Source organism: Tenebrio molitor, chromosome 4, assembly GCF_963966145.1.
Source record: "Tenebrio molitor chromosome 4, icTenMoli1.1, whole genome shotgun sequence".
Lineage (NCBI taxonomy): Eukaryota > Metazoa > Arthropoda > Insecta > Coleoptera > Tenebrionidae > Tenebrio > Tenebrio molitor.
In genome coordinates this window covers 27,128,537-27,200,625 of record NC_091049.1, presented here as the reverse complement: position 1 = coordinate 27,200,625, position 72,089 = coordinate 27,128,537, and the positions used below count along the sequence as shown (strand labels likewise).

The 72,089-nt window shown below is 34.5% G+C and overlaps 2 protein-coding genes and 2 long non-coding RNA genes across 8 annotated transcripts in view; all 4 read left to right on the top strand.

The window, feature by feature from the left end:
• The first annotated feature begins 24,874 nt into the window (after nucleotides 1-24,874).
• LOC138129159 (odorant receptor 22a-like) lies at nucleotides 24,875-36,761 on the top strand. Of its 4 annotated transcripts, XM_069045413.1 has the most exons (8): nucleotides 26,698-31,250; nucleotides 31,300-31,493; nucleotides 31,541-32,061; nucleotides 32,119-32,218; nucleotides 32,278-32,388; nucleotides 32,441-32,593; nucleotides 32,652-36,516; nucleotides 36,651-36,761. In XM_069045413.1, the coding sequence occupies exons 1-7, from the start codon at nucleotides 31,226-31,228 to the stop codon at nucleotides 32,715-32,717; spliced, it is 1,170 nt and encodes a 389-aa protein (XP_068901514.1). In that variant the 5' UTR covers nucleotides 26,698-31,225; the 3' UTR covers nucleotides 32,718-36,516; nucleotides 36,651-36,761. The 4 variants fall into 4 exon arrangements, with proteins under 4 accessions (XP_068901512.1, XP_068901513.1, XP_068901514.1 ...); XM_069045412.1 differs by lacking the exons at nucleotides 31,300-31,493; nucleotides 31,541-32,061; nucleotides 32,119-32,218; ... (2 more) ...; nucleotides 32,652-36,516; nucleotides 36,651-36,761 and adding exons at nucleotides 24,879-25,212; nucleotides 25,262-25,455; nucleotides 25,510-26,030; ... (1 more) ...; nucleotides 26,249-26,359; nucleotides 26,412-26,564 and having other exon boundaries at nucleotides 26,622-27,057; XM_069045415.1 differs by having other exon boundaries at nucleotides 26,698-31,493.
• Nucleotides 36,762-48,080: 11,319 nt separating this feature from the next.
• On the top strand, nucleotides 48,081-50,431 carry LOC138128835 (uncharacterized). The gene is made up of 7 exons (XM_069045037.1): nucleotides 48,081-48,348; nucleotides 48,398-48,591; nucleotides 48,652-49,172; nucleotides 49,230-49,329; nucleotides 49,389-49,499; nucleotides 49,552-49,704; nucleotides 49,762-50,431. Exons 1-7 carry the CDS (start codon nucleotides 48,324-48,326, stop codon nucleotides 49,825-49,827), a joined length of 1,170 nt encoding a protein of 389 aa, XP_068901138.1. The 5' UTR covers nucleotides 48,081-48,323; the 3' UTR covers nucleotides 49,828-50,431.
• Nucleotides 50,432-66,363: 15,932 nt separating this feature from the next.
• On the top strand, nucleotides 66,364-70,633 carry LOC138127504 (uncharacterized). Its single transcript, XR_011158250.1, has 4 exons — nucleotides 66,364-68,733; nucleotides 68,793-68,903; nucleotides 68,955-69,107; nucleotides 69,164-70,633. It is a non-coding gene; the product is annotated as an uncharacterized lncRNA (long non-coding RNA).
• Nucleotides 70,634-71,369: 736 nt separating this feature from the next.
• Nucleotides 71,370-72,089, top strand: part of LOC138129653 (uncharacterized) — a 6,058-nt gene continuing 5,338 nt past the window's right edge. For both annotated transcript variants that reach the window (XR_011159304.1, XR_011159303.1), the window contains exon 1: nucleotides 71,370-72,089. This exon is cut by the window's right edge and continues 3,734 nt beyond it. This is a non-coding gene — a long non-coding RNA (uncharacterized lncRNA).

Below are 72,089 nucleotides of genomic sequence, written 5' to 3'. Positions count from 1 at the left end.
AAAAAAACATTGAATTGGTATTAAAACCAGCAGAGAACACATTTTGAATTGTCCTTTGTTTGTTTATTGATCAACAAAGATCAAACTATAATCTTCTTTCGACTAACCTAGTTGGTACACTTGGAATATCAAAAACAGGAAGCCTTTGTTGACAATTTTGACCAATACAAGTAGACCCATCAGTTTAATGTTCACCAACGGCTTGATTGTTAACAATACTTTGTTCGTTTTCGTGAATATATTATTTGGTGATGATCTCATGGATTAGACATTTGTTTTAATTTGCAGAAAGCTTTGAAGAATTGTCCCATTTCAGGTGGCCTTTCATCAATCGTTACTACTTTCTTCTATAGTTAAAACAATATCGAGAATATCTCGTTTCAGTTGATGGAACTGAAGAGAAAAATATTTAGTTACGAGCCTGACCTCTCTGGTAACCTCTTTAGATTTCGCTTTGGGACAAGTTATTATCGCAACTTTGTCCAGAAGGAACCGGATTTTCTGTTTCGACACAGCACAGAAATCCCGGAGAATTTTTTTATTTCGTTCGGAAATAAAACCTAAAGTTGCCATTATTGATAGCATCGCAACCTTTTAAATTGTTCCAATTAGTAATCACCTAAACTTATGGCGAATTAGAAGATTACCTTGTGAATAATCATTATCATTGTATAATTATTGAATTGAAGCGTTGCAAATAGATCTAAAATCTTAATTGCGAATAAAATAAATAATGAGATTTAATTTGCGCATCAAATACAAGATAGAAAAATAGCTTTTATATCGATTTCGGCAGCACGGATCCGGTTCGAAGGACGAAAAAATGTCCTAGTATTCCTGTGACTATACTATAGTCCAATTTTTACCCTTCTGCGATGACGTCATTATCTAGTAACTTTACGTATGTTTGAGCTAGGATCAGAAACAAATTTGAATTGATCATAAATAACTATAAATGTGTCAAATTTGTTGACAATTGCTTCAAAAGGTTATGTTTGTAATCAATGTAATAAGTAAAAGAAATGAAAAATTGTCAAATTGACAGGAGCATAAAATAACCACAAAGAAACCAACAATAAATAAACGTGCCTTTTTTTTTGTTTTTTTCTGTTTATGTCGTTTCAATAAAGAGAAAGCGAGGAAGGAAATCGTGACGTCACCTCAAAAGGGTAAAAATTGGACTATATCGTCCAGAAAATTAAATATTACTTATTCATGATAAAGAAACAAAAATTTTCTTGCGTTATTAAAGTACCATCATCGCTGTCGTTACACACAGATCAATAAATACGAACAGGCCCACTTGGAAACAGTAGATAAATATAAATCTGAGAAGAAGTTTGCATTTATGCACGAACGAGTTCTTTTGTTAAATTTGAAAAACCACCGAAGTACTTGCTTCGTTAATAACAATTGATTGTCCTAAATATCAGAATCTCACGTTCTTTTCGCTGCCTAGTAAAAAAACGTAGTTTTTCAGACCACGGAAAAATCGTTAATCTAGACAAGGTTGTATTTTACTGAATCGAGAAGATGACTCAAGTAACTTCTTTTAACGGTTAGTTTTTGTAGTAACTGATTTATTCAACAAAGATTACTAATTTTCAGAGTCTGACGATCCTTTTCGGGTGTTGAAAAAAGTATTCATCGACTTTGGCTACCACAAAATTACAAAATTGTTCAATGCTAGTTTGGCTTTAACCAGTTGTGTTGGTATCTCGCTCGTTTTTCACTTTACGATAAAGAATTTTAACAAAGATTTCATCATAAGATATGGACCGTCAATGATCGCTTTGGTCTATGTAAGTAAAAGATTTTATTTGTTACTAAATTGTAAACGTCATTTATTCGAACTGTCACTTGACGTTGAAAAGTCATTTTAACTGGCTAGTAGCGTTAAATTGACAGCAGACCAGTTATGAATTTAACAAGTTAGTAGAGAAATTTGAAATTTGGAAAGGATAGTAGCGTTTTTAACATTTGAACATTTTTATTTCTTTGTTTCATACAAATTAAAATTAAATGTACAATTAGAATTTCCGCTAATGTCGAACATTCCTGAAGCGGAAGTGAATTCGCTCGTCATTGGACAATTAATTGTAGAACCTCCCGAAGTGGAAGCCACATCTGTTGAGTTTCGTCCAGGAAACATTTTTTTCCCAATTTCAATTTTTTTATTGATAGAATCATCCACATAACCTTCCGCAATTCCACTACTTTTCCATCCTCCCACACGTTTTAGTGTCAAAATATCTCCACCTGCATCCACAACCATTGTTGCTGCTGATCGGCGAAATGAGTGACCTGTGTATAATTCAGGTTCTTGTAGCCCTAAGTATGTTGCAATTTTTTTCGGTACACCGCCAATAGTGTGCTGGCCAACATTGAGGGAAATACATTTGCCATTACGGTAGGTTAAAAAGAAACGTAATTGGTCTGCTTGACGAGGACGAAGAGCTGCATATTTTCTGTACAAAACACAAGGTTGAAAACTGCAGTCCTCATCTGTGATCGTAAATCTCCTTGTTGTTAAATTCTTTGTATTCCGTAAAGTGACGATAATATATTTCTCAACATCTTCTACGTCCTTCACGAGAGAAGCTCGTCACACCGGCAAGCACCAAAAATTCCAAAAATTGTAATCACTTTATATAACAACCAATAGTCATCAGGAGCTTCAACAAGAAATTTTTCCACTTGCTCTTTTGTTAAAACCCTTGCCTTCTTCGGCACGTAACGCTCATTCTTTCTCTTGAGAAAAGCAATTACCTTATGAAATCTACAAATGTCAAGTTAAAATATCACTTTTTTGACAACGTCTGTAATAGGAAAACAAACCTGCGAACTTCAGCATTTTCTTTAATTTCCAGGCAGCTTTTTAACATGGACCATTTCGACCACAAAGAATTGGGGCTAAATTTGTCTGATAGTTGGTGAAGATACACCAAAAGAACGTCTTCCGTTACACCAGTTACGTTATTGTTTTTCTGCCAATTTTTAAATTCTTCATATTCTCGTTCATATCTTGCTAAAGACTTCGCTGGCAGTAAACTGGAAGCCACGTTTATAGCTTCCTTTTTGATTTCTTCTGGCACGTTCATTTGAGAAAAAATCTTGACGGAAATAAACAATTTGAACAAACGGCGCGTTGTCATAGTAATTGTACTTCTAAGGTTTCTGAGTTTTGAGCAATAATTTGGAAGAAAACAGAATTTGATCATTTTTAATTTTATTTAGTTGTTTACAATTTAGTAACAAATAAAATATTATACAAGACACGCCAGGTAACTGGTTTTACTGGCTCAAGGAGGTAACTGACTCGTCTTCGACTCGTCAGTTATATCCTCCATTCGCCAGTAAAAACCATTTTACCTGGCTTGTAATGTAAAATACTATAATTTGCTTCACTTCAATCTTGCATTTTTACGCAGATGACAACGTCGATGATTATTTCCATGTTCATCGAAAATGAGATTTTTCATTTACTCGGCGAACAGAAACGTCTCTTTTGGTCCATCAACGGCGCTAGTTCTCAAGCTCGACTCATCATTTTGAAGAAAGCGTCAAGAATCAACTGTTACACGTATATTATTTACACAGTTTCAGCCCTTTGGAGCATTGCTATGTTACCAGTTTTTGGCAGCCACAGAGAATGGTTAATGATTGAAGAAGTTTTTGATCAATATTTAGGGTCAAGTTCAAAAATGATTTCTCAAATATTTATTTATTGTGCACCTTTTGCTCTTTATTCATCATTTCGTCACTGTGGTACCTTGTTGTATAACATATTACAGTTATGCTTGCAAATTTTTTTGATCAATGAACATATTTTACAAATTTCTGATGACAAGACTATTCCGGAGAAATTATCATTAGAAAAACGTCTCCACCATCAAAACCAAACATTCAAGAAGTTACGTTTTTGCATCCAACATCATGTTGTAGTAGCAAGGTAATGTGACAATACGATTTGTAAACATGTCTTATAAAGAATTATATTTAAAGAGTGACAAAAAAAATGCTCCAACTGGTGAGGTCTGTCATTGCAGTATTTTTACTTCTAGGTAGCTTAATTAGCATCTCCGGATTTTACTGCATGTTTTATGTGCGTTTTATTTAATTACCGAACTAGACAACAGATCAGGATAATTGTCAATGTTTCAGATTTTTGTCGACGCGAGCAACATTTTGAAGCTTCGCTTATGTCTCTCGATTATGTGTAACATTCTTGTTGTTGCCATTTTTTGTCACGCTGGTCAGATGCTAATCGATGTGGTAGCTAGAACAATCTAGATTCTCTTCAACAACCTCTATTGAAATGTTTCCAGAGCAGTTGCAATTTTGACACTTTGATGAAATGTTCCTGGTACAACTGGGACAAGAGAAACAAGACGGTTTTACACATTTTCATGACCAATTGCTTAAAACCATTTGCGATCACTTTTGCTGGAATAGCTTTAGACTACAAATTGGCAATTACAGTAAGAAACTACGAGTATTTACAAGCAAATCTACAATAATTTGTGCAATTTATGTTTTTGCAGATGTTTCGTACAGCTTGTAGTTACGCTCTGGTTTTCTACAACTTACAAAAAAACGCTTGATCTGGGGAGATCGAGTTATTAATTAAAAATTAAGTGTTCAGTTTCTAGCTTAATCATTGTTACAATTTATTGCATAATTTCTTTTAGATTAAATGTATTCTCACTATAGCATCATAAATGAATGTTAACACCTTGTTTATTACAACAAATGTTTTATTTTACCCTACGGGCTTACCGATTCCTTATTAAGCTATTAGATTATTAAATTTTCGCCTATTGTGATGAGACAACCAAAAGGGATCATGAAGCGAAAAATAAATACAATCAGAGCAAATACCCAAAATGCAAGGAGTAATTGTAGCAAAAGCTTCCTGAACGGGACTCCTGAGTTGTTCTTCTGTAGCAATAGAGCTTCTGCATACAATACTTTTAACATGGCCCTAAAGAAAGAAATTCAGGGATTTAAATCGGGGGACCGCGCAGGCCAGTGTCGTGGATCGCCACGATCTATCCATTGATGAGGATACTGTTGATCCAAAATTACTCGAACTTGTCGACTGTGTGTGGTGGTGCACCATCGTGTTGAAACTAGCAGTTAGCACAAAAAAGAAGTGGAATGTCTTCAAACAAATTGGGAAGTTCTGCGTTCAAAAATTCTGCGTAAATGTCTCCCGTTAACTGTGCAGGAATTTGAAAAGGTTTTATTTAAAGAGGTAAGTCCACAAATTTGTACAAAACCGTTCTTGAAATTCTCTTGAAAATAGAGCATGTGGATTTTCTTCCACCTAGATATGCGCATCGTAGCATCCTTGTCTGCCGAAAATTGATTCATCAGAAAACAAAATCCTGGAAACAAAATTAGGATTGTTTTCTTCTAGATTTAAAAACCATGTACAGAATTCCCGTCTGGCAGGGTAATCTTCTGGCAAATGCTGCACATGCGTTAATGGTATGGATGACGCCGTTCAGTCTTCATCACTTGATGTAAAGTAACGCTTAAGGTATAAGATTATATGGCAGCACTAAAATTATCCCAATAATGGAAACCAATATTGGCGTTAAGATGGTTGTCTCGGCTCGTGCAGCTGCATCCCTTTTCCTTCGTTCAGGGCAGGGATTAAAAATTTGTGAATGAACTTGTTTTTGATGTTTATTGTAAATTTTGTTATTGTAACGAAATTCCCTTTAGTACTTTGTGTCTTGAAAACAGTAAAGATGATTTGTAATAGTATTGTATATTTAATAAATAAATATAATTTCGTCGGTACGCATTTGTTTTGAGGCCGGCTCTGGAATTCACAACAGAGAATTGCTTCAAGCATGATTTATGGTTGGGCTGACCGCCTACTGCAATTGTCACAAAAGGAACGTTTATCTCCGGCCAAATACTTTTAAAGGGCCATATAATCTTATACCTTAAGCGTTACTTTACAGAAGTTTTCGAAATATTCAATTCCTGAGCAACTTCTTTAAAGGTTTCGATACCTTCTTCAAAGGCATCTAAAATAGCCTCTTCGTTCTCAACAGTGCGTACAGTCCTGGGAGCACCACCAATTTCCTTTCTATTCGGTAAAATTTGACTTGTCTCGACTGTTTGTGCGATAACACTGATGAGCCTTTTGTGATTGGGATGATTCCTGTTAGGAAAACGTTGGGCATTCTGGCATTCCGTCCACGTAAATATCAACATTTCCACATAATCTGCTGCAGAATACATGATGAAAGAGCACGAAGGCGGTACTAAAGCAAACTGAAATTACTTTTGGAACCATATCATCTTTCTTTGACATTTCTATATCATGGAAACTGCAATCGATTTTAACGTTGAAAATACGTGATTTATATTAACAATTCTACGACCTGACAGCGGAAATTTTGTTTCATTTGGAGTATTAGCACTTTCTTGTAAAAAAACATCGTCATCTAAATTTTCTAAACTATCATTTAAACATATAGGTCTTATAATTATTGTCTATGATATGTTCAGCTGTAATAGTAATTATACACCAAGGTAGAGAAGACATTTTTTTAAGCCGAGGTAGTTTATTATTATTGGTTACTTTGTGGTTATTTTATGCTCCTGTCAATTTGACAATGTTTAATTTATTACATACATTGATTACAAACGTAAACTTTTGAAGCAATGGTCAACAAATTTGAAACTTGATAGTTATTTTTGATCAATCCAAATTTATTTTTGATCCTAGAGTCCAATTTTTACCCATTTGCAATGACGTCATTATCTGCAGCGTGATCAACAATGCCTGAGTCTGTTGGCAATGAAACAATTGAAAAATATTGGTGTTTTTCTGTTTCATAATTGGCACTGACTGGATGTTTTAACTTGACACGACATTAAAAAAAATTAGGTTATGTCGGGTATGTTTATGCTATTACAAAAATTACCCTTTGACGGTTAACGTCAAATTCGCCTGTCAACTCTATCAAAGCTGACAACCGGAAATGCGTTTAGTTACAGTGGTACCAAAATCATTCAAATTTTCATTGTTACCAACAGATTCAGTCATTCTTGATCACGTTGTACGGGGTGATCAAGAAGGACTGTTTGAGTTGGTAATACTGAATTTTATTTTTAAATGGTACAACTGGAGCAACTTCCGTTGTTGATGGTTTCACGCTGACTGTCGCATCATTGACAAATAAAATTTGACATTTCAAATTAAATTAAACATGCTGGTGAATCGTTCGAGAGAAGAGTTAATTTATGTTTAGACCAAAATATGGAGCTCTTCGAGAATTTCCTTTAGTTCATTTTTAGATTATTGTTCTGAATTCCAACTTTGATTTCTTTTTGCCGATAATTTTTGCTCTCATAACCTACCATTTTGTCGTTGTTAATGCTACGTCAGATATCTGTCAAATAAACCAACAAAACATATCGGGTTGCAGTGTTGTAAATAGCCGAATAAAAAAAATGTTGTTAATTGTATTGCCAACTTAAACAGTCCTTCTTGATCACCCGGTAGTAACTTCACGTATGTTTGAGCTTGGATTAGAAACAAATTTGAATTGATCATAAATAATTACAGGGTTATTATAAATGATTTTAGGCGAAGCAAGCCATGCCCATGTTATGAAATTTGTTGACAATTGCTTCGGAAGGTTATGTTTGTAATCAATGTAATAAGTAAAAGAAATGAAAAATTGTCAAATTGACAGGAGCATAAAATAACCACAAAGAAACCAACAATAAATGAACGTACTGTAACGGTCCGAATAGGTTCGATAAATTAAGAATTTTAATTTTAAAAATAATTTCAACGAAATATTTTAAATACCGTTCATTTGCGACGGAAATGCTGGTCAGTTGTAAATTTTATTGTTGCTTTGTTCACAAGAGTGGCACCACATTCCTCAAGTGAAATCTGCCAACCTTTCTTTGAAATAGCAGGTACGCGTCCGGGGCAAAACATAGCCCAAGGGGAACAAGTGTTCAGGGGAAAGGAAGCGTTGCAATAAATTTATTGTAATTACATGTTCGACAATTTGGGTGGTCCAGTTAAAATCAGGGGATAATTGAATTAATGAATTTGATGTTGGCAGGTTCCAAATTGAGAGAACAACAAAATTAATGTTCATTAGGTTAATTTAATTTTTTAGCATTCTCAAATTTGTGGCATATTTGTAATTAAGGGCGAGAATTGCAAATTAAAAACAGAGCGCTTTATCGTAGAAAAGAACTAGAATCGTTTACACTTTTAGTTAGAAAAGTAACAAAGCAAAGTAGAAAGGGAGTCGGTAGAAAACACAGAGGACCGGGTATCGGTAAAGCCAGGTAGTCGTAGAAATCAGACGTGTGAGTGAGAGAGAGAGAGAATGAAATTTGCGAAGTAATCATTAATTAGAACGGTTTTGGGGAATCAAACCAATGTAGAACAATTTTTAGAAGTAGCAGAACAACGGAACTTAGTTGCATGAAATGGCACTTGCGTAACAGCGTTTCAAGCCCAATTTAGGTTTCAAAATAAGGTTAATTTGTTTCATTTTAATTATGTTTGTTTCATTTTAATTGTGTTTGTTTTATTTTAATTATGTTTGTTGCATTTTAATTATGTTTGTTTCATTTAAATTCTGTTTAATTCTTGGTGCTGATTTTTATTATTGTATAGAGTCGGTAATTCAGTGTTCCTTTTCAGAGTTCTAATTCAACAACAAATTATGTATATACGGTCTGGTCCTAACAAAAGTCTAAATTTAAACATTTAAAATAATGGTGGAAAAACGGAAACTGTAATTTCAAAAGTTTTAGAGATTTCGAAAAGGCGTCGCGATCGGCGTAAAGTAGAACCGAGCTGATTGGTCACGTTGGTCAAGTAGGGGTTGCGAAAGTGGGGTGCGCCAGAAATGATAAAACCGATTGCGGGACGGGAAACAAGGCTTTTTTTGATTGACTCGGGGTTTGATCTCCAAAGTAGCCGGAGGTACGTTCAGTACTTCCAGCAGCCATTTTGTGACCACGTTCTTTACATTTACAAGGTAAATTATTCCTCTAATTTTTGTACATTATTTGTAGCCGCGATTTAATTAGCCCAACAGCATTTAGTTCTTTATCGTTCTAACGTAAAGATGATATTATTTTCTTGGAGCTTTTGGTGACCACGTGACTCTTTAGAATCTTGAATTAAATTCCTTATAGCGAAGTATGTGATCTTCTTGCATTTACCGATTGGGGGAAACGTGCTCTTGTCAAGGGGAACCATTATGCAATCATTATAAAACATTTCCATTCATTATTTATGTCTTGGATTCTCGAGTTCGGGAAGCTACCGCCAGTGTCTGTCGCACTCAATTAGCTGTGGTCCGGCATAAGTGCACAAACCGCCATGTCACCCGTAAACGGGACAGTGACCAAACTAGGCCAGCTGACACGTGAAGAGAGGTACCCTTTGGCCCTGTTAGAACCCTTTTTTCCCTTTTATTTTCGACCACCGGAGTAGACCGGGGTGATCTATGAGATTCCAGGGCATCGCGTCGGGTTCAATTTAATTGGGGTAATTGAAATCTAAATCGGATCACATAGTTCGCATCTCCAACTCGTATAATGCCGTTCGCGCCATAAACTCCTATATTTGCCCAGCTTAGTCATTTATTCATGAGTCAGATCTCAATTCGAGGGCCGCGAGTCAAATCTCATTGGGTCAAATTTCCGCCAACTTCTGTTATTAAAGTCATTTATTTATTTCTATCATTTGTTGGGACCAAACGCCACCATACTCGATTATTTGTTAAATAAAATTTAAGTGAAGTGTGCGCAATCGTTTTAATTTCATCTTTGAAAACCGTCCAAAGGTACGGCCTCTCATTAGAGCCTAATTAAAGAAAAATGGAAAATAATACACAACGTAGGATCCATAAATATTTCTTTCTCATTGTTTTTGTTTCGTATTTTTCCGCAAAATTTCATCTGAGGGAATGCGGCAACCAACAATACACCAAACGAGGAAAAAAAAATCATCGAGGAAAAGTTAAGGAAGTCGAAAGGTTACAGTACCGCTTTTTTTTTTCTTCTGTTTCTGGCGTTTCAATAGAGAGAAAGCGAGGAAGGAAATCGTAACGTCACCTCAAAAGGGTAAATATTGGACTCTAAAATAACAACTATTTTTGCGTTAAAATTTGATTAATAGTGTCAGTTGTTTGACGTTTATTAGCTAAAGATAGCAGAGATACGAAATATCTGACACTGTCAAAGTCATAGCCTTTACATTTATGTATATTAATAATTGTCAGTTATTTTATTCAAAAGAATTTTCTTCAAGTAAGAGTTTCAACCAGTAAAGTACATAGATAAATACGTCCAAACTACAAGAAAATCTAAAATTTGCCAACTTTGTTGACAGTAGGAAGATTCAGTGCTCTTGTAAAATGACTGACGGGTCTCGAAAGGGTACCTGATGCAGTGTTGGACCAATTCAAGAATTCTGAATACTTCTGCAACTTTAACTACACCACGCCCAAAAGTTTTATTGCTTTGCACCGAGCGCACCATTTTTGAAATTTGCAATAGTACGAGTAGATTATATCACTAAGAGTAGAAGTGAGTTTTTTTGTGCCAAGCCCAGAGATTGAAAACCGAGACGAAGTCGAGGTCGGCAACTGGGCGGAGCACAAAACGACCTTTTGACAATGGCTTGTCATTTCTTTATTTGCTTCAAAAACTGTTTTCCTATTTAAAAAACTGATCACTTGTGTGATTTTTGTTCAGCATTATAGTAAATAAATTGTTCCGAGAAAATGTTGTTGTTTCATTTTTGGTACGAACAACCTACGTTAAAGGAATTGTCACAAATTAATTATAGATCATTTGATTGTCATTTTTAAACATGAATAAGCGAACGTCAATTAAATTTGTAGAAAAAAAAATAAGCTCATAATTTTTTACTCTTGTCATGTTTTTGTCATTTTGATTTATTTACATTAAAAAATTGATTTGCGGCATAATAAGGGGTAGGCAGCAGGTGAAAGCGATGATTTAATTACACTCACTGCAATTAGCTCAAAATTCAAAAAGTGACAAAAAAATGCTGCTCAAAATTTCGATTCCGCGACTCTTTTTTATGACAATGGAAAAAAATCAGATTCAACACGCATGAGCAAATGTGCATTTAATCACTTGTCCTGTTGGGACCCTCGCCTACGGCTCGGACGCCCACCTTCCGTACGCGTGATTAAATACACCACTTTGCTCACATGGCATATTTTTAATCTCGGACATCGCCTCGATAAAAAATCCCATGCCTAATAACACATTTTAGGAAACTGTTTACGTGGGGTCAGTTGACTGATTCGTTTTATATCAATGGCATTGTGCTGTTGGAATGTGTTTTCAAAGTAAAACTTAACATTGCCATTATGGATTACCAGCATCACAACCTTCTAAATTATTTTGATTAGTAATTAATTATGAATTAATCTAATGGAGAATTAGTGGGTTACCTTGAGAATTCTGAATTAAATCACCCCAATTAATTATTCGTAACTATTTCGTAATAAAAGTACTATTAACATTGTAGTTTTACATAGATCAATAACTTCCAAAACGAGGCAGTAGAAATGGAGAACGCTGGAAAGAAGTTTACCTTAATACACTAGGGAGCGCCTTTGTTAAACCGGTTGTATTTTATTGAAGATGACTCAAGTAACTTCTTTGAACGGTTAGTTTTTTGAAGTCACTGATTTATTCTTCAGAGATTACAAATTTTCAGAGTCCGACGATCCTTTTGGGGTGTTGAGAAAAGTATTCATCGACTTTGGCTACCACAAGTTTTCAAAGATTTTAAACGCTATTTTGAGCTTGGCTAGTTGCTGTTTAATGTTGCTCTGTTTCCATTATTTAATAGAGAATTTCAACAAAGATTTGGTTATAAGATATTCACCGTCATTGATTGTTTCCATCTACGTAAGTAAGAACCATTAATCCGCTTGATTGCATTTTTCTGTTTGTACAATTATTGCAACCACAGATGATCATAACGATGTTTATCTCCATGGTTCTCGAAAAAAGGACTCATTATTTAATCAGCGAACGGAAACGTCTGTTTTGGTCCATCGACAGGGCCGGCCCTCAAGCACGTCTTTTGATTTTGAAGAATGCTTCACAAATTAATGGCTTCACCTATCTTATTTACGGAATTTCAGCCGCTTGGAGCATTGTGATGTTACCAGTTTTTGGCAGTCACAGAGAATGGTTGCTCATTGAATACGTTTTTGACCGATATTTCGGCTCGAGTTCAAATATTTTATACCATATAACATTATGTTTGTCACCTTTCTTTATTTACACATCAGTTCGTCACTGTGGCAGCTTGTTGTACATCACATTGCAGTTGTACTTGCAAATGTTTTTGATCAATCAACACATTTTACAAATTTGCGATGACAAGACCGTTCTTGAGAAACTTGAACAACGTGACCGACACGAGAACGAAACATTCAAAAAGTTGTGTTTTTGTATCGACCATCATGTTGTAATAACAAGGTAGAGTGACAACACAAATTCTAGATATGTATGTCTTTGCAAGAATTGTGTTTGTAGATTGACAAAGGAACTAGTGGAAACGGTAAGATCTGTGATGGCAATTTTTTTGCTTCTAGGTGTCCTAAATTGCATCTCTGCGTTGTACTCCATGTCTTATGTGCGTTTCGATTATTTAGAGAAGTAGACAACAGATCAGGATGATCGTTAATGTTTCAGATTTATGCGGACGCGAGCAACATTTTGAAGCTTCGATTATGTTTCGCCACTCTCTGTAACGTTGTTGTTGTTGCCACTTTTTCTCACGCTGGTCAAATCTTAATCGATGAAGTATCTAGAAAATAGAACTTCTCTTTAGCAACATTAACTGAAATATTTTCAGAGTAGTTGTAATTTTGACACTTTGATGAAATGTTTCTGGTACAACTGGAATAAGAGAAACAAGACGGTTTTACATATTTTCATGACGAATTGCTTAAAACCATTTGCGATCACTTTTGCTGGAATTGTTGTGGACTACAAATTGGGAATTACTGTAAGAAACTATTTACAAGCAAATCTGCAATAATTTGTGCAATTTATGTTTTTACAGGTGTTTCGTACAGCTTGTACTTACGCTCTGGTTTTCTACAACTTACAAAAAGCCGTTTTATCTTGAAGGTGGTGCTTTAAAATTTCTTTGAATAGTTTTATAATGGTTTCATATCAAAGCACTTAAGCAAGATTATAACATGTCTTTTCACCATATTCTCTATACATTCACTGCCAAAACGATGAATTTTGAAGTGATACAAATGGCACAACGGGCACAACGCATTATGAACGAGCGACTTGTCTAATTGATAGTGAAACAGAGATTATTTTATTTAATTTTAAGAGTAGAAATTTACAACAATTAAAAACCAATTATTTAAGTATACATAAGTAAAAAAAAAACGAGAATACTGATATTTGTATTAATGAAATTTGTTAAAACCTTTCAAGTCCTAGTGCCTTGGTTGCCCAAGACACTCAATACAATATGTTGTTTTCTTCTTTCTTTGTTATCCTCATTTGTAACTTTCCTTATGATGAGGATATACCGTGAGATCATTTAAATTTATGATTAAACTAAGCGCAGGAAAATTTACATGTGAAAAAATTCCAAAGCTAACTAGATGACAATCATTTTGTTCCACACTGTATTAGGTGTACAGTCGGCTTTTGTATTAGTGAGTTATTTCTACATAATTACCAACACGTCAATTTCCTTTGAAGGTTGTTGCTTTTATCGACAAAGAAACATTGAAGTGGTATTGAAACCAGTACACAAAACATACTGAATTGTCCTTTGTTTGTTTGTTTATTGATCAACAAAGATCAAACTAAAAAATCTTCTTTCAAAAGTGAAAGATTGAAGTTGATGGTTCGTTGGTAGAATCGCTCGCTAATATTAGTCCAGATCTAGTGATAGGACAAGATAAGTACTGTGATGAACGCGGTATTTATACATCTTATTTTATTACCATCGCGGAAATTATTCACCTTAAATTCAACAAATTCAAATTTGTCTTAACGACCTCCAAATTGTTTCTGTGCAATTTATGCATTCCATTTTTAAATACACACACGTCTTGTAAATGTCAGAATGTTGAGAAAAACAGAGCCGTTCCCACGAAGGGTTTCCTGGAATTTAAGACCGTTGCAAATCGCAAAATTAACTTCTTTTCTTTCAAAAGGCCATGTGGTATTTCTCTAAGTTATCAGGGTGGCGAGACGCCCACCATACTCGACCAGTCGACCAAGCAAAGCATTCATTTGCATACAAAAAGATAAATAATTTAATTGTTGTTTAATATTGGATGAAAAATAGAGATATAACGATAAATAAATTAATACATCCGTTTAGAAAGAAGTCGCCGTGTATTTTGAGTGACAAAAACAAAATTTAACTCGAATTAACAACGTTGATAATAATCCGATTGATCTGGGTTTGGCGTAAATGATGTTTCATTTAAATTTCACATAAGATGTTACATTAAATAGGAAGTTTTGTAGGTCTAGCATTAACAACGACAAGCCATCAACAACCGAAAGTTACTCCTGTTATACGATTTAAAATACAATTCAGTGTTACCAACTTAAACAGTCCTATTTGATCACCCCGTATGTTGTATTATATTGTCCAATGGACAAACAAATTGTATGTTTAATAATGTTGATATTGCGAATCGAAAAACCACCCTAACTAGGAAATAATAATATTTTTAAGCGAGTTAAACGAGGTTTGATCGAATGCCAATGCGTCGTAAGAGTCAAATTTGCATAATTCCACACATGTGGAAAATGAGTAACAAGGGAAGGGGGGTAGGCGAGTTAGCGTCCCCTATTTAAAGTTTTGGCACATTTGTCTTAAGGAATTCGATTTTTGACTGTCTTTCGAGCTAGTCGATATCCGTGTGTCTACCTTTGCGATTTTGTTTAAATTTTCCAAATTTAAACTATATTCTTTTTTTTATTAAATCACTTTAGCGTCGTTTAGAGTGCCGAGTGCTAATAAATAAGTTAGTGCCAGTTCCAACAACAGGTGCCGACGATCAACCAGGGTGTTAAACTTTCTAGGTAAGCCCGAGAAAGGGTTATATTATTTTGATTAATTAACTTTATGTCGAAATTTACTTGTTTTTCGTTGAACTCATTTTATCAGTCATTCACCATGGAATTTTCAATTTCAATTTATTCAACAATTTGAAATAATCAAAATCAAATTTTAAATAAATTTCCAAGTTACAAGGTACTTGAAGTAAATATTTAAAGTTAGAGGTAACCAGCAACAAATGATTCTATTTCCGATGGAAAGGGATTACCTAAATCACAAATTTAACTTATCTTATCCATTTATTCGACATTTTATATTAAATTCATTACTCCATATTTGAGTGTAATCACCAGTCAGGGATTTTGAAACCCAACCGTCAATTACCAATTTATAACTAAATCGTTCCTGGATTTTCTCAACTGGTGCTTTCAAATCAGATCGAAATTTCTAGTTATAAACTTTAGGGAGATAGAATAATTGGTTGCATATTCAATATAGGGTAGAGTAGGGCTATTTCTCTCCCGCGTCGTGTTTAGGCGACCAAGCAAAATGATTGTTTTGCACCAATTGCACCTGAAATTATAGGCGCGTTTGTCGGCCACCAACGATGAGGAGAGTCGTGGTTCCCGGGGACCCTCTTCTCCAACTTTACTAGGTCTAAGACACGGTGTCAGGTCGTAGTTTCCGACCGTGGACTTAGAATGGGCGTCGTAATTCCCGCTCCAACGACATGTACCATGTATGTGTGGGCTACCACGAGGACAAACGCGTCAAAAGTTACATAGTCGGTCAAGAAGCACACCTGGATGGCGTAAAACGCTTTGATTGGTCGAATTAAAATGTTTTTTTCTTGATTACCGTTTAAGCTAGAAAACGTTTCCTTTGGGATAATTTTTATTTATCTTTTTTGGAGAATTCTCCTTTTTTCTGTGGAGAGCGAGTTCTGGGACACATAAACATAACTAAACAAAAAATAATAATTTCAAAAATAAGCTTTTTCATTCCTATCCCCCACCCCTCTCCTTCTCCATCCTTTCCCTTCTCCATCCTTTCCCTTCTCTTTCATCCATCCTATCTCCCTTCAGTCTTTATTCGTATTTCTCCCCCTCTCTCTCTCTCATTTCGCTACATCCTTCCAATACCTTCTCTCTCCTCGTTCTCACATCTGAATCTCGCCTTCACTTTTCTTTCTTTTTCTCTCCTCAGGTACTCCGGAATTTCCTCTGTCATACATTTCCCTCCTGTACCTTGATTCTTTGATTTTCTCCCTTCTTTGTTGCTTGTTCGTGTCTTTATCCCTTTCACTCAGCTCCCAATTCATCCATCTTTCTTCTGCTTTCAATCTTTCCACTTCTTCACTGGCATACCCGTTCTTCTCTCTTTCTTCTCCGTGTTCTTTTTCTTTTCTCTTCAGCATTCCGTCAGTCTCCTTTTATATTTAAACTTTGCCGCTTTGTTGTGTAAGTTTGAATTCTTGAGATTTCGACACCAAAGTGGAAAGATTTTTTAAAAAATTCACGATTAGCAGCATGTTGGAAATCTGGGACACCGTTAGAATAAATTTAGACCTTCCAGCGGGCAATTTTCTAAGAAGAAACAATTGTTGACAACCACATAATTAAGATAACAATAAATACTAGATTTCATTAAGTATACCTATGTATTTTATATTTATCCTCCATAATTTCAGCAATAAACTGTTTCCGATGTCCCAATTAGGTAATCAAATACATTTGGAAAAAATATAATTGCAGGGTTCGATTCGAATTATTACCTGAATGATAATTTTTCCTAATACGTTTGAGGACATTCTACGTGTGGTCAGTTGATTGGTTATTTTTATGACAACTGTACTAGCAAGAATTTCTTGCCTCCGTCTTGCCAACAGTTAGTTGCCATTATGGACTATGACCATCACAACCTCCTCAACTGTAAGTTTACCGATAAATTTACAATTCCATCTGGATAATTTTCCTGTGGACATGTTCCAGACGACTACTTATACCTACTCCGGGTGTTGGGCAGCGACATTTATCTTTCAAAATGTGTCAAATTCATCCTGAAGCTGACATTCACCTTCCACATGGCACTCCTAGTCGTCCAACTGTACTTCTTTCTTCTGGCACCAAGCACAACACTCTTAATCAATTACGGACCACCCGTCCTGCAAATGTGTTACGTACTATTTGTCCAGAAACATCACAACCTCTTCCTGAAGTTTTCATTTTAGGCTGATTTCATCATCTTGAATCTCTTGTGGAGAAGTCAGTTGGTGCAAGAAATCATGAGCGTCATCGACCTGTGGGAGATCGATTCCGCCGGTGAAGACACCAAACGAAGAATCATAAGAGAATCCAGACGAATAAATGTGTTTGTGACGATCAACGTGATTCTGGTGATGACATGGGCTACTAGTCATGTTGTTTGCTATGATTGCTCGGAGACGGTTTTTGTTCGGCGTACTCTTCACTTGTTGTTTCCACGACTGGCCACGTTTCTTGTTGTTCTTTTCAACCTGACGACTTATGTGGCAGGTGTTGCGACGATGGCGCATCCATTTCAGATGATTTACGTGACAGAACATGTGACATTTCAAATGTATATGTGTAAGATACTGATCGAAGAGTTGAGCAGTTGCAAAACTCTCGAAGAAAAGTTGATTTATGATGAAGATTATCAAGATTTGACCAAATTAAGACTCAAATCTTTAATTAAAAGACATTCTGATTTTATCCGGTAACTCTTGAAATTGTGTTTCGTCAATGTTTGTTTCTGTTTTTGTTATTAAAAACACCACGCAGCAATTTCTCCCACTTTTTGAACTGTTCTTGATGCATCCTCTAATTAATGTTGTTCTGTTACAGATGGAGAGACAATACGTTGTTGATCATAAAAAATCTTATGATCCCATTTATTTTGGCCGCCATCGGCATCACTACAAGTATTGCTCTTTCCTTGTTACAGGTGAGAACCTTCCTTTCTAAATGTATTGTTCTTTTCAACCGACTCTTTCTGCGACCCATTTTCTCTCACGTTTTTTGACGATATCTGTTTTGCAGGATGTGATATCGTGGCGTAGTTATCTGTTGCTGGTTTGCGTCGTGTTGACCATCACAAGTCTGATATCAGCTGGACATCATTTAGAAGACGAGGTGAAACATTCTGCAATGTTTGGTTTGATATTGAATGATTTTTCAGTCAGAGAAAATGTTGATGAGTTTTTCTATCCCAAAATGGTACACTTGGAATATCAAAAACAGGAAGCTTTTGTTGACAATTTTGACCAACACAACTAGACCCATCAGCTTAAAGTTCACCAATGGCTTGATTGTTAACAATACTTTGTTTGTTTTCGTGAGTATCATTTGGTGATGATCTTATGGATTAGATATTTGTTTTAATTTGCAGATTGGAAAAACACTCTATTCGATTGTTTCGTTCTTCTGGAGTACAAAAAATGGGAAACACTAACTCAGATTCATTTTAGGTGTTTTTAAAAATTTTCTTTAGCGAAAACTATTCTATTAACTATGAGAAGTTATCTACTATCTCTTCTATCTTTTTATAGCTCTATCTTAAACTTCATATAAGAAGTTAAAATGTTATCGTACAATAGAAAATCTAAATTATATTAAACACGAAACACTTGTATGTGAAAAATTGCAACAACTTGATTTCGAAAATGTTTCAAAATCTCCACTCACTGATCAGGTACAAGTTTTTCAAAAGCGTGAATTATAAAAGAAAGACTCACTCTTTTGAAAACACATTTAAAGAAAATAAAAAATTTACTTATAAACAATACAGAACAGAAAACCGACCTTGGAATGCAATTTTCTTAGTTAAAAGCTATATTATAACAATAAACAGCAGTTATGGAAGTTCTCTTCGTTTTGAGCAAATACCACGTCAACTTTCATAATGTACCGTTATAAAATATTATAATAACTATTATACATGTTTTGTTGAGATATCAGCATGAATAGTTAAATAATGTCCTAACCTGTCCGAGGGTTTGGCTTGAAAACATTAAATAACGTAATTATAAATTTTGTTCCTTACTTTATCATCATACTGTATACTAAAATAAAAAAATACGATTCTTGCACAACCTCAATATAATGAACAACTTTACTCCCTGACTGTGAGGAGTAAATTGGCTCTTTTTTCCCCTTGGGCCAAAAAACATGCCAAACTCAAGCTTGAGGTGCTTATACTGTTTTTTCATTACTCAACAATTTTAATTGAAAAAAGTCGAAAGATTCAAATTAATTTTCAACTGTCAACAATGCACTTAAATTTAGCTTGACAGTTAGTTATAATTTACAAATTTTCGGCTTTTTTCTATTAAAATTGTTGAGTAGTGCAAAAAAAGTATATGCACCTCGAGAGTGAATGATTTTTACCCTCAATGCTTTGTAGAACCCTCGGACTACAAACGGCACCTCGGTGCATAATATACAATTGTGTTGTTCTTTTTCGGAATTATAGAATATAGCCTAAGGGAGTACGCTTCGGCTCAGGGACGCGAGGGTCGCGGGTTCAATTCCGACCAAGGACGAAATAAAAAAAAGCTATATTTTATCTCGTGATTCGGAAGTCACGTTAATAAGTAAGTAGTGGATTGTTAATGTAGTAGATTGTTAAATAAATTTTCTTCACTAGTGAGCTTACTTTCTCCATTTTCCTCACTAGTGATGCAAACGCCTACTTTCCTCACCAAATTGAGTGATGAAAGTATCATTTTCATAATCGATGTTGGAAAAAAGCTTCTTTATGTTTTTCTTTCCAATCGAAGTACCCGGATGACCTATATTGGTCACTAAATACCTCATAAGGAATATTTACAGTGTTCGATTCAGTTTTCGTCGTTAAGAAAATCACTAAATAATTTTGTTTACGTGGAGTTAGTTCGCTGGTTCGTTTTATATCAATAGTAGTATTTCTTTATTTGGTTGGAAAGTTGAACTTACCATTGTCATTCTGGATTAACAGCATCACAATCTTCTAAATTGTTTTAATCAGTAATGACACTAATGGAGAATCAAAGAGTTACCTTGAGAATTATGAAGTAAATCACCCCAATCAATTATTGGTAACTATTTCGTAAAAAAAGTAACATCAGCATTGTAGTTGTACATAGATCAAAAACGGCCGTTTCGAGACAATAGAAAAGGAATACGCTGGAAAGAAGTTTGCATTTATGCAGTAAGTAAGCAGTTCCTTTGTTAAAAATTGTGTAGTTATTTTTATGAAAATTAATTGTCCTTGTAAGTCTGAAATATCAGAATCTGACGTTCTTTTCGCTACCTGGGAAAAATATTTATTAAATTTGCAATTTTTCAGACCACGTAGAAATCGTTTATCTTGGTACGGTTGTATTTTGCTGACGATGACTCAAGTAACTTCTTTTAACGGTAAGTTAGTTTTTTGAAGTAACAGATTTATTCATCAGAGATTACTAATTTTCAGAGTCCCACGATCCTTCTGGGGTGTTGAAAAAAGTATTCATCGACTTTGGCTACCACAAAATTACAAAATTGTTCAATGCTAGTTTGGCTTTAACCAGTTGTGTTGGTCTGTCGCTAATTGTTCACTTTACGATAAAGAACTTCAGCAAAGATTTGGTCATGAGATATGCACCATCATTTAGCGTTATGCTCTATGTAAGTAAAAGATTTAATTTGATTCACTTCTTTCTTGCATTTTTACGACTGCGCCCGCAGATGATAACGTCGATGATTATTTCCATGTTCATCGAAAATGAGGTTTTTTATTTACTCGGCGAACAGAAACGTCTCTTTTGGTCAATCAACAGCGCTGGTTCTCAAGCTCGACTTATCATTTTGAAGAAAGCTTCAAGAATCAACTGTTACACTTATATTATTTACACAGTTTTAGCCCTTTGGAGCATTGCTATGTTACCAGTTTTTGGTAACCACAGAGAATGGTTAATGATTGAAGACGTTTCTGATCAATATTTAGGGTCAAGTTCAAAAATGATTTCTCAAATGTTTTTTTATTGTGCACCTTTTGCTATTTATTCATCATTTCGTCACTGTGGTACCTTGTTGTATAACATATTACAGTTATGCTTGCAATTTTTTTTGATCAATGAACATATTTTACAAATTTCTGATGACAAGACTATTCCGGAAAAATTATCATTTGAAAAACGTCTCCACCATCAAAACCAAACATTCAAGAAGTTTTGTTTTTGCATCCAACATCATGTTGTAATAACAAGGTAGAGTGACAACACAAATTCTAGATAGTTATGTTTTTGCAAGGATTATGTTTGTAGATTAACAAAGGAACTAGTGGAAATGGTGAGATCTGTGATGGCATTTTTTTTTGCTTTTAGGTGTTCTGATTTGTATTTCTGCATTGTACTTCGTATCTTATGTGCGTTTCATTTAATAAGAGAAGTAGGCAACAGATCAGAACGATTGCTAATGTTTCAGATTTTTGCGGACGCGAGCAACATTTTGAAGCTTCGCTTATGTTTGGCGATTATCTTTAACGTTGTTGTTGTTGCCACTTTCTGTCAGGCTGGTCAGATGCTAATCGATGAGGTGGCTAGAATATCGAAATTCTCTTCGACAACCTTAATTGAAATATTTTCAGAGTAGTTGCAATTTTGACACTTTGACGAAATGTGCCTGGTACAACTGGAATAAGAGGAACAAGACGGTTTTACACATTTTCTTGACGAATTGCTTAAAACCATTTGCGATCACTTTTGCTGGAATAGTTTTAGACCACAAATTGGCAATTACTGTAAGAAACTATTTATAGGCAAATCTGCAATAATATGTGCAATTTATGTTTTTGCAGATGTTTCGTACAGCTTGTAGTTACGCACTGGTTTTTTACAACTTACAAAAAAACGCTTGATCTGGGAAGATTGAGTTATTAATTAAAAACCAAGTGTTCAGTTTCTAGATTAATCATTTTTACAATTTATTGCATATTTTTTTTTAAATAAAATGTATTCTCACTATAGCATCATAAATGAAGGTTAACACAGTTTGTTTATTACAACAAATGTTTTATTTTGGAAAGAAGTTTGCATTTATACAGTAGGTAAGCAGTTCCTTTGTTAAAAATTGTGTAGGTTTTTTTTTTTTGTAGTCTTTCCCCTTTCACCACTCCTGGCCTATCAGGTACCTTGCGGTCGGCTTGTTTTTTCTTCTCTTTTTCCTTATGTGGTGCGGTGGGGCTCCGGGGTACTTTCCCCGGCCACCCACGCCCACCCTCTCTTCTCCTTTCCTAAGAGGAACAAGACGGTTTTACACATTTTCATGACGAATTACTTAAAACCATTTGCGATCACTTTTGCTGGAATAGTTTTATACTATAAAATAGCAATTGCTGTAAGAAAGTATTGTTAAGCAAATATGCGCTGATCACCGCAATTTCTGTTATTACAGATGTATCGTACAGCTTGCAGGTACGCTCTGGTTTTCTATAACATACAAAAGGCTGCCTGATCTTTAAAGATCCAGTAATGCCATATCTCCGAATTATTATTTATTGTCAGTTGTACTTTAAACATGTTTTGAATAACACAATAGATAGAAACTGAAGAAAATGTACTAAAATGCATGTCTCACATCACTGTTGTCATAAAAAACAAGCTGTTCATGTTTCTTCTTAATTGTTTGCACCGAGCGCACCATTTTTGAAATTTGCAATAGTAGATTACATCACTAAGAGTAGAAGTGAGTTTTTTTGTGCCAAGGCCAGAGATTGAAAACCGAGACGAAGTCGAGGTCGACAACTGGGCGGAGCACAAAAGGACCTTTTGACAATGGCTTGTCATGCTTCAGAAACTGTTTTCCTATTTAAAAAATTGATCACTTTTGTGATTTTTGTTCAGCATTATAGTGAATAAATTGTTTCGAGAAAATGTTATTTTTTCATTTTTGCTACGAACAACCTACTTTAAAGGAATTGTCACAAATTAATTATAGATTATTTGATTTTCATTTTTGTACAGATAGGTTAAAAGTAGGTAGTGATTTAATGAAGAAAGAAAAATAAAAAGAAAATTCTCTGTTTACGAATTCGTTTTTCCTAAACTAGAAATATGAATCGAAAACTCGCTTTAGTGGTAAGCTGTTTATGACCAAACTCAATTGTCTCTTTGGCCACTTAGGAAAATATTTGTGGAGTTTGGTATTTGTCAAACTTCTTTTTGACTTATGCCACTCGCCTACGGCTCGTGTCAGCAAACTTTTTACACCATATACTATTGTCTGTATACGTTTATATTTTACTAAATCGGAAGAAGACACGAGTGACTAGCTTCAACGGACGCTAAGTTAATCAATATGATTGATTTATTAATAAGAGACTGTACATTTCCGAGTCTGATGATCTTTTTATCGAGTTGAAAAAATATTTGTCCAATATGGTTGTCGCAAATTTCCAAAACTTTTGAACGTGCGAAATTAAAAATACTTTGAATATCTGCACAATAGAATAGATTAATATGGTGTCATTGCAATGAAAGACAATTGCAGCGTAGTTTATTACTTAAAAAATATTAAACTCCTTCTGTTACACGAAATGTCTTGCACCTCTATGTCTTAGGTGACAAATGAATAAATGATGAAGCATTTTCTTTGAACATTTTCATCATTCCACTATTTTCTTCGAAGACCTACTTATTATTCGCCCCACGGTTTTTTCCAAAAGAAAGATCTCTTTGTGTACAACATTAATAAGTTTGTTTGGAAAGTTGAAAGGTGAATCAAGGGCGTGGCTTAGTGGTAAGCTGACTGTGACAAAGCTCAGGTGCCTCAACGTTTCAGATTTCAGACCTTGATTGTTTTTTCGCAAAAATATTTATTGAATTCGCAATTTTTCAGACCCCGGAAAAATAGTTAATCTGGATACAGTTGTACTTTATTAAATTGGAAGATGACTCAAGCGACTCGTTTCGACGGTAATTTTTTTCTTAGTACTGATTCATTCGTTGGAGGTCATAATTATGAATTCCAGAGTCTGATGATCCTTTCATCGGTTTGAAAAAAGTATTTATGAATTCGGCTATCACAAGTTTACGACATTTCTAAATGCTTGTTTGATCATATGTTATATGAGAGCGACAAAAATTGACAGTTCACATGGAAGCGGCAAAAATTTCACAACATGGGCACGGTCTGCTTCGACTACAATCATTTATAATAACCCTGTACTTGTTTTTACAACTGTTTAAGTACTGTTACAAAGATCCTTTTTCCGTGTTACTTTTTACGGCAAGTTTTTCTTTCATTTGAAAATGACATAAAAAGTTACTATCGTGAATCTTCAAAATGACAAACTTCTAAATTGAAAGAATTACGATTTGATTTGACAAATTCTTACTAAAGCAAACGTTCACCTTTTCTGTGACACTCCTAGTCGCTCCCTCACTCTTAGAGGTGGATGAAACAATTATGTAATAAATAGTGTTTCAGAATTAAAATAAACTACTGTCAAAGAACAATTAAATCTTCAATTCTAAACGAAAATTGAGCCGTTGGAAAGTGCTCATCTTTGAAAAACAACAATCGCTTCATTTATTAAAAAAATTAATATTTTACTGTCTATCCCTAATTTGTCCCTTCTACACACATTAATCAGACTATCAACTAGAATATTTAGTATTTTAGCCGATCGATTGGAATAATTAATTAATTTTATTATTATTTTAAGAAAGCGATGCATTGACCTACGAGTATTTACTCCTATCGGTGAAGATCATTATCATCATCATCATCATTATTATATTGCTATTGAAACGTCGATATCAGTCAAAAGCAGTCATTTGAGATAAAGAGAATAAAATAAAAAAAATGCTTCTTGATGTACAATATTAATCAGTTCCTTCCTGAAGTAGAAAGGAGAATCAAAGACTCGCTTCAGTGGTAAGCTGTTCACGACGGCGATTCAACGTTTCAAATTTCCTAATTAGACAATTAGTTGAGTACTTGGAAAAAATATTTGTTGAAATTGGAATTTTTGTGATAACCATCCTAGCAAAATTATTTATCCGAAATTGTATTTTACTGAATCGGAAAAAATGAATCGAGTAACTCCTTTCGATGGTAAGTTTTTCACAACACTTAGTTATTCATTAGAGATGAACAATTTCAGAGTCTGACGATCCCTTTGTGGGATTGAGAAAAGTAGTTTATGAGTTCGGCTACCATAAGTTTACTAAGATTTTAAACGCTTCTATGAGCTTAGCTTTTTGCTGTCTAATGTTGATCTCCCTCCATTATTTAATAGAGAATTTCAACAAAGATTTGGTTATAAGATATTCACCGGCATTTATCGTTTCCACTTACGTAAGTAAGAAATATCTGCTTCATTGCATTTTTCGAGTACAATTCCAACTCCAGATGATGACATCGATGTTTATCTCCATGGTTCTCGAAAAAAGGGCTCATTATTTGGTCAGCGAACAGAAACGTCTGTTTTGGTCCATCAACAGCGCTGGCCCTTCAGCACGTCTTTTGATTTTGAAGAAGGCTTCACAAATTAATCGCTTCATCTATCTTATTTACGCAATTTCAGCTGCTTGGGGCATTGTGATGTTACCAGTTTTTGGCAGTCACAAAGAATGGGTCATGGTTGAATACGTTTTTGACCGATATTTCGGGTCAAGTTCAAATATTTTATACCATATAACATATTCTTGTGCGCCTTTCTTTATTTACACATCAGTTCGTCACTGTGCCAGCTTGTTTTACATCATACTGCAGTTGTACTTGCAAATGTTTTTGATCAATCAACACATTTTGGAAATTTGCGATGACAAGACCGTTCTTGAGAAATTGACGTTTGAACAACGTGTCCGACACGAAAACGAAACATTCAAAAAGTTGTGTTTTTGTATCGACCATCATGTTGTCATAACAAGGTAAAGAGACAACACAAATTCTAGATAAATGTTGTTGTTTGCAAGAATTATATTTGTAGGTTAACAAAGGAACTAGTCGAAATGGTGAGATCCGTGATGGCATTTTTTTTGCTTCTTGGTGTCCTAAGTTGCATATCCGCGTTGTACTTCATGTCTTACGTGCGTTTCATTTAGTTAGAGAACTAGACAACAGATCAGGACGATTTTTAATGTTTCAGGTTTATGCGGACGCGAGCAACATTTTGAAGGTTCGGTTATGTTTCGCGGTTATGTTTAACGTTCTGGTTGTTGCCACTTTTTCTCACGCTGGTCAGATCCTAATCGATGAGGTATCTAGAAAATTGAACTTTTCTTCGACAAAGCTAATTTGATTATTTTCAGAGTGGTCGCAATTTTGACACTTTGGCGAAATGTTCCTGGTACAATTGGAATAAGAGAAACAAGACGGTTTTACACATTTTCATGACGAATTGCTTAAAACCATTTGCGATCACTTTTGCTGGAATAGTTTTGGACTATAAAATGGCCATTGCTGTAAGAAAATATTTATAAGCAAATCTGCGCTAATTTCTACAATTTATTTTTTTGCAGATGTTTCGCACAGCTTGTAGTTACGCTCTGGTTTTTTACAACTTTCAAAAAGCCGCTCGATCTTGAAAAGATCCAGTTACGTCATATTGTCAAATTGTTACTTCTGGGTAGTTGTACTTTAAAATAGTATATTACACTCGTTTAATGAGACGTTTTATCACACTCGTTCCATTAAAGCATTCCCCGCTACGCTCGTTGTGCTTCAAACATACTCGTGTAATAATAATATACTATTAATCTTATCTGTAGATATAGACTGCCTCAAAACTTGTGAAAAAATGCCAATGCTCGACTATCACTTTTGCCACATTGTTCACTAATTTTATAGAAATAATTGTTAAAGAATTCTAAATATGCACAGCTCAACGGAGGAACAGGTTTTTATCTTTCAATGGTCACCTAGGTTAGATAGTGGGAATAAAAAGTTATCTAATTTATCTGAATGTTGAAGTTTAATGAATAATTCCTTTCATAATAATTTTATTTTGAACAGACAATGATTTTGCAAGTATGTATCCAATTTGTATATAATTTAGTGAGTGCTTTTACGCACGGGATTACGACATTCGCTGCGGTCGTGTGTGTAAACTTCCGATTAAAAAAGGTAGTGCTTGAAACACATGCCGCATAAATAACTAATTTCATGATTGAAAATTGCGAAACCTCGTGTCGTAGACTATGTAAACAATGTGGTTTAAATAAGTTTTCTCTTTAACCAATTATTAAGTTGACACTCGTTCCACTAATAAATCAAATTAATAAAGCAAACATTGTGTTTCTTAGGGAAATAATAGTCATAATCGTCATCATTATCATTATTCATAAGTCAATTGCTGCCCAAGACTAAAACGGAGAAAGGACAAATCGATTGTCATTATAACGTGCCTTCAAATAAATTTATATTTAGAGCAACCTATGGAAGTTCAATTGTTTGCAACATTTTTACAGCGTAGAAAATGACACAAGAATCGTCTGGTCTGACATTTAACGAAATAAAATTAGGTTAGAAAATATTTTTAATTTTTGTAGTGCATTCATCTCAGATTATTGAAATTCACATTAATAAATAATCCAAACATAAGTCCAATCACAAATTATTTGCTAACTAATGGCTTTTCGCCAATATACGGAAGATGATGTTTCAGCTTTCGAAATCTTTGAGGCATTGCTGCAAATTTTAGTTAATCTTCGGGAGAAAAATACCCCAAATTCGAATAAGATCGCAAAATTTCAAAAGCACCAAAGTCAAGTAACTGTTAACATAAAGAGAACAAGTAAATGGGATGTTACACGGTTAGTTCATATTCTCCATTCAATTTCAGTATTTATATTGACCTTAAAAATTATGATTTCCCTTTCATATTTTGCAGACCTAATTTATTATCCATAAGGCACATAACATCAAAAAATGAAATTTATAAGTTAATTAGGTCAAATTTTGCCATTTTCTCAATTATTAATTGTTTAATTTATTCAACTTTGTAGCATATGCACACTCAGGTATTTTCACACAATTTTACCATGTTAAATTAATTTTAGCGTATGGTATTATTGAAATAAACGCATTTTGATATTCAAATTTGTATTTGCTTCATGATTTACGACATAATGTCCAAATATCTTAACAATAAGATTTATTAGAGGATTTTTACTGCCACAGCAGGGGGTCCTTTGTAAAATCGAAGAAAAATCAAAAAAATCAATAAAAGCAACTTTTCCATTAAAATCGATTTAATTCAAAAACTATCAAACATTTTTCGAAACGGATTGCAGATATTGATTTTATACGCCATTAGCCACATTCTGATGTAAAAAGTTGAACATAATTTTTTTTTGAAAAACAGTTTTTTATAAATATCTGCTCAATAAAAAAAAATTTTTTTGAAATAAATTATACCGCTCGAAAGTAAATTCTTCAACAAATTAACTCTGTAAATTTTATAAATTTTTCTCAATTCTTAAGGGTCATTTTGCCACCGGCGCACAGAGGGGTATTGGACGGTGAAAGTTGATCAAAAGTCGAAAATTTAAAATTAATTTCATATAGTTGGGCAATGTAACCACAAAAAAATACTCTTTTTAAAAAGATTAAATTTGACCCCTCATGCCATTTAAAAAAAATCAAGTTAGCCTGGTATCTTCAAAATAAATGATGTTGAAAAATTGAAAAAATCTTAGATGATAGATTTTAAACACTTCTAACTGTGTGCCAAATTTCAAGGAGCTCTGCTAAACCGTTCTGAAAATATTTAGCTGTATCCATACCTCTAGCGACCCTGTATATTTAAAAATAATTGGTGTGTTTTGGTGATTTTTTTCTTTTTAAGTCACTTCTGTATAGAGGTTAGTACACGTAAAAATTAGAAGTGGGCCTTGGAAGACCTTGGAAATTAGTTTAAAACACACCACTTTTACAACATACGTTATTTATAACTTCCAGTTGCAATTCCTTTGTGTTAATGGTATTAAAAAAATTATCAAAATGCTAACTGACTCGAGTCCATCCCAGAAAACTTTATAAATACAGAAAAAATTGACACTGAAACTTTGTATAACCAATAACGTAGCAGGTCAGAACGCAGCCCTGAGAAACAATAAGGTTCGTCTGGGCGTCCGCCATCGTGCATTTTTTTTTTTTTGAAACTGGCAAATGACAACATACTATCTACTACCCCAGTATAAGCTTCAACTTAATGAAATTAAATTTTAAATTTTCGACTTTTGATCAACTTTCAGCGTCTAATACTCCTCTGTGCGGCGGTAAAAGATGAATCACCCTGTATACAGTGTGTCTCAATATTATAAAAACACTAATGTTATGTTTTTTAAATGGAACCTACCCAGTTTGATTTTATTTTTGAATTCTATGAATCAAATTTATACAGATCGTTTTTACTCATCTGCCATCGTTTTTGATCAGTGGCGACTTTTTTACCCGAATCTCGAATTGCAGGGGTCCCTTCGAAAGTTCGTACCTTCCAAATCGTCGCACATAAATTAAAATGATTGACGCTGTGCTGCTTGATTTCTGAATGTTTGCCGCATCTGCTGAGTGTTTACTCAACAACCTGCTCAGTCGCATATGCCTACTGCGATTTTTTAAACATAACGAACTAAAAATGTCAAAAACTAATTTTTTTCAAATGTCACCCCATATTTATTATTGCACTGGTCGAAAGCTCATGAATAAATGACTAAGCTGGGCAAATACGGAAGTTTCAGGCACGAACAGCATTATACGAGTTTGAGATGCGAACTATGTGATCCGATTTAGATTTGACTTGTTTTCGCAATTAATCTGAACCCGACGCGATGCCCTGGAATCTCATAGGTCACCCTGGTCTACTCCGGTGGTTGAAAATAAAAGGGAAAAAGGTTTTAACAGGGCCAAAGGGTACCTCTCTTCACGTGTCAGCTGGCCTAGTTTGGTCACTGCCCCCACTTGGGGGTGACGCGGCTAATTTTGTGTTCTTACGCCGCACCACAGCTTATTAAGTGCGACAGAGACTGGCGGTAGCTTCCGAACTCGAGACTCCAAGACACAAATAATGAATGAAAATGTTTTATAATGATTGTATAATAGTTGGCCTTGGCGAGAGCACGATTCCCCCAAATCGGTAAATGCAAGAAGATCACATACTTCGCGATAAAGAATTTAATCCAAGATTTTGAAACGATAAAGAACTAAAGCCGTTTGACTACTTAGATCGCGACTACAATTAAGTACAAAATTAGATAAATAATTTTTGTTGTATATTCCTCTGGTTTTATTATTTTAAAGAGAATTTCAGCAAAGATTTGGTTATAAGATTATTCACCGGGTTTTATCATTTACATCTACGTAAGTAAAAAAACATTAATCTGCTTCATTGCATTTTTCGTTTTGTACAATTGCAACAGATGACATCATCGATGTTTATCTCCATGGTTCTCGAAAAAAAGGCTCGTTATTTAGCCAGCGAACAGAAACGTCTGTTTTGGTCCATCGACAGCGCTGGCCCTCAAGCACGTCTTTTGATTTTGAAGAATGCTTCACAAATTAATCGAAAATTGAGCCGTTGGAAAGTGTTGATCTTTGAAAAAGAACAATCACTTGATATATTAAAAAAATATATTTTACTGTCTATCCACTGATTTGTCCCTTCTACACACATTAGTCAGACTATCAACTAGAATATTTACTATTTTAGGCGATCGATTGGAATAATTAATTAATTTTATTATTATTTTAAGAAGGCGATGCATTCACCTACGAGTATTTACTACTATCGGTGAAGATCATTATCATCATCATCATCATTATTATATTGCTATTGATACGTTGATATCAGTCAAATGCAGTCATTTGAGATAAAGAGAATAAAATAAAAAAAATGCTTGTTGATGTACAATATTAATCAGTTCCTTCCTGAAGTAGAAAGGAGAATCAAAGACTCGCTTCAGTGGTAAGTTGTCCACGACGGTGGTTCAACGTTTCAAATTTCCTAATTAGACAATTATTTGGGTACTTGGGAAAAATATTTGTTGAAATTGCAATTTTTGTGATAACCATCCTAGTAAAACTATTTGTCCGAATGTTCGTTGTATTTTACTGAATCGGAAAAATGAATCGAGTAACTCCTTTCGATGGTAAGTTTTTCACAACACTTAGTTATTCCTTAGAGATGATCAATTTCAGAGTCTGACGATCCCTTTGTGGGATTGAAAAAAGTATTTTATGAGTTCGGTTACCACAAATTTACTAAGATTTTAAACGCTTCTATGAGCTTAGCTAGTTGCTGTCTAATGTTGCTCTCTCTCCATTATTTGATAGAGAATTTCAACAAAGATTTGGTTATAAGATATTCACCGGCATTTATCGTTACCACCTACGTAAGTAAAAAATATTAATATGCTTTATTGTACAATTCCAACTCCAGATGATGACATCGATGTTTATCTCCATGGTGCTCGAAAAAAGGTATCATTATTTAGCCCGCCAACAGAATCATCTGTTTTGGCCCATCGACAGCGCTGGCCCTCAAGCACGTCTTTTGATTTTGAAGAAGGCTTCACAAATTAATCGCTTCACCTATCTTATTTACGCAATTTCAGTCGCTTGGAGCATTGCCTTGTTACCAGTTTTTGGCAGTCACAGAGAATGGATTCTGCTTGAATACGTTTTTGACCGATATTTCGGGTCAAGTTCAAATATTTTATACCATATGGCATTTTCTTTTGCACCTTTCTTTATTTACACATCAGTTCGTCACTGTGGCAGCTTGTTGTACAGCATATTGCAGTTGTACTTGCAAATGTTTTTGATCAATCAACACATTTTGGAAATTTGTGATGACAAAACCGTTCTTGAGAACCTGACTTTTGAACAACGTGTCCAACACGAGAAGGAAACATTCAAAAATTTGTGTTTTTGTATTGACCATCATGTTGTCATAACAAGGTAAAGTTACAACACAAACTCTAGATAATTATGTCTTTGCAAGAATTATATTTGTAGGTTGACAAAGGAACTAGTCGAAATGGTGAGATCTGTGATGGCATTTTTTTTGCTTCTAGGTGTCCTAATTTGTATTTCTTCGTTGTACTTCGTATCTTATGTGCGTTTCATTTAATTAGAAAAGTAGGCCACAGATCAGAATTATTGTTAATGTTTCAGATTTATGCGGACGCGAGCAACATTTTGAAGGTTCGGTTATGTTTCGCGGTTATGTTTAACGTTCTGGTTGTTGCCACTTTTTCTCACGCTGGTCAAATGCTAATCGATGAGGTATCTAGAAAAATGAACTTTTCTTCGACAAAGCTAATTTGATTATTTTCAGAGTAGTTGCAATTTTGACACTTTGACGAAATGTGCCTGGTACAACTGGAATAAGAGAAACAAGACGGTTTTACACATTTTCATGACGAATTCCTTGAAACCATTTGCAATCACTTTTGCTGGAATAGTTTTGGACTATAAAATGGCCATTGCTGTAAGAAAATATTTATAAGCAAATCTGCGCTAATTTCTACAATTTATTTTTTTTGCAGATGTTTCGCACAGCTTGTAGTTACGCTCTGGTTTTTTACAACTTTCAAAAAGCCGCTCGATCTTGAAAGATCAAATTATGTCATATTGTTGTATTTTAAATATTTTGAATACTTCAATAATTTAATAATTAGGTAGATTTGTATGTATCACTGCAGTCAAATTATTCATTATTTTTTTAACAACAACAAGGTTAAAGCACTTCTTTTTATACAGGGTGAGTCGGGAGGAACAGACGAAACTCCATGAGTATATTTACAGGTGAAAATAATGTAAAAAAAAAAATCATATGTTCTTATTCAATTTTCATTTGTTTTCAAGTTATAGCGTAATTAAAAATTGTATTCCATACTGATCAATTAAATTACGATTCTTCACTATAACATACTAGTATCTGATTGAGAGAATTTTTGTATACTTAACTTGTGGAAAATCAAAATTCAACAATTATTTTTCGTAAACCGCCGACAGAATTGTTAAATTCTGAAAAGTTTTGTCACAGTCACCCTACCACTGAAGTATTCTTGTGTCGTTTAATATTGTAGATAACTAGATATTTTTCTCATTATTCTTTTTTTCTAAAATGACGACTTTTAATAGACATTTACTTGCAAATAATGATGATGTTGATAATTAACAGTAATTATTTAGTCTTCTGTAATTAGATACGTGCTTCGTCTACATAAATAATAATAAAAGCATTTGTTATGTATTCCAAAGAGTTTTATTCTACCTCATTTCATCATACTCATATTTATTTCCTATATTTTTGCATTGTTGATAATAATCGATGAGTGGACAGTCTGGCTATTTCTTGTGGTTGCGTGCAGTAGCGGCGAGAGCTTAAGCTTAACAATTAAGAAAACTTAAAATAAACAATTTCCATAAGAGGAAAACATTTTAGTAGAAATTTAAACCAGTTTAAAGCGATATAGAACAACGATCGTTCTCGAATTGTCCTTTCTCCGTTTTCGTCTTTGGTAGCAATTGAATTGTGAATAACGATAATGATGATGATGACGATGATTATTATTATTTCTCAAAGAAACATCCCTAATGTTTGCTTTATTGATTTGATTTATTAGCGGAACGAGCTTCAACTTATTAGTTGGTTAAAGAGAAGATTTAAATTTTCAAGCAAAACATTTGTTATTTATGCAACATGTGTTTATAAACTTTTTCTAATCGAAAGTTTACACATTTTCATTAATCCTCAAAATATGTACTTAAGATTCAGATAAGTCAGATAACTTTCTACTTTCATTACACAACCTAGGTATTAACCAGTTAAAAGGAAAAACCCGTTCCTTCATTGAAGTGCAAATTTGTGGCATATTTGTAATTAAACGGCGAGAATTGCAAATTAGAAACAGAGCCCTTTATCGTAGAAAATAACTAGAATCGTTTGCACTTTTAGTTAGAAAAGTAACAAAGCAAAGTAGAAAGGGAGTCGAAAACAGAGACCACAGGGTAACGGTAGATAAGGTAGTCGTAGAAATCAGAGGTGTGAGTGAGAGAGAGAGAATGAAAATTACGAATTAATTAGAACAGTTTTGGAGAATCAAATCAATGTAGAACAATTTTTAGGAGTAGCAGATCAACGGAATTTAGTTGCATGACATGGCATTTGCGTTTCAGCGTTTCAAGCCCAATTTAGGTTTCAAAATAATATTAATTCGTCTCATTTTAATTCTGTTTGTTTCATTTTAATTCTGTTTGTTTCATTTTAATTCTATTGGTTTCGTTTTAATTCTATTTGTTTCATTTTGATTCTGTTTAATTCTTGGTGCTGATTTTTATTATTGTATAGATTCAGTAATTCAGTGTTCCTGTTTAATTCTGTTTGTTCCATTTTTAATTGTGTTTGTTTCTTGACGTAGAGGTTTATTATTGTATAGAGTCAGTAATTTAGTGTTCTTTTTTTACGTTCGGTACCTCCAGCAGCCATTTTGTGACCACGTGCTTTGCAATGACAAGGTAAATTATTTCATTAATTCTTGTACATTATTCGTATTCGCGATTTAATTAGTCAAACAGGCTTTAGTTTTTTTATCGTTCTAAAGTAAAGATTATATTATTTTCTGTGAGCATTTGATGACCACGTGACTCTTTGGAATCTTGAATTAAAATCGTTATTGCGAAGTCTGTGATCTGCTTGCATTCAGAAGGTGACTGGCTCGCCTTCGGCTCTCCAGTCATATCCTTGTGTCGCCAGTAAAAACCCTTTTTACCATGCTAGTAATGTTAAATACTATTGCTGAATTTGCAATTTTAGAAAGTACCATTCTGGCAAAATTATTATTTCTCCGAAAATTCGTTGTATTTTACTGAATCAGTAAGCTGAATCGGGTAACTCCCTTCGAAGGTACGTTTTTCACAACACTAAATTATTCATTAGAGATGATCAATTTCAGAGTCTGATGATCTCTTCTATTTACAATCGAGTGTGGGATTTTGCAACGCGAAGTTTAATTTGAAACACGACGCGCAGCGGAGTGTTTCATAAACTGAGCGTTGCAAAATATTTCACACACAAGGTATGTATAATGCTTTTTGGCCGACGTTTTTTAATTTAAAATATTCAATACTTTTATCGTGTCCTTGAATTACCATGTGATCAAATATCGCTACCATCTTTAAATTGATTTAAATTTATATCAAGGGTTTTGCTCTTGTCGGAATTGTATATTTGAAGATTTTCTAATTGTTAGGCTCGACCTCTCGCCGTTACTGCACGCAACCACAAGAAGTAGCCAGAGTCTCCACTCGGTGCTTATCAAGTATGCAAAAAATCTAGGAAATATAATAATATATAGAATAAAACGCTTTGGGACACATAATAAAAATAAATGCTTCTATTGTTATTTATAGAGATGAAGGACGCATGTAATTACAGTCATTTAAATAATTACCGTTAATTATCAACATCATCATTCTGTACAAGTAGATGTCTACTAAAAGTTATCATTTAAGAAAAATAGAATAATGAGGAAAATATCTGATTATATACAATATTAAACAGTTTTCTTTATTCTAAAATAAAGGATGCTTTAGTGGTTGGTTGACTGTGACAACATTCAGATGTGTCAAGGTTTCAAATTTCAGAATTTAACGATTCTGTCGACGGTTTATGAAATCTAATTGTTGAATTTTGATTTTCCAGAGGTAAAGTCTACAAAAATTCTCTCAAACAGGGATTTCGCTGATTGGGAAAATGCATCAAGCGACTCGCTTCGATTGTAAGTTCTGGCAAAATTCAATTATTCGGTACAGATTATAAATTTCAGATTCAGATGATCCGTTTCGAGGATTAAAAAGAGTATTTATCGACTTTGGCTATCACAAGTTTACAAAGCTTTTGAATGCTTTTTTGGTTTTAGTTAATTGCTATAATCTGTTGCTCACTGTTTATTTTGTTATAAAGAATTTCGATAAAGATTTAATCATTAAATGTACTCCATCAATTGTCGTTTACGTCTATGTAAGTAAAAAATCAAATTTTCTTCATTCATCTACAGATTACGACATCGATGATTGTTGCCATCCTTCTCGAAAATCAGACTTTTTTCTTGGTCAGCGAACGCAAACGCCTGTTTTGGTCCATGGACAGCGCTGGCTCTCAAGCACGAATCTTCATTTTGAAGAAAGCTTCACAAATCAACCGTTACACTTATTTTATGTATACAGTTGCAGCCCTGTGGAGCATTATTATGTTACCAGTTTTTGGTAGTCACAGAGAATGGATGCTTACTGAAGACGTTTGCGAAGAATATTTCGGATTAGGATCAAAAATCTTGTACCACATAATTCTAGATGTGTCTTTGCAAGAATTGTGTTTGTAGGTTAACCAGAGACCTACTGGAAATGGTGAGATCTGTGATTGCAATTTTTTTGCTTCTTGGTGTCCTAAGTTGTATCTCTGCATTGTACTTCATGTCTTATGTGCGTTTCCTTTATTTAGAGAACTGGACAACAGATCAAGGTGATTTTTAATGTTTCAGATTTATGCAGACGCGAGCAACATTTTAAAGATTCGGTTATTTCTCGCGGTTATGTTTAACGTCTTGGTTGTTGCCACTTTTTCTCACGCTGGTCAGATCCTAATCGATGAGGTATCTAGAAAATTGAACTTATCTTCGACAACGTTAATTCTATTATTTTTAGAGTAGTTGCAATTTTGACACTTTGGCGAAGTGTTCCTGGTACAACTGGAATAAGAGAAACAAGACGGTTTTACATATTTTCATGACGAATTGCTTAAAACTATTTGCGATCACTTTTGTTGGAATAGTTTTAGACTATAAAATGGCAATTGCTGTAAGAAAGAATTTATAAGTAAATCTGCGCTAATTTGTGCAATTTATGTTTTTGCAGATGTTTCGTACAGCTTGTAATTACGCTCTGGTTTTTTACAACTTTCAAAAAGCTGCTCGATCGTGAAAGATCCAGTTATTTTCAAATTGTCATTTCTGGGTAGTCGCACTTAAAAAAAAAATAATTTGAATAATTCAATAATTAGATAATTATTTTTAAGTATGTATCACAGCAATAAAAGACAACTACAACAGTGGTTCATTATTTTTTAACAATTTCAAAGCACTTCTTATACGTATTTATAATAAATGATGAACCACATTCCTAAAACTTCTTTACAATTTCACTCATTTATTTCAAATAAAATATATTAATTTGTCCAGTTGACTATTTCTTCCAACACCATGAATTACGATTCTTATAACATAACCTAGAAGAATGATTAATTATTTAATGTTATCTCTAGATCTACACTCTCACAAAATTTGTGAAAAGTTACTAGTGCTCGACTATCATTTTTACCAGTGTTCACTCATTTTGTGGAAGTAATTTTTAAAGAATTCTAAATGTGCAAACTTCAAAGAAGAAACACTTTTTTACCTTTAACCGTTTGTCTAGGTTAGACAGTAAGAGTAGAAAACTGTCTGATTTAGCTGAAGCTGATTTTGAAGTTCAATGAAAAATTTTTTTCATAACAATTTTATTTTAAAGAGACAAATATCGAGCGATCAAATTAATTTGCAATCGAGTTATCCATAAATCCGAAAACGTATGTCGTTACTTGAACTTCACGCTCTAATAAACACAGCGCGAAACACAGTTTAGGTCTTCGCAGTTGACATTTCGTGTAAACGGGGTTTAAAGTTACAACGAATTAAATTGTATACTCAGGATGAAAATACAACCAATCAGGTGGCTCACTGGATTATGGAGACTCGTTTCTTCGTCACTCGTGCCACAAACTTCCAGCTCGCCCCGTAAAGATTAATTTACTAAGCGCATCACATAAATTACTATTTCAAGCACTAATACTGAAAATTTACCCTAAAAACCCAGCAAATAATTATTTGTTTGGAAAAAAAAAACAAATCAGCATCTCCGTCGTCAAGGAATTGATTCCACAGCTTACGATCTTTTATTGACGAAACCAAATTCCATAATAGAATTAGTCTTAATACAAATGTCGTACGGGAAGTATTTCCCAATGCTCCAACTAATCAGTCCCTCGGCTTCGCCTCGTGCCTGAAATTAGTTGTCGTCCTGGAAAATTTACCTCCCGTACCTACTCTAATGTAAATAACTATTATTATGACAAATCACAATACTGCCAACTAAAATGTCAGATATTCATAGATAGTCCGAATTTGAAACTGTCGTGAATGTTGTACTGATATTTTTATATTTGTTTTTATAACAGTTTAAGTCATGTTTGGAAGACCCTTTCTTACTATTACTCTGGTGCAAGAACTCTATTCTTTCGTTCGAGAATAACATCATAAGTTGCCGACATGAATCATCAGCATCACAAACTTGTAAATGGAAAGAATTAAAATTTGGCAAATTCTTACTGAAGCTAACGTACACCTTCTCTGTGAGTCTTCTAGTTGCTCGCTCACTCTTGGAGCTGGATGAAACAATAATGTAATACATAGAGTTTGAACATTAAAATAAAATGTTGTCAAAAAACAATTAAATCTTCAGCTCTAAACAAAAATTGATCTTTCGAAAAGTGTTGATTTGCAGAAAAGAATAATCACATTATAAAAGGAAAAATTAATATTTTCATTGATTTGTCAGTTGTAGACACATTAGTCAGACTATTAACTAGAATATTTAGTATTGTTTCCAATCGATTATTAGTAGGTAGGCGATGCATGCATGTATGTACTTACAATAACATAAATATTTACTAATTTCGGTAAAAACCGTTATCATCGTCATTATATTACTACTGACACGTTGGTATACATCAAAAGCAGTAATTTAAGATAGAGATGATCAAATAAAGAAAATGTCTGTTGAAGTACAGTAGTAATCAGTCCCTTCCTAATAGTACGAGATCCCACTGCAACATTTCTACGTTCATCTGTTTTTTAATCAAAATAAATGTTTTATAGATAATTATGAATAGAGAGATATGTTTCTGCCGGGTTGCCTATCAAAATATGGCCGCAAGTATTTTTTAATTAAAATTAAATTAATTATTTTTTTCAAAACAGTTTCGTTCACTTGTTTTTTATATAAATTATAATTCATTTCAAAGAGAGATGTGTAAAGAACTTGAAAAGTGAAATTTACTTCAAGAGGGAGTTTATTTAGATTATTTGGTTTGCCACGACATAAGTTAGTATTGAAAATTAATTGCATCGTTTTACTGATCACAAACTTAAATACAAAGGAAGCATTAGTCAATGGAACAAGAATGCGCATCAAGTTTATGCATCGTAATGCTATTGATCGCGAAGTTTTAACTGGAACCGCACGCAATTAGAGAATTTTGAGTCAACGTATAAATTTAACATATTCTTATTTTACCATTTAAATTTCAAAGAACTCAATTTTCAATTATACCTACATTTGTGATGACAATAAATAAGTCTCAAAAACAAACATTCGAAAAAATTGGAATTTTATTGAGCCAGACAGTTTTTGCACGCGGTCAATTTTACGTCGCAGCAAGTAGAGTTCGATCATTCAATGGTTTGAGATTTTATATTTATGAATATAACGGCCAAGGGCATTTAGCAAACGATAAAAGAGTTTTTACAAAAAATTAACTGGAATATGTATTTAGTATTGTAACGGTCCGAATAGGTTCGATAAATTAAGAATTTTAATTTTAAAAATAATTTCAACGAAATATTTTAAATACCGTTCATTTGCGACGGAAATGCTGGTCAGTTGTAAATTTTATTGTTGCTTTGTTCACAAGAGTGGCACCACACTCCTCAAGTGAAATCTGTCAACCTTTCTTTGAAAAATGCAGGTACGCGTCCGGGGCAAAACATAGCCCAAGGGGAACAAGTGTTCAGGGGAAAGGAAGCGTTGCAATAAATTTATTGTAATTACATGTTCGACAATTTGGGTGGTCCAGTTAAAATCAGGGGATAATTGAATTAATGAATTTGATGTTAGCAGGTTTCAAATTGAGAGAACAACAAAATTAATGTTCATTAGGTTAATTTACTTTTTTAGCATTCTCAAATTTGTGGCATATTTGTAATTAAAGGGCGAGAATTGCAAATTAAAAACAGAGCGCTTTATCGTAGAAAAGAACTAGAATCGTTTGCACTTTTAGTTAGAAAAGTAACAAAGCAAAGTAGAAAGGGAGTCGGTAGAAAACACAGAGACCGGGTAACGGTAAAGCCAGGTAGTCGTAGAAATCAGACGTGTGAGTGAGAGAGAGAGAATGAAATTTACGAAGTAATCATTAATTAGAACGGTTTTGGGGAATCAAACCAATGTAGAACAATTTTTAGAAGTAGCAGATCAACGGAATTTAGTTGCATGACATGGCACTTGCGTAACAGCGTTTCAAACCCAATTTAGGTTTCAAATAAGGTTAATTTGTTTCATTTTAATTATGTTTGTTTCATTTTAATTGTGTTTGTTTTATTTTAATTATGTTTGTTGCATTTTAATTATGTTTGTTTCATTTAAATTCTGTTTAATTCTTGGTGCTGATTTTTATTATTGTATAGAGTCGGTAATTCAGTGTTCCTGTTAATTCGGTTTGTCCCATTTTAATTGTGTTTGTTTCTTGATGCTGATTTTTATTATTGTATAGAGTCAGTAATTTAGTGTTCTTTTTCAGAGTTCTAATTCAACAACAAATTATGTATATACGGTCTGGTCCTAACAAAAGTCTAAATTTACATTTAAAATAATGGTGGAAAAACGTAAACTGTAATTTCAAAAGTTTTAGAGATTTCGAAAAGGCGTCGCGATCGGCGTAAAGTAGAACCGAGCTGATTGGTCACGTTGGTCAAGTAGGGGTTGCGAAAGTGGGGTGCGCCAGAAATGATAAAACCGATTGCGGGACGGGAAACAAGGCTTTTGGATTCACTCGGGGTTTGATCTCCAAAGTAGCCGGAGGTACGTTCAGTACTTCCAGCAGCCATTTTGTGACCACGTTCTTTACATTTACAAGGTAAATTATTCCTCTAATTTTTGTACATTATTTGCAGCCGCGATTTAATTAGCCCAACAGCATTTAGTTCTTTATCGTTCTAACGTAAAGATGATATTATTTTCTTGGAGCTTTTGATGACCACGTGACTCTTTAGAATCTTGAATTAAATCCCTTATAGCGAAGTATGTGATCTTCTTGCATTTACCGATTGAGGAAACGTGCTCTTGTCAAGGGGAACCATTATGCAATTATTATAAAACATTTCCATTCATTATTTATGTCTTGGATTCTCGAGTTCGGGAAGCTACCGCCAGTGTCCGTCGCACTCAATTAGCTGTGGTCCGGCATAAGTGCACAAACCGCCATGTCACCCGTAAACGGGACAGTGACCAAACTAGGCCAGCTGACACGTGAAGAGAGGTACCCTTTGGCCCTGTTAGAACCCTTTTTTCCCTTTTATTTTCGACCACCGGAGTAGACCGGGGTGATCTATGAGATTCCAGGGCATCGCGTCGGGTTCAATTTAATTGGGGTAATTGAAATCTAAATCGGATCACATAGTTCGCATCTCCAACTCGTATAATGCTGTTCGCGCCATAAACTCCTATATTTGCCCAGCTTAGTCATTTATTCATGAGTCAGATCTCAATTCGAGGGCCGCGAGTCAAATTTCATTTGGTCAAATTTCCACCAACTTCTGTTATTAAAGTCATTTATTTATTTCTATCATTTGTTGGGACCAAACGCCACCATACTCGATTATTTGTTAAATAAAATTTAAGTGAAGTGTGCGCAATCGTTTTAATTTCATCTTTGAAAACCGTCCAAAGGTACGGCCTCTCATTAGAGCCTAATTAAAAAAAAATGGAAAATAATACACAACGTAGGATCCATAAATATTTCTTTCTCATTGTTTTTGTTTCGTATTTTTCCGCAAAATTTTATCTGAGGGAATGCGGCAACCAACAATACACCAAACGAGGGAGGAAAAAAAAATCATCGAGGAAAAGTCAAGGAAGTCGAAACGTTACAGTATTTTAGCCAATCGATTGGAATACATGATAAATAATTTTATTATTATTTTAAGAAAGCGATATATGCATGTACGAGTATTTACTACTATCGGTGAAGATCATTATCATCATCATTATATTGTTTATGATACGTTAATATCCATACAAAGCAGTCATTTTAGATAAAGAGAAAAAGATTAAAATAAATGATTTGTGTAGAATATTAAGCAGTCCCTTCATAAAATAAAAAGAAAATCAAGGAAAGGACTCGCTTCAGTGGTAAGGTGTCCATGACAGTGGTTCAAGGTTTCAACTTACCTAGTTAGACAATTATTTCGCTACTTGGGAAAAATCTTTGTTGAATTTCCAGTTTCCAGGCAAAATTATTTGTTCCAGTATTCGTTGTATTTTATTGAATCAGAAAGATGAATCGAGTAACTCCCTTCGATGGTAAGTTTTTAAAAACGCTTAGTTATTCATTAGAGATTATAAATTCCAGAGTCTGATGATCCCTTTGTGGGATTGAGAAAAGTATGTTATGAGTTCGGCTACCACAAGTTTACAAAAATTTTGAACGCTTGTATGTGCTTAGCTCATGGCTGTGGTGTGTTGCTCTGTTTCCATTATTTTATAGAGAATTTCAACAAAGATTTGGTTATAAGATATTCACCGTCAATGATCGTTTACATCTTCGTAAGTAAAACATTTAAATCTGTTTCATTGCATTTTTCACTCTGTACAATTGCAACTATAGGTGACGGTAACGATGTTTATCTCCACGGTTCTTGAAAAAAGGGCTCATTATTTGGTCAGCGAACAGAAACGTTTGTTTTGGTCCATCGACAGCGCTGGCCCTCAAGCACGTCTTTTGATTTTGAAGAATGCTTCGCAAATTAATCGTTTCACCTATCTTATTTACGGAATCTCAGCCGCTTGGAGCATTGCCTTGTTACCAGTTTTTGGTAGTCACAATGGTTGCTCGCTGAATACATTTTTGACCGATATTTCGAGTCAAGTTCAAATATTTTATACCATATAACATTTTGTTCAGCACCTTTCTTTATTTACACATCAGTTCGTCACTGTGTCAGCTTGTTTTACACCATACTGCAGTTGTACTTGAACAATGTGTCCGACACGAGAATGAAATATTCAAAAGGTTGTGTTTTTGTATCGATCATCATGTTGTCATAACAAGGTAGAGTGACAACACAAATTCTAGATAGTTATGTTTTTGCAAGAATCATGTTTGTAGGATAACGAAGGAACTAGTGGAAATGGTGAGATCTGTGATGGCATTTTTTTTGCTTCTAGGTGTCCTAAGTTGCATCTCTGCGTTGTACTTCATATCTTCTGTGCGTTTCCTTTAGTTAAAGAACTAGACAACAAATTAAGATGATTTTTAATGTTTCAGATTTATGGAGACGCGAGCAACATTTTAAAAATTCGGTTATGTTTGGCGGTTATGTTTAACGGCGTTGTTGTTGCCACTTTTTCTTACGCTGGTCAGATCCTAATCGACGAAGTATCTAGAAAATTGCACTTTTCTTTATCAACATTAATTGAAATATTTTCAGAGTAGTTGCAGTTTTGACACTTTGGCGAAATGTTCCTGGTACAACTGGAATAAGAGAAACAAGACGGTTTTACACATGTTTTTGCAGATGTTTCGTACAGCTTGTAGCTATGCTCTGGCTTTTTACAACTTTCAAAAAGCCGCTCGATCTTGAAAAATACAGTTACGTCATATTGTCAAATTGTTATTTTTACATTAAATGCGCGTGTTTTTTAATTTCTACACGAAATATAAACAACATTTCGTCTACAACTGTAACTTTTTGAAATATTTAAATTTCATTGAAATTTACCGCGACTACTGAAACGCAGAAAGCTTTACTTCCGCATTCGTAGCAACGCGGTTGTCAACAAACAAAAATTTTAAATTAGCCGCCGATTTTGAGAGACGCGTTCTATTAAACTTCAATACATTTAGTTTTCTGTATGGTTTCGAGATGAGTAACTTACGAAAAAACGTATGGTGTATTTAAAAAAAATTAAGGATACCACAGAAATACCATATTGGCATATTTGGAAGAAAAATCGAAAACGATTAAGTCGTCAACAATGTGATCTAGGTATTCGATGCTTAAGGCTAAGATGTTAATTTAAAGAGGTTTCCGAAATTGTTTTCTTATTTGAAGAGTAGATCTGTTGTAATTGTACAAATTGTAGTAGGTACTAACGTTTATTATTCTATAAATAACAAATTTTGTTTTGGTCGTCGTAGGCTCTTTCTCTTCAAATATATAAAACAGTGCGCGAAACCGTCAGGAACAATGCGCGAAACATCTGTTTCTCGCACTAGTGCGCAAAGCAAGCCATGTTAAAAATGACATGTTTTGTGCAGTCGTAGAAAAAAAATATTTATTCCAAGTACCCGTTAAGCATTGCTACACTAACTTATGGCATACATTTTGTAATTGTACTTGTTATTGTTTCATAAAATCTACAACTTGAATGGATTGGAGTGCACATTAGTAATTAAAAAAAATGTTCTGAACTTTTGTTGTTCACAAATACCCTAGACTAAAATTAAGGATAACAAATTCAAGCCGCACAGACTTGTCAAACCAATAAATTCTTGAACATGTAAATGAACTTTTATTTCAAAAATTCCTTAATATGCTCATCCATTTTGTCTAGCCGATATCTCAAATAATGAGAAAACAAATGTGTTTAGTTCATAATTTAATTTAATTTGGTTCAACGAGAGGCTGTACCTTCGGAAGGTTTTCAGAATTAAAACGATTGAACACACCTCACTTAAATTTTATTGAACAAGAAATCGTTTCTGGTGGTGCTTGGTCCCAACAAATGGTAGAAATAAATAAATGAATTTAATAACAGAAGTTGGTGGACATTTGACTTAAGTAGATTTGACTCGCGGCCCGCGAATTGAGACCTGAATAAATGACTAAGCTGGGCAAATACAGAAGTTTCTGGCACGAACAGCATTATACGAGTTTGAGATGCAAACTATGTGATCCGATTTAGATTTGACTTGTTTCCCCAATGAAATTGAACCCGACGCGATGCCCTGGAATCTCATAGATCACCCTGGTCTACTCCGGTGGTTGAAAATAACAGGGAAAAAGGTGCTAACAGGGCCAAAGGGAACCTCTCTTTACGTGTCAGCTGGCCTAATTTGGTCACTGGCGCCCTTGGGGGTGACGCGGCTAATTTTGGGCTGTTACGCCGGACCACAGCTAATTGAGTGCGACGGACACTGGCGGTAGCTTCCCGAAATCGAGACTCCAAGACACAAATAATGAATGAAAATGTTTTATAGTGATTATATAATAGTTTGCCTTGGCGAAAGCGCGTTTCCCAAATCGGGAAATAATAATGATAATAATGTTTATTCATGCAAATAACTTTACAGTCATAGCGCATGTCAGTAAAAACTCATTTTAATTTTAACAACATTAAAAGGTAAAGGCAAGATGATCACATACTTCGCGATAAAGAATTTAACTCAAGACTCCAAAGAGTCACGTGGTCATCAAATGCTCAAAGAAAATAATATAATCTTTATTTTAACACGATAATGAACAAATGTGTGAATAATTAAACAGCGACTACAATTTAAGTACAAGAATTCGAAAAATAATTTACCTTGTAAATGTAAAGCACGTGGTCATAAAATGGCTGCTGGAGATACCGAACGTACCTCCGGCTACTTTAGAGATCAAACCCCGAGTGAATCAAAAAAGCCATGTTTCCCGTTCCGCATTCGGTTTTATCATTTTTGGCGCACCCCACTTTCGCAACCCCTACTTGCCCAAAAGGACCAATCAGCTCGGTACGACTTTACTTGTTACTTTAGCCAATCGCGACATCTTTGTGATATTTCTAGAACTTTCGATTTAACCGTTTCCATTTTCCAACATAAATTTAAATGTTTAAATTTAGACTTTTGTTAGGACCAGACCGAATGTACATAATTTGTTGTTGAATTAGAACTCTGAAAAAGGACATTACATGACTGACTCTATACAATAATAAACATCAGCATCAAGAAACAAACAGAATTAAAAATGAAACAAATTAACATTATTTAGATACCTAAATTGGGCTTGAAACGCTGTTACGCAAGTGCCATGTCATGCAACTAAATTCCGTTGACCTGCTACTTCTAAAAATGGTTCTACATTGGTTTGATTCCCCAAAACTGTTCTAATTAATAATTAATTCCGTAATTTTCATTTTCTTTCTCTCACTCACACCTCTGATTTCTACGACTACCTCGCTTTACTGTTACCTTATTGTCTGTGTTTTCATCCGACTTCCTTTTTACTTTGTTTTGTTACTTTTCTAACTACAAGAGCAAACGATGGTAGTTATTTTCTACGATAAAGCTCTCTGTTTCTAATTTGCAATTTTCGCCCTTTGATTACAAATATGCAACAAATTTAAGAATGCTAAAAAAAAGTAAATTAACCTAATGAACATTGATTTGGTGGTTCTCTTAATTTGAAACCTGCTAACATCAAATTCATTAATTTAATTATCCCCTGATTTTAACTGGCCTCCCCAAATTGTCGTACGAATAATTTTTTGCAATGTTTCTTTTCCCTTGAAAATCCGTTACTCTGTGTTGCGTTTGGACCGGACGCGTACCTGCATTTTCAAAGAAAGGGCAGCAGATTTCACTTGAGGAATGTGGCACCATTTTTGCCGACAAAGGCATCAATAAAATAACATTTACAACTGGCTAGCATTTGCCCTCCAAAATGAACTGCTTTTAAAATATTTCCTTGAAATTATTTTAAAAATTAAAATTCTTAATTTAGCGAACCTATTTGGACCGTTACAGGAGCCAGGCTCTCCACTCAGTGGTTATCAACAATGCAAACATTGAAAAAATATATACGAGTATGATAAAATGAGGTAAAATAAAATTCTTTGGGAGACATATTTAATGTCATTTATGTAGAAGCACGTGTACAGAAATTCTTCAAATAGTTATACAAGATGTCCCACCTAAGATTTTTAGGTGTTTATATCTTTATTATTTATGAACCAATTTTTGTGAAATTTGGAAGATAGGTATTGTAGGGAATGAAGAGTAAATGACTAGCAATAATAATAGGTAAATTAAAACATGAGTTTTATAAAACTTAATATATTACTTATCATGGAAAATGCAACAACCATAATATAGTGAATATATTTTGATAAAACTTGGTACAGTAATTAGGTGTTAACTAAAGCTAAAATGATGATAATTTGAAGAAAATACCTACCCGTATCTTTTAGATTATTCTTATCCGAACGTGCATTTCTTTTTATTCTTGACGTTCAATTATCATTAATAATAATAACTTCAGTATATCTCAGCATTTAAAGCTATACTACGCCTCCAGTACTAAGACGGGCCCATTAGCAGCACCTAACTCAATTTAAAAGAGGCCGCATTATCGGAATGCGAGAAACGGGGCAATCGCTCATTGTGTGGGACGAAATGTGGCCACTGTGTTACGGTGTTGTCGTGCCTGGTTTGAAGACCAATTTTACTGAAACTTTCACCGTTTTATCTTAGTTAAAATTTCATCAAAATATACTATTTCAGGTTGTTGTATTTTCCATGACAAGCAGGCAGGAGTGCCTGTAAATGACGAGTGCTCTTAAGTTTTATAAAACGAGTTTTTTTAAATTGCATATTAAATACACGTTTAGCACAAATAAAATCAATTTTGGTAATTTAGTGACAGTTGGTGACACAGTTTTTTTTCAATCGATTACAATACATAATTAATGATTTTATTATTATTTTAAGGACGTGATATCTAAATGCATGTACGAGTATTTAGTACTATCGGTGTAGATCATTATCATCATCATCATCACCATTATAGTGCTATTGAGACGTTAATATCTATCTAAAGCAGTCATTTAAGATAAAGAGAATAAAATAAACAAAAACATCTGTTGATGTACAATATTAATCAGTTGCTTCCTCACGTATAAAAGAGAATTAAGAACTCACTTCAGTGGTAAACTGTCCATGGCAGTGATTCAACGTTTCAAATTTCCTAATTAGACAATTATTTCGCTACTTGTGAAAAATATTTGTCGAATTTGCAATTTTAGAGATTACCATCCTGGCAAAATTATTTGTGGGAAGATTCGTCGTATTTTACTGAATCAGAAAGATGAATCGAGTAACTCCTTTCGATGGTAAGTTTTTCACAAAACTTAGTTATTCATTAGAGATGATAAATTCCAGAGTCAGATGATCCCTTTGTGGGATTGAAAAAAGTATTTTATGAGTTCGGTTACCACAACTTTACTAAGATTTTAAATGCTTGTTTGAGCTTAGTTAGTTGCTGTGGTATGTTGCTCTGTTTTCATTATTTTATAGAGAATTTCAACAAAGATTTGGTTATAAGATATTCACCGTCAATGATCGTTTACATCTACGTAAGTACAAATTTTTAATCTGCTTCATTGCATCTTTCCGTTGTACAATTGCCACTACAGATGACGACAACGATGTTTATCTCCATGGTTCTTGAAAAAAGGGCTCATCATTTGGTCAGCGAACAGAAACGGCTGTTTTGGTCCATCGACAGCGCTGGCCCTCAAGCACGTCTTTTGATTTTGAAGAATGCTTCACAAATTAATCGCTTCACCTATCTTATTTACGCAATTTCAGCTGCTTGGAGCATTGTCTTGTTACCAGTTTTTGGCAGTCACAGAGAATGGTTGCTAGCTGAATACGTTTTTGACCGATATTTCGGGTCAAGTTCAAATATTTTATACTATATGACATTTTCTTTTGCACCTTTTATTATTTACACATCAGTTCGTCACTGTGCAAGCTTGTTTTACACCATATTGCAGTTGTACTTGCAAATGTTTTTGATCAATCAACACATTTTGCAAATTTGTGATGACAAGACCGTTCTTGAGGAATTGACGTTTGAACAACGTGTCCGACACGAGAACGAAACATTCAAAAAGTTGTGTTTTTGTATCGATCATCATGTTGTGATAACAAGGTTGAGTGACAACACAAATTCTAGATAGTTAAATCTTTGCAAAAATTATGTTTGTAGGTTAACAAAGGAACTAGTGGAAATGGTGAGATCTGTGATCGCATTTTTTTTGCTTTTAGGTGTCCTAATTTGTATTTCTGCCTTGTACTTCGTATCTTATGTGCGTTTCATTTAGTTAGAGAACTAGACAACAGATTAGGATGATTGCTAATGTTTCAGATTTATGCAGACGCGAGCAACATTTTGAAGATTCGGTTATGTTTCGGGACTATCTTTAACGTTGTTGTTGTTGCCACTTTTTCTCACGCTGGGCAGATGTTAATCGATGAGGTGAATAAAACATCGAGGCTTTCTTTAACAACCTTAATTGAAATATTTTCAGAGTAGTTGCAATTTTGACACTTTGTCGAAATGTTCCTGGTACAATTGGAATAAGAGAAACAAGACGGTTTTACACATTTTCATGACAAATTGCTTAAAACCGTTTGCGATCACTTTCGCTGGAATAGTTTTGGACTATAAAATGGCAATTGCAGTAAGGAAATATTTATAGGTAAATCTGCGCTAATTTGTAAAATTTATGTTTTTACAGATGTTTCGTACAGCTTGTAGTTATGCTCTTGTTTTCTACAACTTTCAAAAAGCCGCTCGATCTTGAAAGATCCAGTTACGTCATATTGTCGAATTGTTATTTCTGGATAGTTGTATGTACTTTAAAAATATGTTGAATAATTCAATAATTCAGTAATGAGATAGTTATGTTAATGTATGTACCACTGCGCGAGAATAACAACAGTGGTGCATAATTTTTTAACAGTGTCAAAACACTTCTTATTGAAAATATGTCATGTGTATATTATTTGACGAGCTAATAATAAGTCACGCGTGTAATTTATGACTAGCATAATGTATCTACAGTTACGTAAATAATAAACGTATAAGATCTGTAACTTATGATAAATCACAAGTGACTTATAAGTCACGGGTGTAATTTATGACTAGCATAATATATCTATAGTTACGTAAATAATAAACGTATTATTTAATGGTCGTAGATAAAAGATATTTATTCAAAGTTCCTGTTAAGCATTGCTACACGTATAGCCTAATTTTTGTAATTTACTAACTTGCTATTATTTTATAAGATCTACACCTTTATTGGGTTGGAGTGCACGTTAGTAATAAAAAAATATGTTTTGAACTTCTTTAATTGTAGACTAATATTAAGAATTACAAATTCAAGCCACACAGAATTGTCAAACCAATAAACTGTCAAACTTCTCAGTCTTCTTTCATTTCAAAACTTCTTTAACATGCTCCTCTATCTGGTCTAGCAGATACTTGACAGCTCACATGCTTTTCCACACTGTCAACATTCGAAATAAATTAGTTAACGCTACGCCACACAGGCACCATGGTTTCCAAGCCGATGTTTTTCTGTTTGAAGCTAATATTTGGCACCGTATATTTAGGTCTCATTATAAAATAAGGCGATAGAATCTTACAATGGTTTATGGCTTGTCCGTAAAGATGTCCTAATAGTGGAGTAAAATTACATATCTAGCTCGCTTATTTCTGAGGGTAGGTGATTCCAAGGTATAACTAAATGAGACCTATACTATCTTGTAGAGGACATTTTGGGGCATAAGGAATGGCCATCTAAAACTTTTTTTAATAGGAGCGAACTTTGAAAACGGCCTTTATACGTAGTTGAGGTGTAGTCCGAAAAACTACGTTTCTCGTAACATTTAACGTTGTGTTAATTCAACCATTGAAGCTATAATTATGATTGTCTGTATATTTGTAGTAAAAAGTACAGCGCTTCCAATAGTGAATCGGAAATTTCGCAAGTATCGATAGTTTTGAAAAAAATAATTAATAAATTTAGATTAATCAAAAATGCGCATCGTAAACTTCACTCTGCTGGGACCTATGTGAAATGTTGAAAATTTCGATACACATGTAGCGAGTCAAATGTAACTAAGATATTGTAAAAGTTTTTAAAAAAGAATTAAGTCAGTAGCCCGTATACTTTTTGAGAAAATAATTTTTTTTTCGACGAGTGAACGCGCCGGGCGGCTCCTGGCAGGCAGATATAACCCAGCACGCGTATTTAGTCGTCTATCGATGTAGGGATTGTAGCAGTCTAAAAACAATAATTGTAAAATTTTGAGTAGGTAAATTTTTTGTATTTTTGCTAAAATTTATCTATTTTAAATGTTCTCTTCGTCATCTTCATTCTCATATACCTAAACAAGAAACATTGTTGTGACATTTTTTGCAAGAACAATCTGCAGCATTTTAAGCCTTCCTTCATGCACATGCATTTATTATTTTGGCATCATTGGTCTATGCAAAAAATGTTCATCAGTTTTCTAATGTCATTAGGTATGGGATCCATTGTAGCTAAAACACGTTGTAAAATGCCCTTGTTTAGATTGGGAGATTTTAAATTGTATTAAATCAACCCAACACTACAAAACGCACTAGAATACATTAATTAGAGCATACGTTCATGACAAAAATGTTATAAACTGCTTGAAGGATATATTTCAAATTTTACGTGCGTTAGCTACTTCTTGCTCTACGTAGAATTTAATGAATTTTATGTCAACCAATCTCTCGCTGGACAAACTATACATGACTACACAACGATATACGTAATTGATCAATGCATCTAAAATTTGAGTGAAGTATGTACATAATAATAATTATTTTTTAATGTTAATACCTTAGCACATGTTAACCAAAAGCATTATCTGTTGGTGGCAATATTTTAGCAGACTTATTGGGGGTTGTAGTCAGTAGTTGGTTTAATATGTTAATGGTCTCAGTTTTATTTTTTAAAAAAGCCAGTGTGAATTTAGTAGAAATTTTAACGCCTCGGTCATAGTCATCGAGTTTAACTTCCCTAACTCTTTAAATATTTTTAGAAGGACATTGTATGCTGTTTTTTTTTACCGATTTTAAAACGTTAAAAATGCATCGCTGGTAACACTTGCAAATTTAATTTTCAAGTAGGTACTGTTACGTTATAAATTACGCTCCCGAAACTGGGCAACCCTGTTACCGGTTACAAATCCGGAATGTTCAGGGGTATAACGAACAAGTCGTGGCTTCGACTCGGTTTACAATGCGAACCACGAGAAACGCCGACTGAAGCTGAAAAATTGGTGAGAACAGCCCGGAGTACGGGAAATGATACACAATCTTCCAACTAATCGTTTATTCAGATGTCAACAATGAAAATAATGATATAATGAAAAAGAACAACTACGAAGCCTGACTAGCCCTATGGCGTGTACAAAATTGAATAACCCTAACTCCTCGGAGGGTCCTCCGGGTCCCAGATATTCAACGAACGAGTACCGGCGAAACAGTAAAAAAAAATCCCTTCTTTAGCGAAGGAGGAAGGCCGACTGATCCTACGTAACGTCGCTATTCGGCTACGCCGCCCGCATAAGCGGAAAGGTCCTCCAAGTCTTCCTTCGCTCCAAAAAAAAAATTGAAGTTAAGATGTTTTTCTCCGGTGAAGAACCACGCGCAAAAAAATGTTCGGTGAGCGCGATACACAATTCCTGGCGAGGTCACTCACGGATTGATAATCGTTCGTGAATATAAAAACCCGACGGACTTGATAAGGAAATTTTTTCTTAAGTTAGTACGATTAATGAAATGACGCGCCTTATGACAAAACTGCAACTTTAACAGTGGAACAAATTATAAATCCTAAACGCGATATACAAATTAAATGAATTAGATAGAACTTTTCACCCGTCGAAATAATGAGTGACAATGGAAATTTGACTATAGTTAAATACAAACGCTCAATTAGTTCGACGGAGTGACAAAATACAACCGAAAACTTTGAGAAGCTGCGGCCTGTAAAAATTGGGGTGTCACCACTGCTCCGGACTTGCTGGTGGGTAGATCCGGCACCTTCCGGTGAGTCCGGGGACGACCTGGACTGACAGGACTCGACGAGATCCTGATCCGCAAAAGCGTTCGGTTTGGAACCTTCCGTAGTGAAGTCCTTGATCCGCTTGGCGATGTGGGCGGTGGTACTTTGACGAATCGTCTCAAACGGCCCTCGTGAACTCCACTACGTCGTCTCGTCAGCCCTGCAAATTCACTCGATCACTGTCCCTTTGACTCTCCCCAGGCACTCACAACACCACCGGCAAAAGGTCGTGAAAAAAAACCCTCTTCCGTCTCTGGTTCCCCCGATTTATAGCTTCCACCCCCTCTGTGCGCAGATTTTTCGGCGGAAGTCCGAGTACGTTTCCGTCGCGATGGATTCTAGAACATTCTAGAAATATCGCGAAGATTTACAATCGCGTGGCGATTTAAATCGTAACAGTACATATGTGCACTAAAAAACCCATAGGTAAATCTTTTGACATACTTAAAATGAGCATATTTTGCAAAAGAACAGGAAGTAAAAAAAGAGAGAAATGAACTGCAATTCAAACTAGTATAAAATAGTATATTATACACCAAGGTGAAGAAGTTCATGATTATAGCCAGAGCGCCAAGATTAGAGCCCGAGGCGTGCCGAGGGTTCTAAGGCGCGAAGGCTATAAGGGACTTCTTCACCGTGGTTTATATACTATTTTTTCCACTACTAGATACGTTAAAACCCTTTCGGATAATAATTATTACTAAAATTATTTTGTCCGATGCGACGATCCGAGTTCTCATTTTTCAACGGTTGCTATGAAAATCGTCTACGTTAACCAATGAAATCAACCAAAATCTTTGGTTGCTAGGTGACGGCTGTTCATTATTCACCTAGGTTAATAATGAAAATCATTATTAACCTTGGGAGAAAAATTCTACTTCTGGGGTCGGTTCGAGAGTCAATTCTGAGACTTGTAGTGGAAAAATAATATTTTTTGATATTGATTGACTTTGAAGACATTTTTCTAACATTTTTTATAGGAACAAGAGAATCGACGAGAAATAATGTTTTGCTTTTTTTTTGTAATGGTATTGCTTATCTATCCTTCTTAAATTAAAAAAAAAAAAATTAAACAATAAATGTATGTGCGTCAAGGAAGGCTTAAGATCCTGGAGTGATTGTTCTTGCAAAAAATGTCAGAACAATGTTTCTTGTTTATATGAGGATGAATATGACGAAGAAGAAAGCATTTAAAGTAGGTAAATTTTAGCAAAAATAAAAAAAAATTACCTACTCAAAATTTTACAATTATTGTTTTTAGACTGCTACAATCCCTACATCGATAGAAGACTAAATACGCGTGCCGGGTTATATCTGCCGCCAGGAGTCGCCCGGTGCGTTCACTCGTCGAATAAAAAAATTATTTTCTCAAAAAATATACGGGCTACTGACTTAATTCTTTTTTTTTTTTAACTTTTACAATATCTTAGTTACATTTGACTCGCTGCATGTGTATCGAAATTTTCAACATTTCACATAGGTCCCAGCAGAGTGACGTTTACGATGCGCATTTTTGATTAATCTAAATTTATTAATTATTTTTTTCAAAACTATCGATACTTGCGAAATTTCCGATTCACTATTGGAAGCGCTGTACTTTTTACTACAAATATACAGAAAATCATAATTATAGCTTCAATGGTTGAATTAACACAGCGTTAAATGTTACGAGAAACGTAGTTTTTCGGACTACACCTCAACTATGTATAAAGGCCGTTTTCAAAGTTCGGTTCTATTAAAAAAAGTTTTAGATGGCCATTCCTTATGCCCCAACATGTCCTCTATAAGATAGTATAGGTCTCATTTAGTTATACCTTGGAATCACTAAAAGTCATAATTTCAGTCCGATTTTACTCCACTATAAATAAAAATGATTTCAGTTGCTTCGGCACGCTCTGAACGTTTCTAGCTTGATGATCTGTCCTCGAAATTTTGTAATGTGTACCAGAAACTTAATTACTACTAAAACTGCATAAATAACTGAAACTCCAAAATCAACTGAATGGAGGTTTATCAAATCTGGACCGCAGTAAAAAATGTTTAAATACTCAAATAAATAATTTGTGTAATTTATAACGGCAGACAGCAATGTGCTGTCCCAACCGTTCCAACCCTCATGAAAGTGTTAGTACGTTATTTAAACCCTGCATCAGTCTTTCCAAATATCGTTTCCTACTACAATTAGTGCTTTTGCGCCAGGGATTACCACTTCGCTACGATCGTGTGTGTAAACTTCCCATCAAAAATGATAGTGCCTTATATACGTGTCGTATAGATAATGTTTTTTGTGCTCGAAAATTGTGTCGTGAGTTCGTAATCAATGTTGTTTTAAATAACTCGATGAAATTTCTCCTTAACCAATTAATAAGAAGACGCTTGTTCGACTAATAATTCAAATGAATGAAGCAAACATTGTGTTTCTTTAGGAAATAATAATCATCATCATCATCATTATTGACAAGTCAATAGCTATGAAAGACGAAAACGCAGATCGGACAAATCGAGGACAATCGTCGTTCTAGATGCGGTAATAAATTCGTTGTTCCTACCTTACGAGTTCCCTTTCCATGCTTTTAACCGTGTCTTTGAATTTCTAAAAGCTTACCATGTGATCTTTAAATTGGTTCAAATTTCTACCAAAGGATTTACCTCTTCTCGAAATTGTATATTTCTAGTTTTCCCAATTGTTAAGCTTAACCTCCCGCCGGTACTGCACGCAACCACAAGAAGTACCCAGACTCTTCACTCAGTGGTTATCAACAATGCAAAAATTGAAAAAGTATATACGAGTATGATAAAATGAGGTAGAATAATAGCAATTTATTATACAAGTGTCTTATTTGCTGTTAAGACACGAGTGTAATACATAGTTTTATCCAACATCTCCTTCTGTAACAGTTCTTATTCTTTTTGATGTTCAATAAACTGTTCAATTCTCTCTAAACTCATTAATTATAAAAACGGTTTAATTATGGGTTCATAAATCCACTAGTGTTTTATAGACCTCATAATATATTCAAAATCGGCATTAATATGACTTCATAATAAGCAGGTGTTGGATAAAATTCTTTGGGAACATAATGAATGCTTCTGTTATCATTTATGTAGAAGCACGTGTACAGAAATTCTTTAAATAGTTATGCAAGATGCCTCACCTAAGACTTTATATCTCCATTATTTATGGACCGATTTTTGTAAAATTTGCAAGGTAAGTATTCTAGGAAATGAAGAGTAAAATACTAGCAATAATAGTAGGTATGTTAAAACATGAGTTTTATAAAACTAATTCAATTCTACTTATCATAGAAAATGCAGCACCCATAATAGTACAGTCATTTGGTAGTTTTACCTGGAAAGTTTTCCGGGAGTTTTGAAAATGGGTAACTTTATAGATTTCGATGTGCTCTTTCCGAATTTCAACTTTGCCACCTCGTATTTTTGCCGCTCGCGCCGCCATATTGCAAAAATGGCGCCTAAAAGCAGTTTTTTCACAATATCTCCTTTCCGACTCATTTTACAATAAAAACGTTTATATACAAAATGAAACTAGAGAAAATTGCCTACAATTCATGTCCTAACCTTTTTTTCGTAAAATTAATAGTTTTAGCGTACGAGCGCCGCAAAGTATATTTCAACAAGCGTCTCGGCCAAAACACTCATTTCCACACCACCTTGAGGTAGAGTAAGCAGCGCGTTTTTTTTATCGTGGTATCCGCTTTCTGCATCCACAGGCTTTTTGACATCTCTTTTTGCATTTGCAAGAAATAAGTTTTAACAAGCTTTCCGGAGCTGGGGGCTCGAGTGTGGTGATAGGAATTAGCCCGTTCTTGTTTCTTTTCCATCCCCATTGCTCTGCATTTTGTTGATTCCCATACCACTGCTGAACCTGGTGATCGGTTCGGAACGAATGTTGTGCTGCTGCTTCTGTTGGTGGTAGCGATGCAATATTAAATTTACTTTTGAATGCTGATGTTGTGAAGCATGCATATCTATAGTTGTTTAAAGACATACGTTTTTTACTTTTCACATTACTGTAACTGTATAATTCAAGAAGGACGCGTTCTCCAGCTTTAGCAATGATCTCTGGATCAGCATTTGGATTTTTGAATACCTGGATAATCTCGTTTAAATCTGGATTTTTTCGCAGTACATTAATAAATTTCATTTTTCCTTGATTAAATAATGCTGATGTTGTATCACAGCCACTGAAGGCATGCAAGAATAAAATATGATCTGCGACTGTTTTATCTATGATACTTTTCGTTGAATATATTTGTTGCGAAATTTTTCCTTTTCCTGGTTTGAGAATATATATGTTTGAAAGCGACAGTTGGTGACACGGTATTTTTTTCAATCGATTGGGATACATAATATAGTTATTTTTATATTAAGTGCGCGAAGAGAGTGTTTTTTGTGCATGAAAAGGTCTTTTACGTAGAGACGAAGGTCGAGGCAGTATAAGCCTTTGAATGCACAAAAACATCTTCGCGCACGAAATATAAACAATATTTTTTCTATAATTAATTCAAAAAATTGAAATTAAAAATTAAAATTTTTTAAGGAACTCTGAAGTTTCAATGCAGTGACCATGTTGCTAGGTGACTAATAAAAAACAGTGCGTGAAATGAGAAACAGAAATAGTCGTATGCGTGAAATTGCGGTATCGTGACAAAAGCGCGCCGCAAAAAGAGCGCGCGACAAAAGAGCGTGCGACATAAAAGCGCGGCGACATAAGAGCGCGACGACATAAGAGCGCGGCGACAAAAGAGCGTGACCACAAAAGAAGGTAAATACAGGTTGCCTTTGCCTTTGCCTTTCTTAAGGCAATAATTAATTTCCATATTGAATGAAAATTTTCCTTACCCTTTAGTTATACTAAGACTTGGCACGACCTTGATGCGACCTTGAAACACAACAAGAGAGAAAAAAAGCCATTTGCACAAGGTTTGAATGGTGGGACACGATCTAGGAGGACGCCCTGAGGCTGTCCAGCCAGAAAAAACGCGAAAATTCCAGAAGTAGTTAAAGTGAACAATTACCAAATAATCCTGTACATTTTGTATTGGCACAAATGCCAATGCTGGCAGGTGGCGCAACATGAGTGCAAATTCAGGAGTCCTGCAGATTGGACATGCCGATAAATTGCCTGCGAAAAATGGAAAAAGCAACCTCCTCCGTAAATACATTGACTGCTGCTTTTTCAAAATCCTGTCTTGTCACAGAGTTTATTTGTCTCACGCTATTTTGTCGCGGCGCTCTTTTGTCGCGGCGCTTTTTTGTCGTGGCGCTCTTTTGTCGCTGCGCTCATATTGCGGCTCTCTTTTGTCGCGCGCTCATTTGTCGCGCGCTCAAATGTCGTAGATTCGTGAAATTGCATTTCACCCACTGTTTTGTATGGTTTCTATGGTTTCGATCTTACCAACAATGTAAAAAAAAGACACGTAAGAAAATGACCCACTTCATGCACAGATAACTATGCGTGAATTTCAATTTTTTGAATCAATTATATAAAAAATAATTTTATTATTATTTTAAGGAATTGATACATGCATGTACGAGTATTTAATACTATCGGTGAAGATCATTATCATCATCATTATATTGTTATTGATACGTTAATATATCTCTATCAAAAGCAGTCATTTAAGATAAAGAGAATAAAATTTAAAAAATGTCTGTTTATGTACAATATTGATCAGTTGCTTATGGACGTAGAAAGAAGAATTAAAGACTCGCTTCAGTGGTAAACTGTCCATGATAGTGATTCAGCGTTTCAAATTTCCTAATTAGACAATTATTTCCCTACTTGGGAAAATTATTTGTCCGAAGATTCGTTGTATTTTACTGAATTAGAAAGATGACTCGAGTAACTCCCTTCGATGGTAAGTTTTTTACAATACTTTTAATTATTCATTAGAGTTGAAACATTTCAGAGTCTGATGATCCTTTTGTGGGATTGAAAAAAGTATTTCATGACTTCGGCTACCACAAGTTTACAAAAATTTTGAACGCTTGTATGTGCTTAGCTAATTCCTATGGTGTGTTGCTCTGTTTCTATTATTTTATAGAGAATTTCAACAAAGATTTACTTATAAGATATTCACCGTCAATGATCGTTTACATCTACGTAAGTACAAATTTTAATCTGCTTCATTGCATCTTTCCGTTGTACAATTGTTACTACAGATGACGATAACGATGTTTATCTCCATGGTTCTTGAAAAAAGGGCTCATCATTTGGTCAGCGAACAGAAACGTCTGTTTTGGTCAATCGACAGCGCTGGCCCTCAAGCACGTCTTTTAATTTTGAAGAATGCTTCACAAATTAATCGCTTCACCTATCTTATTTACGCAATTTCAGGTGCTTGGAGCATTGCCTTGTTACCAGTTTTTGGTAGTCACAGAGAATGGTTGCTCGCTGAATACGTTTTTGACCGATATTTCGGGTCAAGTTCAAATATTTTATACCATATAACATTTTGTTCAGCACCTTTCTTTATTTACACATCAGTTCGTCACTGTGTCAGCTTGTTTTACACCATACTGCAGTTGTACTTGCAAATGTTTTTGATTAATCAACACATTTTGCAAATTTGTGATGAGAAGACCGTTCTTGAGAAACTGACATTTGAACAACGTGTCCGACACGAGAACGAAATATTCAAAAAGTTGTGTTTTTGTATCGACCATCATGTTGTCATAACAAGGTATTAAGATGATTTTTAATGTTTCAGATTTATGGAGACGCGAGCAACATTTTAAAAATTCGGTTATGTTTGGCGGTTATGTTTAACGGCGTTGTTGTTGCCACTTTTTCTTACGCTGGTCAGATCCTAATCGACGAAGTATCTAGAAAATTGCACTTTTCTTTATCAACATTAATTGAAATATTTTCAGAGTAGTTGCAATTTTGACACTTTGGCGAAATGTTCCTGGTACAACTGGAATAAGAGAAATAAGACGGTTTTACACATTTTCATGACGAATTGCTTAAAACCATTTGCGATCACTTTCGCTGGAATAGTTTTAGACTATAAAATGGCCATTGCTGTGAGAAAATATTTATAAGCAAATCTCAGCTAATTTGCACAATTTATGTTTTTGCAGATGTTTCGTACAGCTTGTAGCTATGCTCTGGCTTTTTACAACTTTCAAAAAGCCGCTCGATCTTGAAAAATACAGTTACGTCATAATGTCAAATTGTTATTTTTACATTAAATGCGCGTGTTTTTTAATTTCTACACGAAATATAAACAACATTTCGTCTACAACTGTAACTTTTTGAAATATTTAAATTTCATTGAAATTTACCAGAGACTACCGAAACGCAGAAACCTTTACTTCCGCATTCGGAGCAACGCGGTTGTCAACAAACAAAAATTTTAAATTAGCCGCCGATTTTGAGAGACGCGTTCTATTAAACTTCAATACATTTAGTTTTCTGTGTGGTTTCGAGATGAGTAGTGATCCTGGAATGGTCGAACCTGCAGCAAATGCTGCCATTAACAATTCACTACCTGCCAAATAGAGAGAAACTTACGAAAAAACGTATGGTGTATTTAAAAAAAATTAAGGATACCACAGAAATACCATATTGGCATATTTGGAAGAACAATCGAAAACGATTAAGTCGTCAACAAAACTGACATGTTTTGTGTACCGAAACGGGTGCAAAAATGTTAGCTTTTTGATGCAGTCGTAGAAAAAAATATTTATTCCAAGTTCCCGTTAAGCATTGCTACACTAACTTATGGCATATATTTTGTGATTGTACTTGTTATTGTGTCATAAAATTTACAACTTGAATGGATTGGAGTGCACATTAGTAATTAAAAAAAATGTTCTGAATTTGTTTTGTTGTTCACAAATACCGTAGACTAAAATTAAGGATAACAAATTCAAGCCGCACAGACTTGTCAAACCAATAAATTCTTGAACATGTAAATCAACTTTCATTTCAAAAATTCTTTAATATGCTCATCCATTTTGTCTAGCAGATATCTCAACTAATGAGAAAAGAAATGTAAAATGAACTGTATGGAGGTTTATCAAATCTGGACCGCAGCAAGAAATGTTTAAATACTCAAATAAATAATTTGAGTAATTTATGACGGCAGACAGCAATGGGCTGTCCCAATTGTTCCAACCCTCATAAGATTATTAGTACGTTCCAAATAACGTTTCCTACTACAATTAGTGCTTTTCCGCCAGGGATTACCACTTCGCAACGATCGTGTGTGTAAACTTCCCATCAAAAAAGATAGTGCTTTATACATATGTTGTTTAGATCATGATTTTTGTGCTCGAAAATTATGACACCTCGTGTCGTGAGTTCGTAATCAATGTTGTTTTAAATAAGTCGATGAAATTTCTCCTTAACCAATTAATAAGAAGACACTTGTTCGACTAATAATTCAAATGAATGAAGCGTTTTTTTGGGAAATAATAATAATCATCATCATCATCATTATTGACAAGTCAATAGCTGTAAAAGACGAGAACGCAGATCGGACAAATCGAGGACAATCGTCGTTCTAGATGCGGTAGTAAAGTTTTTCATTAACACTTTGTTGAATCGATGAGCTCTTAGGTATTATTCATTGTTCCTATGAGTTGCAATTTTGACACTTTGATGAAATGTTCCTGGTACAACTGGAATAAGAAAAACAAGACGCTTTTACATATTTTCATGACGAATTGCTTAAAACCATTTGCGATCACTTTTGCTGAAATTGTTTTAGACTACAAGATGGCAATTGCTGTAAGATAGTATTTATAAGCAAATCTGCGATAATCTGTACAATTTGATTTTGCAGCTGTTTCGTACAGCTTGTAGTTACGCTCTGGTTTTCTACAACTTACAAAAAGCCGCTTGAATTTGAAAGATCCACTTATGCCATATTTTCAAGCTGTTATTTCTGGTTAGGTGTACTTTAAGCAGACTTTCAATATTTAGATAGTTATGTTGTACCATTCCAATTAAAGATAATTACAACGATGGCGCAATCGGCTCCGCTTCGACTATAAAACCCAGACCCGGACAAAAAAAAATGCACTTTTTGGGCCTTGATACACAAATAACTATTCTTTTATGATGAAAAAACATATCTACAAAAATGTAAACGTCTTTATTAACATAAAATTAATATGCCATTTTTAAGTAATGTAAAAATGTTTGCGACAATTTTTTGGTGCAGTATACTTTAATAGTCATTTTCATATGAGTAGCGCTGTCAGATCACTTTTCAGGTGTGAGGCTGAAGTTTGAAGCACGAGGCGTCAGCCGAGTGATGCAAAACAGGCCGTTCCTTCCGGTCCCGGAATCCGTTTCCAGGTTCCTCCAGGAGACCCTCGGGGATTACGTCGGTCAGCAGACGCCGATGTTATGCCATATTGTCAAATTGTTATTTCTAGTTAACTATACTTTAAAAAGATTTTGAATATTTGAATAAGATAGTTATGTATGTAGCACTGCAATCAAAGATAATTACAACATTGGTTCATTATTTTTTAACAGTATCAAAGCACTTTCTCTTATACAGGGTGTTAGGGAATGGTCTCCCAAGAATGTCAGGGTGAGTTTCTGAGGGAAAATATGGTCGAGAACCTTAATACCATTTTTCCCCAACATGAAAGATTTTCTCAAAGATAAAAATTTAAAATGGTGCCCCACTGTTTGGGAGCTCTTGCACCATTTTATTGTTGTAATAATTAAATAAATAGTTAAAGTTCTGAAATGAAAGTTAATTGCTTAGCAACTAAAAGACAACAATGCCTTTGTCAGATTTTATCGAGTACCTATTGTCACAATGACGTTTCGGTTTTGAATACTTCCCTTGGATAATATCTCATCAAAAACTACCAGGATTGGATTTTTTTAAGGTCAAAATCAATAATTCATTCGAAATATTTATCTAAATTCACCGCAACCTTGAAGTAAGTCCTTTTTTATTGCTGTAATAAACTGAAATTATTTCTACAGCTTTATTTGTGATACCACATCTCGATCAACCTCTAAAGGGATTTGAAATCGAGCACTAACCACCTAAAACTACTAACAAGATTCTTTAATTTTGGTGTAACTTTATTTATTAATTAGGTTAATTTACTTTTTATAGCATTCTCAAATTTGTGGTATATTTGTAATTAAAAGGCGAGAATTGCAAATTAGAAACAGCGTTTTATCGTAGAAAATAACTAGAATCGTTTGGACTTGTAGATAGAAAGCAAAGTAGAAAGGGAGTCGGTAGAAAACACAGACAACAAGGTAACGGTAAAGCAAGGTACTCGTAGAAATCAGAGGTGTCAGTGAGAGGAGCGAATGAAAACTACTAATTAATTAGAACAGTTTTAGGGAATCAAACGAATGTAGAACAATTTTTAGAAGTAGCAGATCAACGGAATTTAGTTGCATGACATGGCACTTACGTAACAGCGTTTCAAGCCCAATTTAGGTTTAAAAATAATGTTATTTGTTTCAATTTTAATTCTGTTTGTTTCTTGATGTTGATGTTTATTATTGTATAGAGTCAGTAATTTAGTGTTCTTTTTCAGAGTTCTAATTCAACAACAAATAATGTACATTCGGTCTGGTCCTAACAAAAGTCTAAATTTAAATATTTAAAATTTTGGTGGCAACCGGAAACTGCTATTTCAAAAGGTGTGGCGATCGGCGTAAGTAACAAGTAAAGTAGAACCGAGCTGATTGGTCGCTTTGGTCAAGTAGGGGTTGCGAAAGCGAGGTGCGTCAAAAATGATAAAACCGAATGCGGGACGGGAAACGAGGCTTTTTTGATTCATTTGGGGTTTGATCTCCAAAGTAGCCGGAGGTACGTTCGGTACCTCCGACAGCCGATTTTGTGACCATGTGCTTTACATTAACAAGGTAAATTATTTTTTCTAATTCTTGTACTTGCATTTTAGTCGCGGTTTAGGTAATTATTCACACAACATTAGTTCCCTATCGTGTTAAAATAAAGATTATATTATTTTCTTTGAGCATTTGATGACCACGCGACTTAGAATCTTGAATTAATTTCTTTATCGCGAATTATGTGATCTTCTTGCCTTTACCGATTGGGGAAACATGCTGTCGCCAAGGCGAACTATTATACAATCATTATAAAACATTTGTATTCATTATTTGTGTCTTGAATTCTCGAGTTCGGGAAGCTACCAGTGTCCATCGCACTCAATTAGCTGTGGTCCGGCGTAAGAGCACAAAATTAGCCGCGTCACCCCCAAGGGGGGGCAGTGACCAAACTAGGTCAGCTGACACGTGAAGAGAGGTACCCTTTGGCCCTGTTAGAACCTTTTTCCCTTTTATTTTCAACCACCCGAGTAGACCAGAGTGATCTATGAGATTCCAGGGCATCGCGTCGGGTTCAATTTAATTGGGGAAACAAGTCAAATCTAAATCGGATCACATAGTTCGCATCTCAAACTCGTATAATGTTATTCGCGCCAGAAACTTCTGTGTTTGCCCAGCTTAGTCACTTATCAGATCTCAATTCGTGGGCCGCGAGTCAAACCTCCACCAACTTCTGTCATTCAATTCATTTATTTATTACTATCATTTGTTGGGACCAAACACCACCATACACAATTATTTGTAAAAAAAATTTAAGTGAAGTGTGCTCAATCGTTTTAATTCTATTTTTGAAAAAACTTCCGAAGGTACGGCCTCTCGTTAGAACGTAATTAAACAAAATGAAAAATAAAACACAACGTAGGATCCATTAATATTTCTTTTCTCATTATTTTTGTTTCGTATTTTTCCGCAAAAATTTCATCCGAGGGAATGCGGCAACCAACAATACACCAAATGAGGGAGGAAAGTTTCATCGAGAAAAAATCAAGGAAGTCGAAACGTTACAATATCAACTAAATAAAATAGTTACATATTTTTATATTAAGTGTGCATGAAAAGGTCTTTTACGCCGAGACGAAGGTCGAGGCAGTATAAGCCTTTGAATGCACAAAAACATCTTCGCGCACGAAATATAAACAATATTTTTTCTATAATTGATTCAAAAAATTGAAATTAAAAATTCAAATTTTTGAAGGAACTCTGAAGTTTCAATGCAGTGACCATGTTGCTAGGTAACTAATAAAAAACAGTGCGTGAAATGAAAAACAGAAATAGTCGTATGCGTGAAATTGCATTTCACACACTGTTTTGTATGGTTTCTATGGTTTCGATCTTACTAACAATGTAAAAAGAAAGACACGTAGGAAAATGACCCACTTCATGTACAGATAACTATGCGTGAATTTCAATTTTTTGAATCAATTATATAAAAAAAAATTCTTGCGTCCAGTTTTTACAGATGAACATCATCTTCTTTTTTTTAAATAGTACTGTACTGTCTTCTGAATATAAAAATGCAAAGAACTTTACTACCCATTCATTAAATAAAAGTCAAGAAATTAAAGAGTAAATGTACAAAATTTCAAAATCAAGTGACCAAAATAAGCATGAGAGAAGTTTGTTCTAAGTGCTCGAAATTACTAAGCTCTGAATATTCATTTGTCAAAACAGTTTGATAAGGCAGAATATAGCCTAAGGGAGTCCGTTTCGGCTCAGGCACGCGAGGGTCGCGGGTTCTATTCCGATCCAGGGCGAAATTTAAAAATTATGTATTCGACCCATGGTTTTTTTCAAAAGAAAGTTCTCTTTCTGCACGATATTAATAAGTTTGTTTGGAAAGTCGAAAGGTGAATCAAGGACGTGACTTAGTGGTAAGCTGATTGGGACAAAGCCCAGGTGCCTGAACGTTTCAGATTTCAGAACTTGACTGTTTTTTCGCAAAAATATTTATTGAATTCGCAATTTTTCAGACCTCGGAAAAATAGTTAGTTTGGATACAGTTATACTTTACTAAATTGGAAGATGACTCAAGCGACTCGTTTCGACGGTAAGTTTTTTTTCATAAATATTAAATTTAACCCCCTGTGCCATTAAAAAAAAAGAAGTTACTCTTGGATCTGTAAAATAAATGATAAAAAAATCTCAGATGATAGAATTTAAACACTTGTAACTTTGTGTCAAATTTCAACGAGCTCTGCTAAACCGTTCTGAAAATATTTACCTGTTCACATACTTTTTAGCGACCTGTATGTACTATTAGTACTATTACACAGAGTTATTATAAATTATTGTAGTCCAAGTAGGCGTAAAACTGAATGTAAAATTTATGGTTGCCGCTCCATATAAAAAATATTAAAATGATGTGAAGAAGTGAGTACACACCGTTCACACACAGGAGTTAATTTGGGTGCAAACAAATCAATATCTTGAGAATTTGTTGCAAGACCACTCAACATTTTTGGATTCAATCGTTAATTTAAAAATAAATAAATAAAATTCTCATCACCGCAGTACTTGTTTTTACAACTGTTTAAATACTGTTCCAAAGGGTAGCTCGGTGGCCGCATGGCTGTCGGAGACAGTGCTCCGAGGTCGCGGTCCCGGCGCAAGTGGGTTCGAAACTCACCGAAGCGGGAGGATTTTTTTCCCAAGAAGGAACCTCCGCCGGGCCATGGATGTGTGTGTATGTCTTTCAGGGCTGTGACAGTAAAGTGGTGGAGGGAAGAGCGACACTCTCCCGACACCACCGCGAGGTCAGCAGAGTTCGAATCCCAGGCCGGATGGGCCTCCCATATTGTTGTATTCGTGTTGTGTTGTCCAGGAAGGAAAAAGGAGAAAAGAGGGTGAGCGTGGGTGGCCAGGGAAAGTACCCCGGAGCCCCGCCGCACATAAGGAAAAAAAAGAGAGCCGACCGCAAAGGTACCTGATAGGCCAAATGGTGAAAGGGAAAACGCTATAAAAACAAAAAAATACTGTTCCAAAGATACTTTTTCCGTTATATTTTTTACGGCAAATTTTTTTTCATTTGAAAATGACATAAAAAGTTGCTATCGTGACAAACTTCTAAATTGAAAGAAGCAAGATTTGATTTGACAAATTCTTACTAAAGCAAACGTTCATCCTTTCTATGACACTCCTAGTCGCTCTTTCACTCTTGGAGGTGGATGAAACAATTATGTAATATATAGTGTTTCAAAATTAACTGTTTTCAAAAACAATTAAATCTTCAACTCTAAACGAAAATTGAGCCGTTGGAAAGTGCTGATCTTTGAAAAACAACAATCGCTTCATTTATTAAAAAAATTAATATTTTACTGTCTATCCCTAATTTGTCCCTTCTACACACATTAATCAGACTATCAACTAGAATATTTAGTATTTTAGCCGATCGATTGGAACAATTAATTAATATTATTATTATTTTAAGAAAGCGATGCATTCACCTACGAGTAGGTATTTAGTACTGTCGGTGAAGATCATTATCATCATCATCATCATTATTATATTGCTATTGATACGTCGATATCAGTCAAAAGCAGTCATTTGAGATAAAGAGAATAAAATTTAAAAAAATGCTTGTCCAGGACGGTGCTTCAACGTTTCAAATTTCCTAATTAAACAATTATTTGGGTACTTGGGAAAAATATTTGTTGAAATTGGAATTTTTATAATAACCATCCTAGCAAAATTATTTGGCCGAATGTTCGTTGTATCTTATTGAATAGGAAAAATGAATCGAGTAACTCCTTTCGATGGTAAGTTTTTCACAACACTTAGTTTTTCATTAGAGATGATCAATTTCAGAGTCTGACGATCCCTTTGTGGGATTGAAAAAAGTATTTTATGAGTTCGGCTACCATAAGTTTACTAAGATTTTAAACGCTTTTATGAGCTTAGCTAGTTGGTGTCTAACGTTGCTCTGTTTCCATTATTTTATAGAGAATTTCAACAAAGATTTGGTTATAAGATATTCACCGGCATTTATCGTTTTCATCTACGTAAGTAAAAAATATGAATCTTCTTCATTGCATATCTCGGTTTGTACAATTGCAACTATAGATAAAGACAACGATGTTTATCTCCATGGTTCTCGAAAAAAAGGCTCATTATTTAGCCAGCGAACAGAAACGTCTGTTTTGGTCTATCGACAGCGCTGGCCCTCAAGCACGTCTTTTGATTCTGAAGAAGGCTTCACAAATTAATCGCTTCACCTATCTTATTTACGGAATTTCAGCCGCTTGGGGCATTATGTTGTTACCAGTTTTTGGCAGTCACAGAGAATGGATCGTGGTTGAAAATGTTTTTGACCGATATTTCGGGTCAAGTTCAAATATTTTATACCATATAACATATTCTTGTGCGCCTTTCTTTATTTACACATCAGTTCGTCACTGTGCCAGCTTGTTTTACATCATACTGCAGTTGTACTTGCAAATGTTTTTGATCAATCAACACATTTTGCAAATTTGTAATGACAAGACCGTTCTTGAAAAACTGACGTTTGAACAACGTGTCCGACACGAGAACGAAACATTCAAAAAGTTGTGTTTTTGTATCGACCATCATGTTGTCATAACAAGGTAAAGTGCCAACACAAATTCTAGATATGCCTTTGCAAGAATTATATTTGTAGGTTAACAAAGGAACTAGTCGAAACGGTAAGATCTGTGATGGCATTTTTTTTGGTTCTAGGTGTCCTAAGCTGCATTTCCGCGTTGTACTTCATGTCTTACGTGCGTTTCATTTAGTTAGAGAACTAGACAACAGATCAGAACGATTTTTAATGTTTCAGATTTTTGTGGATGCGAGCAACATTTTGAAGGTTCGGTTAGGTCTCGCAGTTATGTTTAACGTTCTGGTTGTTGCCACTTTTTCTCACGCTGGTCAAATCCTAATCGATGAGGTATCTAGAAAATTAACTTTTCTTCGACAAAGCTAATTTGATTATTTTCAGAGTAGTTGCAATTTTGACACTTTGACGAAATGTTCTTGGTACAACTGGAATAAGAGAAACAAGACGGTTTTACACATTTTCATGACGAATAGCTTAAAACCATTTGCGATCACTTTTGCTGGAATAGTTTTGGACTATAAAATGGCCATTGCTGTAAGAAAATATTTATAAGCAAATCTGTGCTATTTGTACAATTTATTTTTTTGCAGATGTTTCGCACAGCTAGTAGTTACGCTCTGGTTTTTTACAACTTTCAAAAAGCTGCTCGATCTTGAAATGATCCAGTTACGTCATATCGTCAAATTGTTACTTCTGGGTAGTTGCACTTTAAAATTAGCTATTTACAATCGAGTGTGGGAAGTTACATTTTGCAGCGCAAACTGAGCGTTGCAAAATGTTTCACACACAAGGTATGTATAATACTTTTTGGCCGACGTTTTTAAATTTAAAATGTTAAAAACAATTACTACTTTTCGTGACGTGACGTGAACAGTGCGTATTTGCAAAGTTTCCATCAGAGGAGGCCAAAAAGTATATTACACTCGTTTAATGAGACGTTTTATCACCCTCGTTCCATTAAAGCATTCTGCGCTACGCTCGTTGTGCTTTGAACACACTCATGTAATAATAATATTGTATCCCACCTCCACCCGGCGGCACGGCAATTTTGCCGGAGTACGTACACTATTACGGATAATACTATCAAGTAATAGTGCAGTGCTTATCAACATAATTACCGGCGTCTCGCCTCCACATCCAAACTTGTGAAAACTTGCCAATGCTCGACTATCACTTTTGCCACAGTGTTCACTCATTTTATAGAAATAATTGTTAAAGAATTCTAAATGTGCACAGCTGAACGGGTCTTTACCTTTAAATGGTCACCTAGGTTAGATAATGGGAATAAAAAGTTATCTGATTTATTTGAAGAATCTTATTTTGAAGTTTAATGAATAATTCTTTTCATAATTTTTTTATTTTAAACAGACAATGATGTTGCAAGTTTGTATGCAATTTGTATACAGTGTGAAAACTACTTATGGAATAAATTCATTAATTTCAAAACTTCGACATTTGTCGAAAACGCTGAAACAGGTCAATCTTTATTTCTCATGATGCTTATTTTAGGTTACTTCACTTGTTCATGACGTCATCCAGTTTTGACCTATGACGTCATCACCAGCTTTTTTAAATGACGATTCCTACTTATTTCTTCTCTTTCTGACAGACCTCGCTACTACCTAAACGATGAATGAAAAAAATTGGTACCTTACATAATTTTTTTTTGAGAAAATCGCAAATTTTACTTCAAAAATGTAATTTAATTTTTAATTTAAAAGTTTTAATTGAGCTCAAACAGAAACGACAAACATCTAAAGTTAACAATAAAATTTAATGCAAATGTTGAAATTGTCCCCCACCAACCATTTGGCACTCATCGAAACTTTGTACACTGCGCTCAATTATGTCAGGGCTTATTTGTTCCATTTCAGTGCGAATTCTCTGCCTTAAGTCTTCTAAATTGTTTGGTCTATTAAAAGAAATCTTCTATTTTAAATTAGGCCATACAAAAGAATTTTTACATTAAAAATTAAATTACATTTTTCAAGAAAAATTTGTCATTTTCTCAAAAAAATTGTTATGGAAGGTACCAATTTTTTTCATTCATCGTTTAGCTAGTATAAAGGTCTTTCAGAAAGAGAAGAAAAAAATGAGGGTCGTCTTTTAAAAAAATTGGTGATGACGTCATAGCTCAAAAATGGATGACGTTACGAACAAGTGAAGCAACTTCAAATAAGCAATAGGAGAAATAAAAATTGACCTGTTTCAGCGTTTTTGACAAATATCATTATTCATTAGTTTTGAAATTACTGAATTTATTCCATAAGTAGTTTCCACACTGTATAATGTAGAGAGTGCTTTTTCGCACGGGATTACCACATTCGCTGCGATCGTGTGTGTAAACTTCCGATTAAAAAAGGTAGTGCTTTAAACACATGTCGCATAGATAACTAATTTCATGCTTGAAAATTGCGAAACCTCGTATCGTAGAGTATGTAAACAATGTAGTTTAAATAAGTTTTGTCATTAAACAATTAATAAGTTGACACTCGTTCCACTAATAAATCAGATCAATACAGCAAACATTGTGTTTCTTTGGAAAATAATAATCATAATCGTCATCATGATCATTATTCACAAGTTAATTGCTGCCCAAGACTAGAGCGGAGAAAGAACAAATCGATCGTCATTATAGATGTGATATAGTTTGTCCAGCGAGAGATTGGTTGACATAAAAATCACTAAATTCTACGCCGAGAAAGTAGTACCTAGCGCGCGTAAAATTTGAAATATATCCTTCAAGCAGTAACATTTTGTGCCCTGAAATTATGCTCTAATTAATGAAGTACCTTAACGAATAAGAGATACAATGAATGAAAATATTATAGTTGTAGTATTTTACACGAAGACGTGTACCTACTCTTGATAACTACTTGCGTCAAGAATATTTAAAAGTAAAACCTCAACCAACAAGATCGTTTATATATCAATTTTATATCAATGCGAAATCAAACGACTTAATTTTGCTGGTTGTGAAATGTCTACGAAATTGTTGTGTTCAAAATAACGGAAGATCAGTTCGTGAAGCAAAATAATATGGGGAACTTCTCAGGGGGCTAGGAGTTAAAATAAAACAATTCCTTGGGTTGAAGGACGCCTGTATTTAATTTTTCAAATAAATAAAATCAAATACGTTCTTGTTTTCACCTGCAGTAACTGGTTAATTTCAAATTAAATTTCTGACTTCCCCAAAATTATGGACAGTGCTGCTCGAGTATCCTTAAGACATAATACGTAATATAATATAAACATAAAACAAAAATGGACAACGAGATCGTCAAGGTTAATTTAAATTAAATCCTGAGACTTCCTGCAGACGTTTGTCTGAATGACCGACTATCGTGCGCCAGTCCGAATTCAATTTGACTTATTAAAATATATTCTAGAATATTTAACTTTACTTATTAAATAAACATAAGAAGAGCCTATGGCGGTAGAAGACTGAAAATTTAAAAAAGAAATATTTCATTGAAAAAAAACTAGCTTTACAGTACACAACCCTTGTCTTACTGC

Bases quoted from the DNA above. Each gene is read 5' to 3' on its own strand.
- LOC138129159 (XM_069045411.1), top strand. From the start codon at position 25,188: ATGAATCGAGTAACTCCTTTCGATG. The intron at 26,190-26,248 runs GTGCGTTTCATT...TTAATGTTTCAG, and splicing joins CGTTGTACTTCATGTCTTAC to GTTTATGCGGACGCGAGCAA. The intron at 26,360-26,411 runs GTATCTAGAAAA...GATTATTTTCAG, and splicing joins GTCAGATCCTAATCGATGAG to AGTGGTCGCAATTTTGACAC.
- LOC138128835 (XM_069045037.1), top strand. From the start codon at position 48,324: ATGAATCGAGTAACTCCTTTCGATG. The intron at 48,592-48,651 runs GTAAGTACAAAT...TTGCCACTACAG, and splicing joins CAATGATCGTTTACATCTAC to ATGACGACAACGATGTTTAT. The intron at 49,705-49,761 runs GTAAGGAAATAT...ATGTTTTTACAG, and splicing joins ACTATAAAATGGCAATTGCA to ATGTTTCGTACAGCTTGTAG.